The following is a 71,601-nucleotide window of genomic DNA, read 5'->3' as shown; positions in this document are numbered from 1 at the left end:
AGTTGTAACAAGAAATTGTGAAAAATTATATAGTCTTAAACTTTTCCTAATATAATGTATAGCACCTAACGTAAACATCCATTATCACAACCATTTCCAATTGTGATTAGCCAAGAAAGTTTAATTTCCATTCATTTCTATTTAAAATTACAGTTCATTTATGCCCCATCATGAATGTGACAGTGAACGTATAGGTACTTACATATTCATTGGTCAGCATGAGATTATTGTTGCCCTTACATTTGTCAAAAAAGACACTATAGGGACTTTTCATTCCATGTCATTAATCATGAGTATTCTTTAGGCATATTATACTTTTTTCACATGAATTGTAGCTTCAATTTTGAGCTGTAAAGTTTGAAGTGGCCCTACATGAGTGATGGGATCTCATGTTCTATCACTATGCAGTGATGGTATCATCTCTTGCCACTCCGCCAGTTCCTAGTGTCGGTGAACTGTGAACACCCTTCTTTGAGATCACTTCTACTCACTTTTTGCCGCTTTTGAGTAATATAAATCAATTTTAACGAAAAATGGTGACTATAATGTTTTCAATTATAAGGACAAATAAATTCATACTATAATGTGATTGTCTTGCAAAAGTTTGGACAAATCAGATCAAAATAATTTAAGTTCAAACAGTTTTGTTGGCATTAAAGAGTCAAAAACAATGTTGCTTAATTAATAGCTTAACATCTTTGTTTGTAAAGTACTACGGGGATGCTTACACCATAGGTCTGTTTGGATACCGTTTATTGATGAAAACTGAAAACTGAAAATAATGTAACAAAATAACTTTTAAATGTGTGAATAGTGCCATGAGACTTAGTTTTAATGAAAATTTTTGCTGAATTAGACAATTTGTGAGTTCCATGAACAGTACACTGGACCCACTGACAGAGACACAAATGCGTTGAAATCTCATTTCAGCACAATTCAAACCCTTTCCAAGTACTATGGGTTGGTGTTTGAATCAGTTTTAGAACCTATGAGCATATTTTATGATGATGCCGAAAAAATCATCAATAGGTCATGCAGCACTCGCGCACTCAAAGTAGACCTGCACAACAAAATAATAGAAGACCTCAGAGAGCACCAGTTTGGTGCCGGCCAAAAACCCTTCGAAAGTCAAGTTAGAATTATTCTCACAACTCTAGAGTGTTAGAGAGGGTAAATTATGCGTATCTTGACTTGTGAGGGTATTGGGGCTTTTATAGTGGTAGAAGGTCGGCTCCTTTTCCTTGGCGTGAAAGTTTTTTCCTTATAGAACTCTACTTAAATATTTTTGAACATGGTGAGCAAGGTCTTTTCTTGTAGAGGAGATCTTCCTTTGGTGTGCGTATCTTCCAAAATCCTCTTTGTGCTAGGATTTCGATTTTGGGTTCTAGGGTGATTCAGGTGAAAGCAGCAAAGACTCTACATCCAGGGCCTTTACTGTATCTCCCAGCGATAGGCTGTAACGAGTGTTGGGCCAGTTCCCTGTTGACCCATGGACTCGGATCCGTTAGGCCCATAAAGCCATATTTTATCCTCTTCATTTTATATTTTTATTTTTCTTTTAAGTAGGTAGAATTGAACTTTTAGTTTTAACAATTGTCATTGCAAGACCTAGTTTAATGAAATTTTTTGTTGAATTAGACAATTTGTGGGTCCTGTGAACAGTGCACTGGACCCACTAACAGAGACGCAAATGCGCTGAAATCTCATTTTAGCGCAATTCAAACCCTCTCCAATTACTATGGGTTGGCGTTTGAATCAGTTTTAGAACCTATGAGCATATTTTATATTTTTCTTTTTCTTTTAAGTAGGTAGAATCGAACTTTTAGTTTTAACAATTGTCATCACGAGGCCTAGTTTAATGAAAATTTTTGTTGAATTAGACAATTTGTGGGTCCCGTGAACAGTGCACTGGACCCATTGACAAAAACGCAAATGCGTTGAGATCTTATTTCAGCGCAATTCAAACCCTCTCCAAGTACTATGAGTTGGCATTTGAATCAGTTTTAGAACCTATGAGCATATTTTATATTTTTATTTTTCTTTTAAGTAGGTAGAATTGAACTTTTAGTTTTAACAATTGTCATTGCATACAAGTGGTCTTTATTCTTGTTTGTTATCTGGGATAGATGTGACAAGTTTGTGTAGACATTTACTAATTTAAATTGGAGGTGGCTAGTAGAATTGGCCACTGGACATAAACCGTTTCCTAAATTGGGTTGCACATTCTTTGTAATCACTAAGAAATTATTTGGTTTTCTTTGGAGTACCACATTGTTTATGTCTAGTGATATGTGGTCATTATTGAGATTTTTGGCTGCGAAAGTTTTTTCAGAATAAAAACTTAAGGAAGAAAATATATTGTCAAATATTTTGTGATAAATCTCATCACAGTCAAGTAAAATACGCAAAAGGGCTCTTAATAAAAAATAAAATTTATTGATACTTAAAACATTAAACACATTTTACTACACATGCACCTCACCACTCTTCAAAATTTCACTCACGAACTCGCTCACTATGCAAAATGTAACGAGACTTCTCAGGTTTGGAAAGTTGTCTCTCCTCCCATGGTGCAACACTACCTCCTCCACCTTGTCTGTCACTAATGCTTGTCTACTGTCATGCCTTTTTCTTCGGTTGTACTTCAACTTCAGTTTATTGATATTCATCCAGTTTTCCATCAAAGAAAAAAAAAATCACTTTTCTGTCTCCTTATATTTGCATTTGCTTTCTAATTTATGCAATACTTGTTAGATGCGACACTTGTCAGGTACAACTTTGACATGCGGTAGTAAGCATTAATATAGAAAAAAATTTAAGGAGACAACTTTCTAAAATGACTCACCTAAAGGTTGAAAAACATTCAAGGAAAAGTTAAAAAAGCACCACTTTTTTCATCTTGAGGTGACGAGGATGTTGAGTAGTTGCTTTAAGTAATAAGCTTTTAAAATTAGTGTGGGTGGCATTTTCGGAAGTCCAAGTGGAAGGGAAAAATCCAATAACATGGACAGAAAGGGGTTGGCAAATGGATAGAAAATCTATTAAGCCCAAGCGGCAGGAATAATGAATCACAGGCTCATGAGATAAACAAATGGGTTATGAGGAGGTAAATGGGCTTAAAGGAGCCCGGAAAGAGGAAAAAAACAAATCATGGGCAGTATATGATGTGGAAAAGTGAGAATGGGTTGTGACAGGCCCAAAGTAATGAAAATAAAGAAAGTAAGGGGTTGATGGCAAGCCCATGAATCCTAAGGATGAGGAATAACGTAATTGGGCTGGAGAAGCCCAAAGAATTCAATAAAAGCCCATGGTGATGCGAAGTTAGGAAAAGGGCCGAGGAAGCCCAAGGAAAGCAAATGGGTCCGAGACGCCCAAGGGAAAATAAATGGGACACAGGAACCTGCTAGTAATGTAACACAAGAACCAATGGTCTTATTGGGCCATTAGGGGAAGAATAAACGGCAGGGCCAAAGGGGTCCAGCCAAATTGAAACAAAACAAACTCCGCAGTAGGAATGATACTGTGATATGGTAGGAGATAGTAGTAGGAAGAAGGGTGGGCTAAAGAAAAAGCAAAGCCCACCATTAAGCAAGGCCCAGCTCCAAATAAGGCAAGTCATAAAAGAAAGGGAAACCAAAAAATGGTTAAGAATGGACGGTAGACTGTGCAAACCAATCACGGTAGATGCATGAGCAGCAGACAAATTTTGGACATACATGGAAGAAAGGCACACATAAGGCCCAGACTTCACCAGCCTGTACCCAGCCAATACAGAACACGGTGAGGTCATGGGTCAGAGGTAAGGGGGTATGGTTTGGTGGTAGGGAGATGGGAAAACCTATTTTGGGATTTCTGCTAGGGCTCTTTTGGGGGAAGCATCCTACTGAGATGACACACTACCCAAACGGGCAAAACTGAGTTGGAACCACTAGGTGCATGCCATGAGGGATAGGGAGAGAGAAGACACCCACACAGTAGCAAGAAAGGGTGCCACAGCAGACAAACAAACAAAATAGCCTTTTTTTGTCTGGCGATGGGAAGTGGCTCAAAGTTGTACCAGTGATGGTCAGTAGGTACACCCAAACCAGACAAATGTGGTTAAGGGCTAAAATAGTAAAATCCGGTCAAGGCAGACACTATAAAGAGGCTCTTACCGTGTATATGAAGGGGCACACAACAACAACAGTAAGCACTACGGTATTTGAAAACTTGATAACCAGGAAATAGAAACAAGAATTAAGAAAAGAAAAAAAGATAAGAAAAAAAGGGAATAATAGAAAGGAAGGAGAGAAAAAAGATAGAGAGTGAGAACGGCAGGCATGCACTAATAGGTTCATTCCCTCTCTCCCTCTCAAAATCCTGCCTTCTGCCGGAAACGAAAGATGTTCTTAGGTGCCAACCATTCAGGTCCACTTCTTTCAAAGTGATTAATTTCTACAATAGGATCTCCCTGAGATTATTCACTTTAAGAAGGGGTGTTCTTCCTTTTTTGGTTTTAGTCCTGCGGATCAGACTTGATCTAAATTATTTACTCTCTCAATTAGCTCACATACCACTCACTTGTTCCCTTTCACTTTTCTTATAAAATGATTGTTGTTAAAACAGTGGTTATCTTTCCTTAAATGAGGTTTATCTGTTCACCTTAATAGAGATCTCAAAATATTTGATTTTATTATTATTATCATGTTTGCCTGCCGCAACTCACTTGAAATAGTTCTGTTCGTCGTAAGTGTGTTCCTAGCAGACGAGACATAGTTTGTGTACAAGTCAGACTAAGTTGAGTTCCAATTGGATTGATCTCAACTCTCATACCCAGAAGACTCGGGCCCCATACCACAAGAGGCAACCCAGCCCACTTTAACCAAAAAGTCCCACTACAATCAGCAGAGATGTTAATAAATAATTTAGACTCAGTTCTAGAAAAAACATATTTAAGATTCAACTATTAAATAAGTAGGTTATTAAAAAAAAAAACTATTAAATAAGTCAAACTTAAATATAATAATATTTTCGCGAACAAAACTCGATTAAGGTAGATACAATATTATATGTTTATGTGTATAAATAATAAATATTTAAAATATACATATTATATAGACTTGAGATTTTTTTATGGTAAATTTGTAAATAAGTTCATACTATTTTAAATTATTATTTATAATTTATTGATGATATAAATGGTCTATTTCGTAATAAAATTATATATAATTTTTAACAACACAAGTCGGTGAATTTGATTTTTATAAGTTTATAAACAAAAATCATATTTAATTAAATCAAATTATATAATTTCAATCTAAAAAAAAATCATATAATTTCAATTATAATTTAATTATTATTAATTATTAGGATAGATTTTTGAAGGGATAAAAAAAATTTAATCATAGTGTTTACTATATATAGGAAAAGAAAAAAAAAAAATCAAATATCTTATGAACAAGTTTAAGCTTGTTTTACCACAAAAAAAAAAAAAAAAAAAAAAAAAAAAACCAAGCATGAATATATAATTTAATTTGGTAATGAAATTGGGCTTGACTTGTTGTGTTTGAAATAAATTTGAATAAACAATTTTGAACTTTTAATACTTGGTTTGGCTCGACTTGTCTATTGTCCTAATTTTAAGGATGATAGCCTTAAGGGTGTTAAATTAATTTTGTTTTGCTCAAACTAATTATCAAAATTGAATAAGAACAAAATGATTGGAGGATGGATTGTGGTGGCCTTGAGTAAAAATACAAAAAATTGTGCCAAGTGGCTGAACTCTAATAAAAAAAAATTAAGGAATATGCTATTTTTAGAATATATTAAATGTTTTTATTTTTATTTGTTGAGAATCTAGAATATATTAAATGTGTATTGCCTTATTCCACATGAAAAATGAGTTCCATCATAAATTTAATTACTAAGAGACTATTATATGAGAGGAGAAAATATATATTTATTATACTTTGGACCTATAATATTCTATAATTATTGCTCCAATTTGAGCAAAATCTAATGGAAATGAGTCTACACATTGCTTGATCAAGAAGACCAGAAAGCTTCTTTCTTTTCTTCTTCTTTTCTCTTTCTCTTTTTCTTCTTTTTTTTGTTTGTTATTTATTAAGTATTTATTAATTTTTGATGCTAAGAAGACAAGAAAGACTGTTAGAGCATTCCAATCAAGGGAAGTAAAATTTTTAGCATATACCACCTCAAAACCCAAAATTTTAGCTTTTAACATCTCACTTTATAATACATCATACATCAAAAATTCTAATTATTTTAGCACTTCATTTAAATGTTGTTTTTTTATTCTCTGTTTCTTTCTCTGAAAACCCACCCCTTTCTTTACAAACCCACACCCACGGCTAGCCGCTACCGGCCACCACCATGGCTAGTTGCTGCTGGCCACCACCATTGAAAATAAAAAAATAAAATAAAACCACCCGTCAGCACCACCACAGCTACAACAACTGCCACTATCACCACCACCCACAATCATGACCACCAACTACCAAAATCTTAACCAAATCACAAACCCACAATCTCATCACAATTCACCACCAACAACCGGAAAAAGAAAAAGAAAAACAACCCTCCAAAATCACAAACCCACAACCTCATCACCGCCAACAATCGAAAAAGGAAAAAGAAAAACAACCACCGAGAGAGATCCACGCGATCAGAGACCCACGCCAATCTACCCTCAACGTCATGTCCACACTGGTTAGAAACCCATGAACCCATGCCAGTCAAAGACCCACGCTCACACCCACGCCGATCAAATCCAAAACGCCAAATCCATAACCCACACAGTCACTACCAAGACTGAGAGGGAGGTAGAGACGTCGCGAGAGAGAGAGAGAGAGAGAGAGAGAGAGAGAGATGGTTGGAGGCTCTTAGAGCAAGAATGAAAGACAGAAGAAAGACAAGGAGATGAGAAAGAAAAAAATAAGAAGAAAAGAAAGCAAGACCCACTTGAATAAAAAATAATATAAGTTTTACAATTGGTGAACAATACGGTTTCAAATTTGTGATTGAACTATTCATCAATGCCAAATATTATGACATTTATAACACTTGATTGAGTGGTTTTTTAAAGTTTAGTATGTCAAATACTAAATATTTAACATTTGACACACTTAATAAGAATGCTCTTAGACAGAGTTTGAAGACTACGACCCTACCATTAATTAATGGATTTCCTTAAAAGAAAATTGTGGTTTAAAGTTTAAAGCTCTATCATGGGAAATTATTGATGTATGTATAATAAGTCCTCATTTCTGTTATATAAGAGACACTGACCATTCACCGTTAAACTTTCTACGACCGTAAGTCTACCTCAAGGGAGATGACATCAATGATAATATTATATTCCTAAAAAAACCTCAAGGGACCTTTTCAAATTTCAATACTATTTCAAAAAACAAAAAAACAAAAACAAAAACAAAAAGGGAAACACTACAGTACAGTCCATAGGTGATGAGGACAACATCAATCATTTCGAACACAAATCTTACTTCCTAAAACAAAATCCCACACGTTACCATCCAATCTGCCCCCAATTTCTTTCTTCCTTTGCAAACACTTGAACCACAATACTCCTCCATTTACATTACTTCCGATCTTGCCACATTTTTACTTGATTATATAATAAAGTGTCTCTCACTCACTGTGTAGAGTAATCTACAAGAAGGAACACACACACGCACAAAGTCTCCTGTCACAAAGCAAAAGAAAGAAAAAGAAATGCTAGATCCAACAAATGAAATGCTACCTCCACCTTCATCTCCTACAATCTCCTCCGTTTCCTCCTCCGATCTTGACACTGAGGTATGCCCATTTTCCCAAAATTCTTCAAACCCTTTAAATTTTTTTGCTTTTTTGTTAATTTCTTTCCATTTTTGGTTTAGTCTACAGGGTCATTTTTTCATGACAGAAGCACAACTTTGGGGACTCTAATGGGTGTGAGCTTCCCCGCTATAACTTTCAGAGCCCCATCACAAAATCGAGACCCCCACGTAACCGTGTCCGTGTCCGTGACCAGGAAGGCCAAGAAGACAAGAAAAAGCAACGGCGGCGTTCCGCCGCAGATAATGGTGGAGAGGCGGCGGAGGTGGTGGAGGCTGTGTAGGGACGAAGAGGCGAGACCATCTTCGCTTGGAGAGTTTCTTGAGGTGGAGAGGAGGTTTGGGGATGGAGCGTTTTTTGGTGCGGCGGCGGCGGAGCTTGAAGGTGGAGTGGTGGTGGAGCAGCCGCAGCAGAGTCAGAGGAATGAACGGCTGTTGTTTGCTGATGGAAGGGTGCTTCCGCCTGCTCCTGATGATCAGGCTGCATCATCGGCTGGGGCGCTTTGTCGATTCTCGGTTTCACTCACTGGGATCTGTAGTGGCGGTGTAGGGTAATTTTTTTTTTTTAATTTTTTTTTTCGTTTTTAATGGTGGGGTTCTTGGAATTTAGTTATTAGTGTTACTAATTTTTACTATTAATTGAAGATTTAATATTGTCTTTAATTAGTTTTGTCTCTGAAGATAAAAAGCATTGTTTTGGCTTTTGGGGTTTGCTTTTTTGTGCATCCTTTTATCCTTTCAACTTTTATAATTTGATATGGGTTAGGTGGTGTTGTCCAATCAGCATATAAAAGAATACAAATGTCATCCAATCAGCATATAATTAGATAGAGATGCTTAGATTCTTTTTTTTTTTTTTTTTTTTTTTTCAGTAATAACCATATAAAAATTAAATGTATAAGTGCAGTGAAAAACTGTGCAAGTATAACTGAAGCCCGAAGGGGTATGCTTAATTTCCAAAAAAAAAAAAACTTAGGGGGTAAATTTTAGTTTCAACTTTCACAATAAGTGATTATTGAGTCCTCATGATTTGGAATTCGCACTAGTGACTAGCCACTGGTCCAAATTTTTTTTTTTTTTTTTTTCTTGAGAAAAGCCACTGGTCCAAATTTAAGCAGTGTAGATACAGTGGAGATAGGAATGAGATTTAGCATCACGTTCAAATTGTAGTGAATGAAAAAATATATAATATACATAAGAGATCTGGGCACTTTCACTTCGCATGTATATATCTTCTATATAATCTATAAGAAGACTTTCTTCTTTTTATTGAACTTTTATATAATTCAGAAATACTTCTAAACCTTAAAATATATTTCTAACTCCACTTAAAATGTTTACAAAATAAAACATTCTTTTACTAATCTATGTCTTCAAAAAACCTTATCCAAAATTTAAAATTAAAAAGAAAATTACGACACTAGACAAAAAAAAAAAAAAGCGCAAAAAAAAAAAAAACATCATTGCACACTTTGCACATATAATGAGGCTAGTAACTATATAAGCATTTATCTCTATTTTGAGATTTGGGAGAGTTCCGCACAGCCACAAAGGTGAAGCTTATTTGGTCTCTCGGAAACTTTACTGTAAGGACCCAGTTTGATGTATTCGGAGGAGTTTACTTGATAGAAATGGGAATAAGAAGTGGTCCTACCTTGAAGGGATTTCTTGTCATTTAAAAAGGGAGGAGAGAGTGATTTTGGAAGTTTTTAAAATGGTACTATTTTTTGAAAGTACAAATTTTAAACCTCCATATTTTTAAACAACCTACTTGAAAATAGTGGAAAATAAATTGTATGAAAGTAAGGGCTAGACAAGGTAAAGACAAAATTACAATTCATACTCTTAAAGTTTTGAGTAATTTTGGTTTTGCCTGTCACAATTTCAAAATTTACATCTGTACCCTTAATATTATGTATCAACTATCATTTGAAAAAAAAAAAAAGAAAGGCTCTTCCGCAAATGTAGTTTTGAATTAAACCACATCAGCATATTTTTAATAATTCCTATAATTTTTTTTTTACTATTCCTACCTTTTTCTTTTTGATTTCCCATGTTCTTTTATCTTTTACACTGTGCAAGTGCTCTACTTCCCTCCACCACTATCGATCTGTTTCCCATCGTTACCATCATTGCACTTGTGACTTAGGCTCCCAGTAGGCAGTAGTATACTTTTGGTTACTGCCATCATCACCTCCAATTTTAACACGATGTAACACCAAAATACAAACATGCATGCCGATTGCCGAAAGAAACAAACAATAGAAGCACCAATCCCAAATTCCTCCCCCATCTGAATATTGAGTAGTATTTTATTGAGTTTTGAGTAGATTCAGTACACCTCTTGTCAAATTCATCCTGTCTTGTTGAGCATAGAATAGAGACTAAACCATTGGAAGGCACTCAAAGAAGTGGTTAGGTACTGTGGTTGGATATGGCCGTCCCTACTAAAAAAAACACCATGTAAATAGAAAATCATCTCCTTACATTGCTGTATTCTCCATGTTTGTTAATGGTGGTATGATTACTCCCATTTAAGGACAATCACGAAACGAAAGCCTATCCTGATCTATCGAGAAATCTCTCTTATTACTATTTTTTCTTTTCTTTTGATGAATAAAAGTCTTATTGAACAACAACAGATACATAAGCCTAGGATGCCTCAGCCAAGATTACATTAACAAAACTTGGAGGGCCAAAACCCAGATCAAAAGAACCAAACAAATACTGGTTAAGGGACCAATTGGCAAGCACATGGGCAGCCTGATTAGCCTCCCTACGAACCCAGTTAAAAGATACATGACTATAGTCAGTGATTACATTCTTAACTGAGTCAACAAAATTCAAAAGTCTCCAAGGAATTAGGTTCCCACCACCTTTAATGGCATCTATACAAACTTTACGGTCACTCTCTATAACGCAACTACAAAAAGAGAAGTTAATAGCAATATGGACAGCCAATAGGATGGCATTGGCCTCTGCTTGAACAGGGATGTTGGTGTTAACTTTTTTTGAAATTGCAAACACCAATTTCCCTCTCCAATCTCTGGCAACAATTGCTATACATGATGATAGATCACCTACTGTTGCATCACAATTCAATTTTAACATACCTTGGTTTGGACAACACCACCTGGCACTGCTTCTAGTTGGGACTCTTGTTAACACTGGAACTTTGGGCCGCCAATGCTCCAAGAACAACTTCTGAAGGCTTCTGATAACTTGACCCTCCACTGGAAGAGATCTCTCATTAACTGCCTTGTTTCTCCACATCCAAATCATATCTAAAGTTAGAGCTCCAAATAGTAGAAATTCATCTCTTTGCTCTTTATCCAGCTGGATAGATGAAGGAGGATCAATAAATAACTCAATCAAATGGGCCGGAGATTGAACTTGCCATTTGTCAATTCTAAGGTTCCACTAACTGCCAAACCATATGGCTTTAGCAATGTGACATTGAGTAAAGAGGTGCAGGGTTGACTCTGCCTCAACATTACAAAGAGGGCAATTAGTGTCAGAGGAGGGTGAAAACTCGCTTAACTGATCCTTAGTGGGAAGAAGATTAAATGCTATTCTCCAAAGATGCATCTTTAGTCTCTCATGAATGCTGGACATCCAAATTTTCCTTGTAAAGAAACACTGCTAGAAATATTGTCGCCTTTAGTAATGAGACGATAACAAGATTTCATCAAGAACTGCCAATTTTCAGATTTGGTCCAAGTCCATCTATCTTCCTAACCAAAAGACCAAATTGGGATGTTTTTAATAGCCACAACAGACTCTTGGTCAAACAACTCATTCAACAAATTATCATTCCAACCTGAACCTGAAGGATTTAGAAGTTGGGAAACTACCAAAAAAGAATTAATTACTTGAGACCTTGGTGTTGGAATGAAACCTGACTTGTTAGGTAACCAAGGATCTTCCCAAACTAAAATTGAATTCCCAGAACCTACTAATTTACACACTCCCAACTTGATTATATTCTTCACCCTTTTAATACCTTTCCAAACCCATGATGCATTTGAGGCTTTAGGAGCTCCAAGCCAATCAGCTCTAACCTTGTACTTGGCTGCCAATTGCTTCACACAAAAACAATTTTTCCTGGACAACATCCACCATCCCAATTTGGATACTAAGGCTTGGTTCAACTTCTTAAACTTTTTGAAACCAATACCATCTTCATCTTTCAGCCTACACAAATCATCCCATGCCACAAGAGTGAAAAATTGATTAGAATCCTCTTTTGGCTTCCACCAAAAACGTCTCACAGCAGCATCTAACTTGTCATTGATTTTCCTTGGGAGCAAAAAGGTGGGCATAGTATAGTTAGGGATGGTTTGGGCAACCAATTTAATCAAAGTAACTCTACCAGCCCAAGACAGACTTTTGCTCTTCCAGCTAGCCAATCTTGCATCTATCTTCTCCTTAACATAGGCAAAATCTCTGGCCTTGTTATTTGATAAGAATAATGGCACCCCCAAGTACTTAGTTCCATGCCGGAGCTTTTTGAAACCCCATTGGTCTTTAAATTGTCTAAGAAAATCAAGGTGGACTCCTTTCAAACAAAAAATGCCGGACTTCTTAACACTTATAATTTGTCCAAACCATTTGCCATATCTATCCAGACAATTCAATAGAATTCTTATTTCTGACAGCTTGGCATTGCAAAATAGCATCACATCATCAGCATAGAAGAGCTTTGTGATAGCTGGAGCTCAATTTGCTAAATGCACCCCTCTAATATTACCCTTGTTCTCCTTTCTAATGATTAGCCTTGCCAAGACCTCGCACCCAATGATGAAGAGATGGGGAGACAAGGGATCCCCCTGTCTCAGACCCCTAGATGGGTTGATTTTTGCTTCATGGCTCCCATTAATCAATAAAGTGTAGCTGGCTGTGTATAAACATTGCTGAATTAAGGAGATAAATCTCTCACAAAACCCAAAGGCCTTAAGTGTAATCAACAGGAAGCTCTACTCCATTCTATCATATGCTTTTTGAAAATCAATTTTCAAACCAATGCAGCCTTTTTTCTTTCTCATAGTTCTGAAATTATGAACAATTTCCTGAGCAAGAATCATATTTTTAGCAATATTTCTATCTGGAATAAAAGTTACTTGAGTTGGATCAATCATCTTATTTAGCAAGGGTCTTAGTCTAGAGACTATAATTTTCAAAATCACCTTGTAGCAAACGTTGCAGAGACTGATAGGTTTGAATTGATTGAAATTGTAAGCACCTTGAACTTTGAGGATAAGTGTGATATAAGTGTGATTCAACTCACGAAGCAACCACCCCTCTTTGAAAAAACTTTGAACAGCAGCTACAAGTTGATCTCCAACTATCGACCAATAATGTCTATAAAATAAACCAGACATTCCATCTGGCACGAGAGCTTTAAAGGGTTGCATTTCAAACATAACTCTTCTGATATCATCAGCAGATTGCACATCAGTCAACATTTCATTCTCTTGAGTTGAAATAGAAGGTTCAATTAGTTCATCTAAATTTGGTGGGACACTAAGAAAGGAGGATTGGAAAACTTCTGAGAATTTGGTTGAAAAGTACTTCCCAATATCTTTCCTGTTCATCAATTAAAGCCCATTCTCTTCTCTTATCTTTGTAATAAGATTTCTTCTCCTTCTCACTAGAGCGGAAAAATGGAAAAATTTTGTATTTCGATCTCCTTTTTTGATCCATAACTCTCTGGATTTTTGTTTCCGTTTAAGGTCCTCTCTTTCCAGTTATTCATCCAGCTCTAAATATAAAGTTGCTTCCAACTCCAGATTCTCTTTAGTAGGAGCTCTGTCTTGTACTTCTTTTATTCTTGCTTCAATTTCTCTAATTTTGGTCTTAGCATAGCCAAACTGAGTCCTATTCCAAACTTTTAAATCTTGTCTAGTTTGCTGAATTTCCTAGCCAACTTGAAACATTGAGAACCTTCTACAATACTTTGCCAAACTTCTTCTGCAATCCCAGTGCTTGAATCATCTCTAGTCCACATTGCTTCAAATCTAAAGGGCTTAGCCCTCACTAACTGATCCAAATGAATGTGCAATATAATTGGAGCATGATCTGAAGCAGAGGCAATTAAGTGTTTAACTCCAGCTTTTGGGAAAAGACATTGCCACTCATGATTGCACACAGCTTTATCCAGCCGCTCCTTAATGTTAGCAAGACCTTCCCGTTTGTTGGATTAAGTAAATTGAGAACCGATAAATCCAAGATCAATTGCCCCAATGCCATGAACAAAATTGCTAAAACTTTTAGTTGAACCTTGATCGAGATATCTGCCACCTCTTTTATCCAAATTACTACATACACAGTTGAAATCCCTTATTACCAACCAGGGGCCTGCAAAGGCACTAACCATATCCTCCAAGCACTTCCAAAATCTTGCCTTGCCATTAGCATGGGGAGGGTCATAAATCAAAAGAAAGAGCCAAGGGGATGATGGCGGATCAAAATAGACCAGAGATGCAATAACATTTCTATCAAAGTAAACAATCTCTAAATCCACACCAGCTTTCCAAAAAATGGCTAAACCTCCAGATTTACCAACAAGCTCTACACAAAAATTTTCTACAAAACCAGTACTTGAGCGAATTCTTTCGATCTTTTGTGACTTAGATTTAGATTCAGCTATAAAAACTATATCAAGACTTTCTTCCCTAATAAGAGCCTTGAGGGCTTTAACTGTCAGGGCTTTACCAGCACCTCGACAGTTCCAAGCAAGGGTTCTTATGGCGAGGGGTGGGGCTTCATAAGGCCTGCCTCCTCGGCCATTTGGACATTCAAGGGAAGGAAAGACTCACTTGAGCTGTCTAGCTGATCTTCATTAGATACCTTGGAATTCAAAGGGCTGCTATCCAAATTCTTAATCCTGGCAAGAGCCTTTAGAGAAGTTTTGGCTTTTAGATGTGCTTTTTCCATTACTTTCCCAGCTTCTCCATTCTTTTGAGAAACTATGGATCTTCTAAAGGAGCCATCATTGTTGATGAAGGAAGAAATAACACATTCAAAATTGGAGGGTTGGGATGTTCTAGAGGATTCGTCATTGTTGCTGAAGGAAGAGAGAGGACATTCAAGGTTGGAGAGTTGGGATGATTGGGGAAGTTTGGGTTTTTTAGCAAGAAGGTTTGAAGGATTTGAGTTAGTGGATTTACGTTTTACTGAGCTATTGGGATTAATATTGCTTGGTGAGGAATGATTTTCAACTTGGGCTTTAGTTTGATGAAGGGAATTATGAGGTGGGCTTGGTGGTCCAATTTTTCTAGGAGGCTTCGGATAGAGAGACATTTGTATAGAGGCTATGGGTTGAGTTTTAGATGCTGAAGAGTCTATATGTGGATTGGGCCCAGATGGAGATGGGGTAGGTTTATATTTAATTGGGGAGAAAGGTTATGGTGAGAATGGTCATAACTCAAATCCTTTGAACTTACATGAGTGGTGGAAAGCATACCCAAGATTTCCTCAATACCTTTTCGAGCCCCATGCTCTGTGTTGTCCACTTTCTGTCCCATTAATTGATTGACATTTGCCAGCTCAGTTCCTTCTCTCTCCTCTACTTCATTCCATTTAGCAATGGTTGACGGAACTCTCTGGTTCCTCAAGGAAGCTTCCACAATATTTGATTTCTGCACTAATGTTCCCACTTCTCTGTCACCTTCTATTGGAACAAGTTTACCAAGGACCTTTGGACTAAAGCCAGGTTGGAAATCATTATTCTCAGCACGAAGCCAATTTCCATAGTTTCCTTGGAAAACATTCCCCTTGACTATCCTTTGAGACTCTTCCTCCAGACAAGATCTCAAATCATGCCTTAATCTACCATAACCATAACAAAAATTGCCTAGTTTCTCAAACTTAAAGGGAACCCAAAGCACAGGAAGTCCCTGATCATCTCGATCAAGAGGAAAACTAGCACATAGTGGACAAGAGACATCCACTTCAACTCTGAATCTAACAAAATTTTTCCACACTCCTCCTCTACCACCCACAAGATCAACATCCAAGGTCCTACCTAAGAAGCCACCAATTTTGAAAATATTTTCTTTAGACTATCTATTAAGAGGTAGGCCATGGACCTGAACCCAGAAAGCAGTTGTGGAAAAATCCACTTCATTAAGACTGAGATCTGCTCTAAACTTTTTCAATGTTAAATGTTCACCTTTAATGGACCAAGGTCTACGATTCCAAGCCCTTCTGACATCAGCTCAATGATTAAAAGAAAATGGGAAAACATTCCTACCGAGTACCGATACTTCAGTCTCCATCATTAAATTCCAAGCTTTTGTCACTATATCTTTAACAACAACTTGGGAAAATGATTTTGTAGACAGGATCTTACCTACCAAAAGGAACTTTGATCGAAATAACGACTCTTGATTGAATTCCAAATTGATTTTGCCTTTTTTCCACCCTAAATTCTCTATTTTAGAGATAATCCTCTCCATGCTTGTGTTATTTTGTGTTTCCTCCATAAGTTCAGATAGGTACATAATGAGGTAACAAGAGATGAGATGATAGAGGAGTAACAGAGTGGTGAGGTACTAGGGTAGTGAAAACAGCGATGAAAAAAAAAGGGAGAAGGAAAATCCTTCAAGGACAAGAAGAAGAGAACATCTTCACAAGGCTTCACTAGGAAGGAAAAGAAAGGACAAAGTCTCAGAGTTGGCCCTAGGAGTAGGTATTAGTTCAATTTTTTTTTTTTTTTTTTTTTTTGTTAGTATATTACAATTAGTTTCCATGTATATTTCCTTGATTGAGCTAAAATCAATGACCCATTACTGTGTCTCTAATGTTAGCCCTAATCAAGGATATCTTTTAATTGTACAATCCCTTACACCTAAATATTTAGGCCTTTTCCAATGTCAATGATACACACAGAAATATACAATACATACAAATTACCCACTTTATTCTTTTGTGTTCTCTCTCTCCCTTTTCTCTTATCTTCGAACATGGTATTAGAGCCACTTCTTTAACAATTCTCTCTAACGTATCACCAACAAGTCAACAAAAATAGCAAAATTGCTAACTCTTTACTCGACACACAAATTAGTTCCCTGTCTAGAAATCGGTCTACAAACTCAAACCAAAGTTCATTCTTATCCCACATGTATCGTCATGCTCCACCAAAAGCTTCTATGTCGTTTGCCTTATGCCTCCAAGTGCCACTTGCATTAGCCATGCGCCTACACGTACGTGTTGGTTTGATGTCACCACGCATTGTTGATCGTAACCCATGTGCTTTCATGCACCTCCAAGTTCTATCCTCCATCAAAAACAAGCAAGTGTTAACATTAGGCTTTGCCATGTCAGCCCTAACAGCATCATCAACCACGTCAGTAACCATGTTAGAGCCTTGTTAGCAACTTGTCCACACCAATATAACACTAGTATAAAGCACCTGTCAATTCCTAATTAATTCACAAGAATCACGGCCATGTAACTAGAGGAAAAAGTCATTTAAGTTTTATGTATTTCATTCTATTAAAATGAAATCTTGAATTTCTCAATAAAATAAAGATGTATTTCATTTATTTTCTGGTTTCTTATTTTTATGCCTTAATTAAAGAAGTGACAACTCCATAACTCAATAAAAGAAGTGATGACTCCACAATGTAAAACCCTCATTCTAAGGGGGTAAGAATATTGGGGTTACTACTATTGAACAATATGCATGAGAGATGGATAAAATGAGTTGATTGTCATTCAACTAATGTTGAGAGGTGTTTAACATCTTCCCATGTATAATAGAATCCTTAAATTAGTTTGTTTTCTTTTTTCCCCTAGTTTTTGCTTGATTTGATCCACCCTTAGAGCACTAGCAATGGGGATGTAAAAAAACACTTTTTACATCCCCAAACACTACTTTATTTATTTTACCATCTCATTTTACAACTTATCTAACATCTCAAATTCTATTTTTACATACAACTCAATAAAATAATATAAATTACACAATCAAATAATATAAAAAATCTATTTCTCTCTCTTCTCTCACATCTCTCTATTCTACTCAAAAACTCTTCCCCACTGCTAACTGCCAACATCACCCACAACCCATAAAAAAAAAAAACAACTAAACCACCAAGACCCACCACCATAGACCCAGCAAAACACCAAGACCCACCAAACCCATAGAAGCCGAAGAAGATGCGAATCCATCGTCGATCTACACCTGGAAGCAGAGGAGAAGCCGAAGAACCTTCCATTGATCTACACTTGGAAGCAGAGGAGAAGGCGGAGGAGAACCCACGGCCGATCTACACCTACCACAACCACGCCATCATTGTGTCGCCCAATCTGGCAATGTGGCCTTGTCCCTTGTGGAACCCAAGAGCTTAGAGGATGAGAGATTGAGAGGAATTCTTGAGATTCAGATTCCAACCATGGAGTTAGAGAAGAGAGAAGATAGAGAGAAGAAAGAAAGAGTGGCTGATTTATGAGAACCAATTGTTCCCAGGTTGTAAAAAAAAATAGATACCCACCACCACCACATCGCCCAATCTAGCAATGTGGGCTTGTCCGTTGTGGAACCCAAGAGCTTAGAGGATGAGAGAGTGGGAGGAACTCTTGAGATTCAGATTCCAACCATGGAGTTAGAGAAGAGAGGAGATAGAGAGAAGAAAGGAAGAGTGGCTGATTTATGAGAACCAACTGTACAGAGGTTGTAAAAAAAAATAGATACTGACCACCAGATGTAGATGATTTTTGGCTGTTGGTTTCTAAAATAGCAATTAGGAGGTTTTTATACCCCCAATACTAGTGTTCTTAGGCTAGAAGACTGCATACATTTATATATATATATATATATATAGAGGGTTCAGTTAATGTGTGCTCTTAGGGTACATATTAAACCATCCATTTTTAGAAATATTTTCTCGAGAATTGAAAAAACTGTCAATACTTTCTCAATTTCTGAGAGCACACATTAGCAAAATCCATATATATATTGTAGGGTCACGTTTTTCAGCCCAAGCCCAAGATGTATGGGATCTTAGATTAGTGAGCCCGGTACAATAAATTTGTAAAGAATGGGTCGAAGAGTTAGGCTTTAGTGCATGGACAACAGTTAACATGGTGTTTATCACGATCAAGCAAGGATGAACTGAGTTTATCAAAGAGGGTTGGTCCTCGGCACGGTCCGAGGAGCTTTTTCTGGTGCCTCTTGAGCAATAGGGGTTTCAGCCCCCCCCCCCCCCCCATTTACTGCCTCCCTTTACCCTCTTTTATAGTAGTTTCCTTCCTCTTGAATTGTGTTCTTAGTGTTGATACTTGTCCCATCAGCCCTTCCTCCAAGTTGTTCGGAGTGGTTATAATGGCAGAAAAGCATGGCTATGTCAGGTACAAGGCACTGACTGTAATAATGGCAGCTTTTCCCTTAGATATTTCTATTCTCTCAATTGTCCTTTTCTGTTTTAGTACTTTTCCTGTTCCATAGAGTGACCCGGAGTGCCACTCTCAGTGATAGGCCAATCCCTTTGTCCTCGGCCATACCTGGCCGAGGAGGGATTCTTCCTATGGCCGAGGAGGGGTTCTTCCTTGGACTGGGTTCCTGGCCCAACGTGTATATTGATATGGGCTCCCTAGTCTGTTACCCCCCACCCCCACACACACACACACACACACACACATATATATATATATATATATAAGATTGTTATTAGAACCAAGATACAGATAGCCGGATAAGTGACAAGACAGTGTAAAATTCAATAATTAGTGGCAACCCATACACACAAACACTTCCCCACATCCACCAACATTTTCCTGGGCATACAAGGTGTGAGCACAAAACTCAGAAGACGCATTTCCAGCATAGGGTTAGAGCCAAGAATGGGCTTTAACAACAACGATTTAAGAAACTACTGCACTATCTCCCGTATCTCAGCGGTTATGTAACTACGAGTCCGTTTGGATACAGCTGAAAGCTAAAAACTGAAACTGAAAACTGAAAAATACTGTAGCAAAATAATTTTTAAATGTGTGAATAGTATCGTGGGACCCATTGTTAATAAAAAAGTAACTGAAAATAAATTTTGTGGGTCCGTGAACAGTGCACACCATGCACTGTTCACAGGAAAAGTCAAATATTACGGCTACTATTTATGAACAGCAGCCGCAACAGTGAATGAACAGTAAAAAATTGGCCTGAAACGCACGAAAAAAAAAAAAAAGGTTGAAAACGCAAAATGTGCGTTTGGGAAACGCAAACGCGCTTCACAAACGCACACTACGTACCGAAAAAGGTTATCACATTCATTTTACATTGATTTTGTTTCCAGAAAAAAGCTATAGTAGCAGTTCTATTTTGAAAATTGTTGCAATATCACATTCATTTTACATTTTACAGTGTTGTATTCCTAGTGGGGGCAAAATTGCTTCTCTAAGGACAACAAATTCAATTTCGTACTTCAACGCAACAACTTGATATGTTCATACTTCTCTAAATTCTGAATTTATCTACTATACTGAAATATCTATTGGATTCACTAACTGATTTTGTTAATTAATTTGAGCAAAATCAATTACTTTATTCAACAATTGGGGGGCATTCAAGATACTGTATGAAGATTGCTCAAATTAATTAATAAAGTCTTCAAGATATTGTATGAAGATTGCTCAAATTAATTAACAAAGTTAGTAAATGCAAACAAAGAGATATTACAATAAAGTAAATAAATTTCAAAATTTAGAGAAGTAAGAACTTATCAATTTTTTGAGTTGAGGCATGAAACTAAATCTACTATTTTTAAGAAGCGATTTTACCCCCATTAGGAAATTCTTTTGATGTAGATGACTTAGGCCGTTGCTCTCCAAGATACAAAGGCAACTTTGTTAGTGTGCACTCACAAATAGAATTTCAAACTTGTCACAAGATGCTGAAACAAAAATTTTAAGATATAAGATAGGGAGAGAGGGGAAATATCATAGTTCTACTTTATTTGATTGTTTGAAACTTATCGTTGATAGAAAATACATATAGTATAAAAGGGGAAGAGCTTGTGTTTAGTGTCTAGTTCTACTAGAAACGTTGAGATATGGACACTTATCCAACTTTGGACATGTTTGGTATTCTAACTTATATAGTGGAACTAGACACTAGATACAAGCTGCAGGAAAGTAGCTTAGACCTACACAATTGACCGGCTTGATTCATGATATGCTCTCCATTGGGGAAAAAAAAATCCCCAATTGAAAGGGTACTTTTCTCAACGTTTGAAATTTTTGAAAAATCTGTATATATCAAATCTCTTGAAAATTTTCTTGATGAGATTTTTCCGACAGAAGAGGAAATTTGAGGGATTCCATCCCTTTGATACTGGGGTTGCCAAGGTCATTTCATAGGAAAGGAAATAAATGATATTAGGGGATCGCGGATTTGTTTCAGATAGGTCTCCACTTGCTGGCTGACCTAATTTTGTCATGGTTGTCGTTGATGACTTGATTCTCACCACCAAAAAAAAAAAAATGTCATGGGTATGGGCTTTTTGTTAAACACGTAGTTGGGCTTTTAAGTTCTAAAACATGGGTTTAGAAAATTTTGAACATATCCAAGAATTATGTCTCCTTATTTTTTATTTTTTGCGTGGGGTAGCAACACTTGGAAAGTTGGAATGGAAAGAGTCTGTGCTCTGTGGTTTGCAAATTGAATTTGGGTGCTGTTGTATATAGCATTTGGAAACAGAGGATCATGGTTTCTGTTCCCTCTGAAGGAAGGATCTTTGGCTACTAACTATTAAAGGAGAAGTGAAAGCAAGGATTGAGGGCAGTGGTCCTTATCCTGAATCTCATATCAATATCATTCTTCGTTGTAATTTGGGATGCTGTTGTGAGGTAGCCAAATTTAGTTGCTTCTGTGTTTTGATTTTTTTTTTCCCAGGTTTGTGCAGACCTTTAGTCTGTGTAGCAATCTGTAATTTTCTCAGGGTTTTAATAAAAATTTCATTCTTATGAAAAAGAAAAAATGATAAAATATTGTTTGTCCAAAAAGATAAAACTTTTAGGTGAATATAATCATTTAATCATAATTCTACCCTTTCTTATTTTGATATAATGATAAATTATTGATTATCCTAATATTTTAAGCTATTTAAAAAAAAAAAAAAAAAAAAAAAAAAAAAAAAAACACGACGAATTTAACAGTGTAACCATCATTCTAAGTTTCTAACAAAAAATGATGTTTATGAAAAGTTTGTGAGGTTTTACCATATTTGCATTTGTAAGTCGCTGAACTTTAGTGTTATACGGGCAGTGGACCCATTTTGATCATGAATCATGAATTACATTATAATTTTCATTTTACTCTTCTTTTGAATCTACTTGAGTTGCCAGGTCATAATGGTAGCCACAGATCAGTATGAGATCTGAATATCAAAGTGGAATATATATGAACAAAGGACCTAGACCTGTAAATTTATAGTAAGTCTACAGAACACACAAAAATTGACAACAAATTTTATATGGTGAATTACAAAACAATAGTAGGCATATATGAGAATCAATAAGAACCTGTTTACTTAACATGTATGAAATTTGTTGTGAAAACTTTTATGTAACTATGTAACATTGCTCATAAATTTAATCACTTTACCTTTTTAACTTTATTACTGGTAATCTCAAAAATTAACACCAAAAATAAAAAAGAATTGAAGAGAAGAAATAGAGACAAAATACTGCTATATCTCATTTTTCTACATGGTATTTCAACTTTCAATAATAGTCTCTAACGCAGGCTTCCATGATCTCTGCTTTGAGTACCTCTGTAGTGGTTCCTGCTGATGACATGTTGGAGTATTTATTGTTTTGGATTCAGAAGGAAACATGCAAAACTCACTTAGGACTGGGAAGATCTTCGCCAAGTTGTTAAAACTTATATGCTTCAGAGCCTTGGAAGCCTTGTAAGAGAGAGAGCTCATTTCCTCAAATGTTAGTACTGAGTAGAGCAACTCCATGGGAAGGAGAAAGTAGAATTGGCGCAGCTCTAGCTCCTCATCAGCTAAAAGTCCTTGAATCCGATGCCCAACTTTGAGGCTGCTTGATTCACAGACAAATTGACCTGGGTTCTCTAGAATGAGTTCTGCTACCTTTACTGGCCTTGTGTAGACTCGCAATCTTCCATCACTGAATAAGACCTTCACTACCCCACTTGAGATTATGGAAGGAGCACAAGATGTCACATTCCCCATGAGTGTGTGTTTGAGAGAGAGAGAGAGAGAGAGTCTTTAGAGAAATGGTTATCTAAGTTTCTCTACAGAGTCAATGTTAGGAAGATGAGGCATTGAGGTTGATAGTGTATTCTCTTTGATAATGAATGGATTTATGCATGAAAGATGGTAGATGGTGGTTGAGGGGAGGAGAGAGAGTGAATGAGAGATATGGGCCACTGTTATCTGTTAATATTTTAGGAGATCAAAGTGCTCGTACAAAAAGTCAGGTAGGTAGGTGCATGAATTTTCATGCAACACAAGGTAGAAACGAAGTTAACTGAGAATGTGTGTCATGTATTAAGATCTTTTCCATTTGAAATGATTTCATTTCAAGCTTATTGTCACTTTTAAATAACAACGTAACACTATATATGGTCACATCTTAGAAATTACTAAATTTTAACTATAAAATAAACTCTTGATATTTCAAATGAAATAATGGGGATTTAGTTTCGCATGTCATTATTTTTATTTTAGGATAATTCAATAGTTATAATTGGTAGGAGAGAGATTCAAATACTAATTCTTTTAATAATGGAGATTAAGTTATTAGCATAAGTTACAAAACTCTTAATATATCGTATGCTACTTATTGACTTAGAAAGCATACAAACTTCATGCCTCTATACGAATGGTATAAATTTTTATTTTTTATTATTGTCAATTTCCTGCCCTATTAACTAAAGAGAACTTCAAATGGCAAGAAAAATAAACCACCTGTCACTTGTCTCCCTACTTGACTTATTTCTTTTTTGGCTGAATCTTCCTACCTGATTTCAGTGGTTTGAAATGCTAATGCATAGATGTACTTAGATTCCAATTTGTTTGTTTAATGTTTGTTTTCGTTAATTTTTTAGAATTTTATTAAGGTGAGCACATGGCGAGGCATGGAGCAACAGTTTGGAAAATGTAACAGAGCTCTCACAAACGACAACACCAAACTAATTATTGGATATGGTAACAAGCAACTTCTTTCATTTTATTCTATTGAGATGGCCACCTAACATAATATATTAACCTAACTAGACCTGTCAGGGGTGAAAGGCGACTCGTCTATGATCGTATAGAGACGGCGGATCGCGCCAACACCTAACATAACCTAACTAGAGAGACTCTTGAGAGTAAAAAGAAGCATATATATATATATATATATATATGTCCATGCATATACATGTGTCAGATATGAAAGGAATATCTTACAGGAAGCATTACATTGTAAAATCTTTGCTAGGTATCAGGTCATTGTCCATTTCTAGTTTGCCAGCTTTCAAAATATTCTGTACCATCTAGCTTACTTATGTTAACATCTATTATGCAAATTCAACCTTTTAATTCATGATTTTACAAAAAATCTCTAGCTATTGTCACCTTCCTGATGAAACATGTAACGTCTTGATTAATGGTGTCACTGTCTTTTATAATACAAATTTATAAATCAACTGTACGGCACCGAGATTCCAAAGCCCATACTGGCCTTGGGCCCAGACCCATCTAGGCCCCGGGCCCAAGCCCATACCGGCCTTGGGCGCAAGCCCAGCAGAAAGTTCCAGTTACCTTATGCCCTTCTTGAAACTGCCTTAGAGTAAAAACAAGTTTTGGGTATTGAGTTCCCAGAGTTGACCGGTTAATCTTTCCCGGTAGAGCGTATGAGTCATATCCGGGAAAGTCATGATATGCACGGGAACGTGAGTTGCCGAACATAATCGGTCAAAATGGAACCAAGTTCCAAGATCATAAATGCTGCACCGCCCTTTCACCTAAACAACCACTTTAACCAGATAATACTGGACCTTCAGTAGCACTAACGGTGACTGTAATCATAATCTCCCCACTAACCTTGGCTATAAATAGAAGAAAGTTGGGAGAAGAAGGGGTTCAGAAAAATTGAGAGAAAACAGTCAAGGAGAGGGTACCAACTGGGTGTTACTTTGAGTCTCTCTGCCGAGAACGACCCATTGTAGGAAATACTTAAGCCCACTACAAATAAATTGTGAGCCCAAGTGACCTAAGGTCCATAAGTCTTGCACTTGGTTCTTACATCAACCATACCAGTTATAAAACAATCCACATAGATAAACAGTTCAATTGCATATTTCAATACCAAATCTAAAAGTATTAAATGTGAAAGCAGTAAAAGGAAGAAACAAGATTGGTAACGAAGTAAAAAATCAAAGAAGAATCTCTTCAATGCATGGGAAAATTGTGGGGGCCTAGTCCTCTAGAAAATTCAAATAGGAAAAGCAATTGCCACATTTTACTTAAAAAACTTTCGTTCAACTAAACTCTCTATCATAGTGTGAGAGACTGTGACCTTAGTTTTATTGAATTAGGCCTAAGTGAATAGGTGAAGTTATGTTTATTGCCTCTCAAAATATATGTTCGACTAATGATATTTGAGCTACTAAATTGAGGGTTGTACATTAGATTTTCCACTTATTTTAATTAATGAAAAAATTAAGAACACCACAACGATAATTTTTTCTTTTTATTGATTGAAAATTTTAATTTACATCTCAATGAATATAATAGGGAACATTATATGGTTTTGATCCTAGATACAATCTAAACAAAATAGCTGACTTGAAGCTATTAGTAATTATATTCCAAAAGTTGTGAAAATTACATTTGGATAAGACTAATCTAACCATTGATCCAAGATTAGAGGCTAAGTTACGAAGTGAGAAAGTGTTAGGCACTCACCCCATCCGTTGCAATCAGTCTCCTAGAATATGTGGCCAACATCATGTCATGCAATCAAATTATCCAAAAATGTCATTAAAAAAATTTAGCATGTCATTCACAGAAAATAAAATCAAGCATTGAGTTAAGGGTTTTGAAAATAGAGTTTTTGGGCATATGAATAGCATATTAACATTTGAACTTAAAATAGTCACCGCATATCCTCGGTGCAATGGTCACTCCACAAGTATAAGTGCTTGTGAGGTGTAAGAGATAAGGGCCGGGGTTCAAGTCTCTAAGAGGGAGCTTCACACACATTTGAACTTAAAATTTAAAAAACTAGTATGCTTGATCCTAATTTAACGCATATCATCAAAAGATAAAAATCGTTTTGAGTAATTTGACATCATACAATCAAAATTTGAAAAAGTCTACTTGCTTGTATAGGGCTTGATGATTGGTTTCAGGGTTGGATGGTTGATCCTAACACTAAAGGTTTGTATTTTGGATGAATCAAGCAAAGTTTTGACATGGTTTTTGGGGTTTGGAAATTGAGGGTTTGATCATGTGCTAAATAAAAGATTTACTAGCCACCTAATGAGAAAGCTTTCCATGAATCTTTAATGAAAATTGTGTTCTTTAGGGTCTGTTTGGTTGTGGAGGAAGGTGGAGGCAGAAAATGAGTGTGGTAGAGTTTTCTCCTCAAGTCCACCATTTAAGAGGAAAATGTTTTCTTCCTAATTTGGGGAGAAAACTAGAAAGAAAATGGGTGTGGTGGAGTTTTCTCCTCCAACCCACCATTTAAGAGGAAAATGCTTTCTTTCCAATTTGGGGAGAAAACTAGAGAGAAAAGTGGGGAGGGAATGAGTTTGATGTAAAATTATCCTTCTACCCTCACCTTTATTTATTAAAGTGGGGGAGGGAATGCTTTCTCTTTTATTTATTTTTTATTTTATTTATAGAAATTTTACTCTTGCTACTATCTCTTTCTTTCATTTTTTTTTTTTGGTTGTTGTTATTTTTCTCCTTTCTTCTTGTTTTCCCTTTTCCTAGGTATAGTGCACATGTTGGTTCATGGTTGGCTCTTATTCTTTCTTTCTTTTCTTTTTTTTTCATATCAAGCGCAACCTTTTTTTTTTTCCTTAGATGTTTTATTAGTTGTGTTAATTTGTAAGTTTGTAGTAATTAAAAAAAATCAATTTTATAAACTATTAAAAATTTGTTTTTATGTACTTGAAAAATGAGAGTAAATTTATACAAACTACATTTTCTATCCTCTCACTTTTTTACTTAACCAAATAAAAGAGTTTTCCATTTCTCGACTTTTCTACTCCCTCAAGGCCTCAACCAAATACATGGAGAGAAAACTAAATCTTTTTATCCACTTACTTTTCGACTCCTTCCCTATTTTCTATTCTCTTACTTTTGCAACAAGTGCCACGAGGCCTCCCTCTAAAAGTATTGATACTATTTCTTCTAGAATCTCAGACTCCTTTTTTCTTTTTCTTTTATATATATATAGTCATATTAATAGGTGCTCTTAGGGCAATTGTTAATAAACCATTTTAAGAAAATTTTGATATTACTTTTAAAGGAAATATAAAAAGCCGTCAAAAAAATTAATTATTATTTTCTTTTCCCATAAAAAGTTTATAAAAATACTTCTTAAACCAATGCACTTAGGGCATTTGTTAATATTTCGCCCATATATATATATATATATATATTAGAGGGATTAGTATATATATATATATTAGCGGGATTAGTCCCAACTAACTAATCGTACTCATGCGTGTGAAGTCTTAAACGTAAGAATGCATATTAACTGTTAAAAGATCTTTTGTCATCATGAGTTTGCCATTTATAGCCATGAACTGGATTTTTATTTATCCTTTTTTTTTTTTTTTTTTGTTCTCATGATGTTAGAGTAACTAGTAGTTTTTCTTCTTTATTCTCGAAGTTGTTTGATCTCCTGTAAAGGGTCAAATAATCAAACAGTGACCATGACAAAAACGGTGGGTGTAACTGACTGAGAAATATTAAATTTGCTTGTGAATGAAGAATCTTTATTTAGAACAACTAAATGATTGGAACAAACAAACCAAATTCTGACTTTTCTAGTTAAACAAACAAGCCGGAGTTGAGGATAATTGGATTCTGAATAAATTTGGTCGGTAGATCAATGGTAGTTAGCATTGTTGGTAACGAGCGAGTTTGATATATTACAAGTTAGCTTCAAATCTCTGACTATCTTATTTGATTAATGCAGGCAAAATATATATATTGGTGCTTAAGATTCCAGCAGCTAGGGCCAATTGTGATATTTGGTTTGTGCTTTATTTGGTATGTGTTATTGTGTTTCGTTTTGGTCCCAAAAAATGTTCTCTCTGATAAATGTTTTTTACAGGTTATATTTTTTTTTTGTTTGGCAAAAAATTCAGGTCCATATCTGGAAAGCATTTTCTGTAATCAACAAAAAATAAGCCTAATGGTGGAAAAATCATTTAAAAATTAAAAAAGTTAAAAAAAAAAAAAAAAAAAAAAACTGTAACATTTTATGAAATGTTATATATTTAACAAAGGAAAAAACAAATTTCTTAATGGAAATCTCTCTCTCTCTCCATAGACTTCTTGTTGACTGTCGTTGATAAACTATATTAAGTACCCGTTTGGATCACGTCTAGCGTTTCAGCCTTTTTTTTTTTTTTTTTTTTTGGACCAGTGCTTGGTGCACTATTTATGGGACATGAACAATGCAAATAGGTAAATGAATAGTGTTTTTTAGTGTGAACAGTAACCATAAATTATTTTTTTATTGTTTTCAATTTTCGGTTTTCAGTTTTTAGTAAAATAAGCGATATTCAAACGCACCCTAAATTTTTGCTGCATGACCTTTTTTTCCCTATATCAATCACTATTCCACTTTTTTTTTTGTGTGTAAATTTCAAATTAGGGGTTGATTTTCCAATTTAAGGTTTCTAAATGATCCAAACAACAGAAAAGATTTTCCATTTACGCTTTGTTTCTGTAAATTAAGGCTTTTCTTCATATCATTATTTGAAATTACAAGAAATTTTTTATGTGAGCTAGATGAAATAAATTGATTTTTTGACTCAATTTTAGGGTCACAAACACAAAGAATGTGACAGCGTTCAAAAATTATTTTTTTTAAGAGAAAAGATACGTCCATAATATTTTCACAACAAATCTTAGATGTTAAATTATTACTGATGAGTAAGAAAATAATTTCAGTGGTGGATTCAAGTTAAAAACCCACAACAACTTGCTACTTAAAATTTATTGTGAAAGTACTGTGAAAATGTTGTGCACGTGGCACTTTTTTTTATAACAAATTTCTATTTTCTAGAAAATATTTTTCCTTTTAATAGAAAGTAAAAAAATGTTTTTCATTGAAATATACAGAGCGCCAATTAAAACTATACATGTTAATTGACGCATATTGCAAATTAACATGTTAAAACTAGAAAATATCCAACTTAGCAGTATGCATGTAAGGTGAATTTGCAATATGCACCTTACTATCAAAAAAATTTATACTAATTAAAACTATAAATTAGCATAAATTTGGATAGTAAGGTGCATATTGCAAATTAACCTTAAATCAAAGTATTAATCTCAAAAGTTTATAATCTTTGAAAAATAATCTATTCGCCAAGTGCCTAAAAAATCTTTGGATACCTTGTTTGCATGCAAAAAAAAAAAAGAAATAAATAAATAAAGAATTATATTAATTATAGTAAATGCTAAGTACTGTTTGAAACTTTCTAACTTTCCGGTAAAAATAAAAGGTGTCTTTGTCTTTGAAACAATATTGGTCACATGTTTTTTTTTTTTTTTTTTTTTAAAGAAACAATATTGGTCACAATATTGTTAATTTGTTTCAGGAAAATTTTCTATAGGATAAAACCTAAGCCAAGATTCTAAAAATATCAAACTTGAAAAATCATGTGATTTACTTTCGATGGTGTGCAAAATATGTAAATAAATAAATAAATAAAAGAAAAAGAAAGAAAAAAGAATGTCTATTTATAAAGAAACAAAGAGTTGTTAATTAAAATGTAGTTCGAAAAGTGTTTGGCTTCTTTTGTAGCCGTAAATATATTGTGTTTTGATAGTACGGGCTAAATCCGAGTTGGTTAGGATAGTTAAGTCTGGTACTCACGCCAATGAATTGCTAGTTGGCCGCTAGCTTTATATTTTCTCCTTAGTGAAAAGATAATATAACAAAAGATAAAAATAACGAATTAATGAGAAAAATTATTTTCTCACGTGTAGGTAATTAACGAATTTGGTAACGCAAACTTATAACCTATGTATGGGAGCATTAAAGTAGTGGAACATTGGATTTTTTTTTTTTTTTTTTAAATGATCAGTTTATTGTTAGTTGTTGTTAGTTTATTTCCAAAAAAAAAAAAAAAAAAAGACCCTCCAGGTAAATGAGGTAATGACCTAGCCAAAGACTGTGAAAATTGCTTCTTTAATAGGAAAGCTCTCTTCTCAATTTTCTGAATTTAATGGATTTGAAACAACTGGTTACCTCTCTTACTGGGAAGAGAATGTGTGCCGCGTATAGGGTTTTATTTAAGCAAATATTACAGTTCTTCCATCGGTACCTGCGCTGTGCACATTGCATTGTTCATGGTTTCTCAAGTGTTCCAACTTCCAAGCTTAGCATAAAGACCTTTGATAAGCCCATAACCAATGCAAAAATGACTCTTTTGTCCTCAAATCCACCTCTTCTTAATTGGGTTCTTTCTTTCTTAGACATGTGGGCTTGGTCCACACAACAAGTAGGAAGACAAAAATAAGTTGGGTACTAGCTCAACCGAAAATTTGTAATTTTTTGGCATTGGACCTTGTGGGCTTTGTTTATAAATAAGCCCCTATAAAGTTGTGTAAAAAAATTCCTAAACAAAAGGTTAAGTACTCTAAAATAGACATGGCAAAACGGGTTAGAATTTTCTAACCTGATTCGAAAAATATTCGACCCAAACTCGATTTTTTTTTTTTATCCGAAACAAAACGAGTTAACCTGTGATCCGACCCATGTTTTTTGAGGGTCAACTCAACCCGACCCAACCCAAACCCGAACCATTTTTTTTAAAACTTTTTTTTTTGGTAAAAAAAAAAATAGTAAAATTAAGACAATATTGGTTTAATTGTTTATTGTGAGCTTTAGGGTAACAATTGATACATTTACATAACTGCATGCAAATTAATTGAAAGATAAATGGTTGAGCATTCTGTAACAAGTAAAGAATTTTAGATATCAAATAATAAAGTACATGTCAAGATAATCTGATTACAGTAGAGTTAAAAATATAGATTTAAAATTGTAGACATGTGTGAGAAACATTCACAAGTGTGAAAATAGTGCAGCCAAAGTATCAAATTAGCATAAATTATGAATACTTAGATATATTTTTTAACAATTTATGTCCAAAATAAACGGTTTTTCAAAATAAATTATGATATTTGTTAGAGTATGTATTGCTTAACAATGATATGATATTTATAAAAGAGACCATGTATAAATAAGTAAGCAATCAAACTTTAATGTGTATCTCAAATTGAAATAGAGTACCAATCACAATTGATAATAGATTATAAAATTAATTTTCAAGATTGTAAATTTCTTATATGTTTTTATTCTTTATAGAATGAGTTATTCAATAAGTCATTTGTAATTTTGTTTTATGTTTTGGAATGTTGATATTGTATAAAAATAAAACTTGTGTATTTGTTTTACTTATCTTTGTGTTATTTTGTTTTAGATAGCAATGTTATGATTTGTATAATTTTAAAATTATTGAATAAGTATTAATAAGTTTAACTGAGTTCATTCTTGATATAAGTGGTGAATTCAAAATAATGCATTTTACATTAAGTAATTTGTTACATAACTTTCCAAATGGCAAATACATGTTGTTTTCTTTAAATAAAAATAAAATAAAATAAAATTCATGTGAAAAATACGGGTCAACCCGACCCAACCTGCAACCCGATTGACCTGAACCTGTTTTTAACCGGCTTAAAATGACTCGTTTTTGACCTGTGACCCGTTTGACCCGCAACCCGATTAACTCGACCCAAACCCGACTTAACCTGCCTGTTTTGCCATGTCTACTCTAAAATATAGCCAAAGCTATTTCCAAGGAGTGTCCTGATTGAAGTTTGGGATACCAGATCTATTTTGTAATTAGACTTGCAGAAAGCAAATGATCATGTTTTGGATATATAGTGGGAAAATGTGGGTTTGGAGAGAAAGGAAGTGGATTGAGTTCTATATTTCCACATTGTTTTCCAAATGCCAGTAACCATACCCCCTCGTAGTTAATTTCTTTGATATTGCTATCAGATTAAAACAGGGTGACCCTCTCTCTCCTATCCTCTTTGTTCTAGTTATGAATGATCTCAGCAAAATGATCTCAAAGGCGATTGAACGGAAAAAGCTTGAATTGAAATGATTTCAATTCATCCTTAACCAATAAAAAAGGACACATTTGCTGATATCTCTCTCTCTCTCTCTCTCTCTCTCTCTCTCTCACACACACACACACACACATATATATATATATATATGTTGTTTATTGGCTGTGTTACTCTCATCTTTTGTCATGCAAATTTCGATCCAATCAATTGCTTGAGGTGCATTCTCCAAACTAGTACCTGTTGGAGGTGTAAAGGATCCAAAAACATTGGCTAATTTTCTGGGTTGTAAACTCATCAAACTTTCAGGACAAAATGGCCTTATGCCCTTTTCACCCAAATTATTTAGCCTTATGCCCTCCTTCCCAAACTAATTAAGGAAATGCCCCTCTTTTGTAACTCAATTTTCTCAAAATCGAGTTAAAAAAAAATAAAAAAATCTGGAGCCCTATAGTGACGTTTTGTAACGCAATCTACATGAAATCGAGTTATAGGCAATTTTATTGCCTATAACTCAATTTCATGGAGCTCGAGTTACAAAACACCACTATAGGTTCTTAAAAACGTCACTATAAGGCTTAACTCGATTTTGAGAAAGTCGAGTTTCAAAAGAAGGATGTTTCCCTAATTAGTTTGGGAAGGGGGGCATAAGGCTATATAATTTGGGTGAAAATGGCATAAGGCAATTTTGTCCAAACTTTCAAGGAAATACTTGGAATTACCTTTGGAGCACATTTTAAGGCAAAGGAGATATGAGATGGAATTCTAGAAGGAATGGAAAAGCGTTAATGAGTTTAAAGGAAATGTTTTTTTTTTTTTTTTTTTTTTTGAGAAACACACACACATATATAGGGAAAGGAAGATGAGATAAAAAAAAATACACTCACACATCAACACCAAAACTGCATGCGGCAATTAGTGTCGCAGAGCAAGTGATATACCCCTTCTCAATATCACACCTTATTAATGTGGAAATGTAACTATCAAAAGGAGGGTGTCTCACTTTGATTAATAATATGCTCTTTAATTTTTTTTTTAATTGTATGTTTTAATAATTAATTTTTTTGAGAAGATTTTAATAATAATTAAATTAAAGTTGAGTCTTACCTTTCATGTTTGAGCTATGAGATTAGCGTTAAGTCTTACATCATTGTACAACGCACTTTTGCAATGTCGCGCACTAGAAATACATCAGTATTATAAACATGAGAGATGCTACGTCTACAACATTTTTACAACAAATCACAGGTGGTTAGTTGTTATTGGTTCAAATTTCAAACTAACGCTAGGATTACTTTTTTACCCCAACAATACCAACTAGTAATAACTTGCCACTTAGGATTTGTTATAAAAATGTTGTAGACATATCATTTCTCTATAAACATAGTTTACTCTAAGTGAATTAATAATATTAACACAATTTATTCTAATTCAAATCCATCACAAGTAGTGGAAGAATTGTTCCTCCACACCTCTATCATGTATTATTAACCGATCTTGGTTGATTTTCTTAATGAAATTCCAGTTTTGTTTCTCAAAAAAAAAAAAATCCATCACAAGTATATCAAAATTTTAAAATATAGTCTCATTAAAAATTAATTCCCAAATGTTTCAAGAAATTGTAAAATAAGTTTCATTGTGTAATTCAAAATGTTTTTTTATTATTATTTAAATTCAATACTTACAATGAAGGAAGAAAGATTTAAATCAGTTACAAAACTCTTGGCTATTTAATTCAAAATTAGTTTAATCATTTTACAAGTTTCTTTTGATAAATAAAAATTTTAAAAACTAGTTGTCAAAAAGGCTATGCGTAATGGGTTTTTTCTTCTAAAACCCCACCCCCCCCCCCCCCCCCCTCTCTCTCCAACTTCCCCAAGTGTTTTTTTCTTTCTTTCTTTTTTTCTCCTCCTCCTATTGGTTTTCTTAATTCGAAACACGAGGAATTTGAGGCTAGACAGAAGGACTGGAACTTGTAGGCGATTATGGAAAAGTCAATGTCTTTTCAAAATATATGTTTGTGGTTTTTTTTTTTTAAACGTCTGGGTGAGTTTGGTTTTCTAGAAGAAAAAAACCATTTACGTGTATTTCCCACACAAAACATTCACCCTAATATTGGTATATATAGAGAGAGTGTCCTGGAGTCTGGTTTATGCAAATTTCATAGGAACTTAAAGCAAACTTAGCAGTAGAATTAGCTGCAACATTATAATTCCTCTTAACCCAACTAAAGAAGCATCTAGAAAAGGACTTAACCAAGCACAGAATGCTGTTAGTCATGCTATTAATGGACCAATCAACAAAAAGACCCTTCCATGATAGGGAGTCAAAACAAATTTTAGCATCTCCTTAAAAAAGGACCTAACTCTAAGGCTCTGTTTTAGTTAGCTAAATAGCCTAGAAAATGGCTGCTGCTTTAGCTTGGGGGGGGGGGGGGGGGGGGAGCAAATATTGTGCATTTTGGTCCATATCTTAATCACCTCTCCACTGTGGTTATGAGCAACTATTGCTAGAGCAGCCTTGGAATCTGATAAACCAGTGTCTTGACCTAGTCTAGTGAGGGGGGACCTATACTACTTGGGGAGCTGCTAACATTGAAAACTTCAAGTGCTTGTTATGAACTTGGTGAATAGAGTTATGAATATTAGTTGGACCACCATGATGAAGGACACGATTACGCAAACGCCAAATTTCATCCAATGTAAAAACCATTTTTAGGGAGACTAACCACTTATCACTTTTGGGACAAAACGATTTGGGTGGTTCCAATACTAACTTGAAAATGTCTTCATTGGATGCAATATGAGCTTCATCAGCTCTAAATCCCAAACAAGTAGAGTGTCAAAATGGCTCTAGCAATGGTGCATTTTAAGAAGATATGGCAGGTGATATCTACTTCTTCACCACAAAGAACACAACTGAGGTCTGTGACTTCAAATCTTCTTAACATTGTCGACACCTCGCAGCTGCTCGACCACCCATTGCGGCGACGCTTGCACTCTTCCTCTTTCGGTGTGATGTGAGTGGAATATGGAGGTATGTCGTACCTCAAGTATGTGACTGGAATATGAGTCGATATTAAGGAAATTATCAAGGGTAAGTGAAGTCGCCATCAATCATTGGGTTTTTCTAAGGTGTGATTGGTCACTGACTCAATTTGATTTTATTACCAATCTTAGGCTAAGGAAAAAGTCGTTTTTCCTAATCTAATGTGGATAGGTAAATAATCTTGGTTCTTGAGTTCGGAAGTCAGGTTACGTGTGGGGAAGGTGTTAGGCACCCCACAATGCCTGTCCGTAGACAATTCTTTGTTTTGGTAAAATCATAATTTTCGGACATTGGCAGTTGAAAATGAGCTATTGGCATTAGCTTTCAAGGCTTTAAGCAAATTAGGCTTCAAGGTTTGGGTTTGGAAAGGGTGTGGTTTTGATCGATGCTTTCCAAGTGTGTTTGGAATCATTGCCAAATCTTCACAGTGAAAATCTGGCAGCATTTCACCTTATTTTCGTGGCAGAAATTCTGCATCACTTCGCCTTAGATGTGTCACAACATACAAAATGCTATTCTCACCAAGCTTTTTGATGTGAGGATATGGTAATGGGGATGCCCCCATTTTCACGGTGAAAACCCAGCAGAGTTTCGCATTTGGTGCGTAAAACGCTATGACGCATGAGGATGCACAAAACACTATGGCACACCAACAAGGTTTCATGCTTGTGTATATGGTGCGTGCCAATGTACTTATGCTAGGATGATCCGAAGCCCTTCAAAGCATTAAACACGTTGATATGTGACGCATACACAAGAAAATTGATGTCACTTTGTGATATGGATTGGGATGATCACACTGCAGTGACTATGCACATAGTATGACACAAATATGCATCTACAGCAATTGCCTTGAGCATATACTCATGCCACAAGATCAAGAGCACTCATGGCCAAAGAGGGTCACAGAGTCGTCACCTAGTGTTTGCAATGGCCTAGGAACCATGAATATAGCGTCCTTTCGAGGAAGAACCATTGATCTTACTACCAGAAATATGGTTTCGGAGTTTAGGTACGTTCTTGGGAAGGTGTTAGACACCCAAGAATACCCAATCCTAAGGTTGGCCACCCATCATTGTGTCTTATGTCTTAACCTCGATAAAATCATATTCAACACTTGTGTCCTAAACTCACACACACACTAGCATACATCTAAGTATACAACATGGCATCATATTCCAAAACACATACATATCCATCCATAAAGTATAAGGAACCAAACCTTGGGAAGGTGTTAAACACCCAAGACTACCCAATCCTAAGGTTGGCCACCCATCATTGTGTCTTACGTCTTAACCTCGATAAAATCATATTCAACACTTGTGTCCTAAACTCACACACACACTAGCATACATCTAAGTATAGAACATGGCATCATATTCCAAAACACATACATATCCATCCATAAAGCATAAGGAACCAAACCTTGGGAAGGTGTTAGACACCCAAGACTACCCAATCCTAAGGTTGGCCACCCATCATTGTGTCTTACGTCTTAACCTCGATAAAATCATATTCAACACTTGTGTCCTAAACTCACACACACACTAGCATACATCTAAGTATACAACATGGCATCATATTCCAAAACACATACATATCCATCCATAAAGCATAAGGAACCAAACCTTGGGAAGGTGTTAGACACCCAAGACTACCCAATCCTAAGGTTGGCCACCCATCATTGTGTCTTACGTCTTAACCTCGATAAAATCATATTCAACACTTGTGTCCTAAACTCACACACACACTAGCATACATCTAAGTATACAACATGGCATCATATTCCAAAACACATACATATCCATCCATAAAGCATAAGGAACCAAACCACACACATACAAACCCTATTATTCATCTAACATGTGAAAACCCTATCATCTCATACATCTAAACATGATTCATCATATTACATCATATCGTACCCTTACATCTCATTATGTCATCCTAATATTCATCTAGCATGGCATCACATCATATTCAAGGCAGCAACACGAATAATCAAATCAAGGCAGAAGCATAAGCATAAGGAAAGATCCAAGTAACATGTGATTCATCCAAACATTCACATTCATCTCTAACACCAAAACAAGATCATATCACAAATGCATGAAAATTTCCAATGCATGACTTACCTTTTACTTACCTTGTAGCAACTCAGCACCTATGGCATTTATGCGTGAGCATGTAAATGCATGTTCATGTCATCAAAGCAAAGAAAATACTAAACAAATCCTAACTCTAACATCTGATAGCAAACCAAGAAATTAAACATGTGAAACATAGGTATTGAAAGCATAAAAGCATGAAAAAGAGGCTAAACAAACAAACATGTGAAAGCAAAAACAAAATAAAAGAAATAAAAAATTAGGGTTTCTAGGTAGCGGCTTACGCATGCAAGAACAAACCTGCATACGCATAATCAAGCCTGCGTATAGGGGCAAAATTATATGTACGCAGGTTCTTGCCCAGAAATCCTAAAAAGACCAAAAATAGGGCAGAACCTTAAAACGGAAATTCTAACAACCTAACATGCATTTAAAACCACAAACATATAAACCTAAACTAGATAAACATGTTAAAGCATATTAAAACAAGAAAACAAAACAAATAGAAAGATTTAAAGGAAAAAAATGAAAGAAAGGAAAAAAGAAAAGTTTAGACTAGATACTTCAAAAAAAAGCTCCTTAAGTTTGATTTTTGACCACTCCCCTCAGTCAAATCTATTCACAATTCAATAAGAAAGCGATTAGCAACGTTAAACTAAAAGGATAGGGGCTAGAAAAGGTCTTAATAAAAACAAAATGACTTGAAAGTGTTTTGTGAAAAACTCCCTTTTGATTCACTATTTTCTAGTGAATATTGTATTTTTCCCGTGGGATTTCTATGCGTTTGAAAATATACAATGTAAGGCTTTTTATAGTGGAAAAAATGGGGTTTGAAATGGCTCCCAGACGATGTGGGATTCATTCAAAACCTCAATCATTATTACAGAAAACTTGTCTTTTTTATGTCTCTGAAACCCTAGCTGCATACGCAAGAGTGTGCCTGTGTACGCATGCTTTGGCCCATGAATTCAGGCTGCTGCCAATGCCCACATACGTGGGCCGAGGGCCACTTTGGTCATTTTATTTCCAAAAACAAATTTTTACTTATTTAAAATATTATATTTTCCATTTTAACACTCCCCAAGTCAATTTGATATCTAATTGGGCTCTAAATTGGCCTTGGGTCTTAGAGTTTGGGCATCATTGGGGAACGGGGACCTAAGTTGTAAAGAGTACAAAATGCGATGTCTACAACATGCGTCATGCACAATGCTATCACACAAGGCAGGAAAGTAAAACAGACATTGTCAACATTCCAAGGGTATGGCCTAGCAAGGTACAGGAAATATAAAATAGACATTGTCATACCTAGGGAACGCGGCCCAAGCAAAGAGTGGGAAAAATAAAGGGTACAAGGAGAGGGGGAACCCTAATACATGTTCTAGAGAAAAGGCTTAGAGAGAGGGAGAAAGAGAAAACCACTCTAGAGGAGCTAGGCCCCTTAATCTACTAAACATTACCCTTTATGGGCTTGCATCTTCTTGCTTGCAACCTTGCCCTTTTTTTGCTTGCGCCTAGGAGGTCGCACCTTTGCTCCAAGTGTCCTTGCTCCATGCATATACATGCAATGACAAAAGAAACAAGCCAGCAGACAAGCCAAAAAACAAGTAGAAGGAAAAGCATGCTAAAAGACAAACTAGCGAGAGATGCAAAACAGGGGCAAACAAGCATGTGAAGTACACGAAGAGGCAAACAAACATGTTACCAAACAAAAGAGGATGCCCTTGGAGGAGAAATGTAGGTTTGGATTGAGTGTCCATAGCTTCATTGGATTGGATTACTTCCATTGGATTGGATTATGGATGACACGTAGACTCATGCATAACTAGGTAGGCAAACGTGTAAAGATGCAAAGAAGCAAAGAAAGCCAAATGGGTGGCACAAAGCATGCAAGGCAAGCATAACAACATCACACAAAACGAAAAAAGGTGTGTATCAAGCACACCAACACCACAGAGGCGTATCTCAAAGTGGTTACATTCAAACAAGCCCTAAGAGGGACAGATGTAACCACACAAACAAATGGCCTCAAAGACAGACAAGCACAAACCCACAGAAGGCACAAAGCATTGCAAAGCCTAGATCTAGATAGGCAAACATGGAGATAAAGCATAGAAGCAAGCAAAAAAACATAGACATGCATAAAGGAAATGATCCAAACCCTTTGATATAGGCCTAGGTGTATGGATGTAGATTTAGACCACAAGATCTAGATCTACACCCTACCAAAAGGGCCAAAACACAAGAAAAAGGAGATAACAAGAGATAGAAAAGCTTTAGAAGCACATGGCATAGCAACCAACTTGTAGATCTAGACATATGAACAAGGCATTGAGCACTCAAAGATATGGATCTAGGCATAGACATGGCAAGAATCACATAAACATGTAGATCTAAGCATAGACATGACAAGGGAGCACATAAACATGTAGATCTAGGCATAGGCATGCTAAAAGGCATCTAAGCACATGGATCTAAACTCAAACACAATATTTAGGCATATCCTAGCCCAAGAAGGCTAGGCCAACATCATTAAAGCATTAAAACATGGCAAAAAGCAAGGAGACATGTTAGGAAAGCTATAGAACATACTAGGAAGCAAGATAAAGCAAAGAACATGCTAGGAAAAGCAATAAAGCATATTATAAAGCAAGATAAAGCAATATGGTGTAGATAGTAGCTAAAAAGCTACATCTACACCCTTCAAACCTCAAATCCAAGGCCTTAAGACCAAGGAAAGGAAAAAGAGTGCAAGAACACTACCTTTTGATGGTTGAGAGAAAGGAGGAATCAAAGGTTTTTTGGTGTTTTTAGGAGAGAAATGTAGAAAAAAGAGAGAAAATTGCCAGAAAAGATGCTCCAAGACCCCAAAATTCGTCCTCACCAAGATCTGATCTGGAAGAGGGTGTTTTGGCCTTTTTATAAGCAAAAAAGTGTCTGACGGCTATTAAAGGTGCGCTGGGCTGATCTCCGATAGCCACTTAGTGGCTGCCAACTTGTAACAACTTGATAGAGGCATTTCCAAACTCAGATTAAGCTGATCTTGGTGTCCCCAAAAATCTCTTGATGTCTAGTTTCCAGACCACTAAAGAAATGGAAAATCCAACGGTTGGGTCAAAGGCTATGGCCTCGAGAAGGATAGAACTTAATTCCAAACTTTGAGAGAGAGAGAGAGACTTTAATTTAGGTTTTAGAGAAAAGAAAATCTATTTTTTTATTTAATTTTTTTTCCAAAATAGTTTTTTATTAATTTTGTTAATTTTTTAATTTGAAAAGTTAAAAAAAAATACCAAAACTAAGACACTTAACAATGAAAAACTTGAATTGAATAAATTTAAAATTTAAAAAACTCAATTAAACAAAATAAAATTAAAATCTTGAAACATTGCAGCGATCCTTCCACCTCTTTTTTTTGGGAGGGGTGGGACCCTTGGGTGGCCTCACTACTCCAAACAAATGATATTTTTTGACAAGTAAGCCTGCCTGTTACCTCTCATTTGCAAGAACTCAACTCATTTTATCCATTAACGGTCGCCCCTCCTGTATAGCTCCCGCTACTGCCAACCAACCAAGTATTACTTCTTCTTCTCCTTCTAGTAGCGCAAAATTACGTTTCTTTTCTTGAAATTAGATTTGGGTAATGCTTTGCTTTGCTTGTCTGATAGAAACTTTGGGCTTGCCTAAAATGAGTGTATTAGCTTCTGGGCCATGCTTGTTCTCTTGCTTCATATATAGAACCATTCCTTGTGAAGCAATTAACTTTTTAAGTTTATTCTTCCACTTCGTTTAACTTGGTTTGTGTGTGTGTGTATTATGTGAAGAATACACAGCAGGAATGGCTAGTCTTCCCCATGGAAATATGAATTGCAGCATTTTATGCAATAGAGAAGCGGTTTCCTTCGTGGGTTTGCCTGCTCTTCCATATTTGCGGCCAAGGGCGAGAGCTTTTGAAGGTTTGGTTAGAGGTCAGTCGGTGATTTCTTTGCTTTACTTGAATTTTTGTATTATTAAGAAGCTGGGATTACTCACTCGGATTCTTTGCTTTTGAAGGTGAACAATTTCATGTGTGATAGTTTTTGTTGAGGTTAATGATTTGTTTTCCTTTGTAAGGAAGTGTTTTTGGAATATTTGTGACTTGAGGATTATCTGTTGTGTATTAGCTAGCTTGTGTCTTTTTCTTTGATTAATTAGAGTTGCTTTTACCTGGAAGATGGAAACATAAGCTGAAAGGTTAAAATAATTGAATGAAGATCAGGCCTAATTTAAGAATTTTGAAAAAATAATATATATATATATATATATATATGGCCAAGATTTACGAGGTAAATATTCAATACGGAACTAGTCAAGTTATAATTGAGGCTTCTTTTAATCAATTATAACGCCAAGATCTTCCTAGTTAACATCCAATGTGGGGAAACAGGCCCACACAAGACATAATCCTCTAATCCAATCTAATATCTAATTCATTTGGGGTATCACCCATATACTGTTTGTCATCTTCTTTATTTATCATATGTGTACATGATTGGAGTCATTTCTCTAATCCATAAACATTGCAACATATTTACTAAAATGGAGATTATTTTTCTACATTTAGACATATCTTGGATAATATTGTTTGGAGAGAAAGGAATGCATGCACTTTTAAGTTTTAAGGGATGTGAGTTACTGGCTTTAAGGTTGAAGCTGTTGTTCTTGAGGTCACTTTATGATTGGATGGCAGATGCTACTTCATTTTCTTTTTTCAATTTGTTGGAATTTCTTGAATTATGAAATTTAGGCACTAGATTGCTTTTGGGTGTTTCTCTTGCATGCATCCCGTGTGCTAGAATTGTGCCCCTTATTGCACTTTGAAAAAAAAATTATTACTTATAAAAAAGAAATGACTCACATCTATCCTTTTGTTGAAGTTGTGCATATATCTCATGCAAGTTATTAGCCTTATGTGTCTGCAAGTTATTTCAGAAGAGGAACCTTTTTTGATTGAATGTGGTTGATGAAGAAAACACATTTCCTTTTTTGAAAGTGAAGAATCACAATATTATGGGTTTTTGATTTTTCACAGAACATAAAGTACAGAGCCATATAACAGGTGTCTCCAATGATATTTGGATCTCTTATTCATTAGTATAGTGCTCCATAAAACTCAGATTGACCGGGTTTCTAGAATTAAAATTGAGGCATTTTTGTGTACTAGTTGAAAATTTTAGCACGAAATTAAGCCTGTCCAGTGATCTTTCTCACTACATAAATTTCTATCCGACTTCCAATAAGATTAAGGCTTGTATCAGCTTATCTCTATATTTGATGTTCTGCTGAATTACTAGTTATCTTCTAGGATGTGTTTGGAACATATAATCAGACATCCACCATGACAAAGATAAATACACAGATAGAAATCACTATTAGTGCATGCATGTTTGTTGATATACATACATACATACATACATACATATATATATATATATATATATATATATTCTCAAAGTTTCAGTCTTTACTTATCGTGCCCAAATGAACCATCCCCTTCTTTTGGTGAACCCTGTGTCCCCATTCATGCCATTAAACAAATGGTTTGTTGAATGGTTAATCCAGGAAATTTCCTTGGGTGCCTGAAATGTTCTTTTTTTGGGGGAGGCTCTTGTATAATTTATTAAACTTTGCTTAAAAATAAGTCTTTGCCCCTTGGGGAAAGGGGGGGCAGAGGGGCGGGTGTGGTGAAGAAGAGGCCCAGATTCACTGGTGCTTTTATTGTCCTTTACTGTTTTGAGATTAGTGCTGACTGTTTTCTCACAGAGTTTACAAGTTCTGCAACCTTAGATACATTAGAAATTCATTTTGATGGTCATCCTATGCTCACGAATTATGATATCTTGCCAATAAATGGGTATAACAGGAGGAAAAAAAGAGTAATGAATTAGCCTATAGTTCATAGAGTCAGGCTCAGGCAGTATTCCTTTTCTATCTATAAATTGTCCAGGTATCTCATAGTGTTTCTTTCATTTAATTGTGACTGATTCCTTCTTCGATTACCTGAATGTATTCTTTTGATTCTTGAGTCTAGAGGTCATTGTCTAAAAGGTTTGACTTTCTGATTCCATTTTATGTGCCAAAGAATACTATTAGTTTTTTGACAAAGTTTAACTATAAAACTGGTTGTTACCTAAGGTTATACCCTTACTCAATAAAATAAACATTACTACATATTTTGAAAATCTAACCATTGAATTATATATTCTTTACGCTCTTAATACACATGTCAAATTTTGTATTAATTGGATATTATTTACTCTATGATCTAGAAATTTATATTTTATGCATAATTTTAAACTACAAAAACTTGCAATTTAAATAATTTATTGATGACATAGCTATTGATCTTTAATTTTGTAGAAATTTTGCAAGCATGGAGCATATAAGAAGATGTAATTCAATGGTGGATTTGTCAAAATTCACCTCTAATAAAAAGATATTGAGTTTTTTAGTCTAGCTGTATGTAAATAACAAGACAAAATGCAATAATTTTTTTTTTAATTTTTAAGGCTTAAAAATGCTCAATAATTGATTTCCCATTTGTGTGGTTTATACTATTGCCTTTTAGTCCCTTCCTCAACCCTCATCTTTGTACAAGTTATAACAACAATATTGAGACTTTTAGTTGAAGTTTCTCTTTCAGCCCATTAATGATCTTACTTGGGAAGAACTTTAGGAGCATGTTGCATTGTGCAAGCAACAAAATCATTATAGGTTGTTTAAATGGCGTGTAATGGCAATTTTCTGAGGTGCAGATACTGTCCGTTGATTAATTGGAATTATGCAACCCTTACTGTGGGGTTGGTTCAGGTTTTGTAGATAAGAAGTAATATGGATGAGGTTTGTGAATATTATGTTTTACAAAAACATTTATTTTTCTTAATCGAGTGCATAAAAGTGACAATAAATTTGGATACCTAGTATAAAATTATGACAAATCCAAAAAAATAAAAAGAGATTAAACAATGTTTTTACTTGTGACTTCCAAATGTTCTTACTAGACCTCTGCTGGCTCTACCAGAGGTTTAAAAGTAACATTTTTCTAGTGCATCTACTACTTTTTCTAATACTAGTTTGTGTGTAAAAGAGAGCTTAATGTTTTATACAAAAAGCCTTCTTGATGTTAATTATTAAGGATTTGTAAATAAGATTTCATTGGTTATAAAGACCATGTCAAGTATCTGATAATGCGACATCTCTTATTGAATTTTTAAGGAAGACTTAATCAAAGCTTATATAGAAAGGAAACTTCTCTTTTTCTTGGAAAAGGATCCAACCACATGTTGTCAAAGAAATTGATCTTTTCCATCCCTAGAAGGAGCACTGCTTCAAACTCCAGTGGTAATGGCAATGACTCCACTGATCAGGCCAAGGTATGTATGAGCAACCACTAGTGATGAGCTTCTCATTGTATCATTTTTCAATACAATGCATGAAGTTATCTGCTAGCCCGTGTTTTAAGCATGAACTGAACTTCTTTGAGATATATTAAATGGTATTATATTCTTTATATGTGTGATGCTTCTTCTGTAAACTTTACTCATTTAATTCCATAATTGTTGGGCATATGTCATGCCATTTGTTAAACCCAAAATATTACTCACAAAAATAACAGAAAAAGATTATAACGTAGAATTTCTGCTCACTGAAGGAGAGATAGGAAATAGATGTTGCACTTCAAAACTAGTTCAGCATCAACTGTGATCATTTTGTCAGCTTTCTTCTTCTTTACTCAACAAATTAATTTAAAAGAATTTGATCGATGGGTGGTCTCTTTAGTTTGCTGATAAAGACTGCCTAGTAGTACACCTCCTTTGCTCTGCCCATGGCTTTGTCGAATGCTATAGAGTGTCTTTGGGTTCCTTAAGCGATAACAAAGCATAACTTAGAGGAGTAGACTTTAACACAGTCACAAACAGGAGAGATGGAGAGCTATAGGTTTGGGAAAAGGAAGATTATTACTTGTCCTCATCTGGTTTGTATAAGAGTTTTGCTATTCCAAATGGATAGGTGCTTAAAGTGAAAATTAAAGTAATGAATTTTGTGTTCCAATTTTTTTTTAATTTGGATGTTGTTACCTGACTCGCTGTAGTCCAAGTAAAAAAATAAATAAAGAGAAAAAGGAATTAAGATATTATGCTTCATAATTTTTTCTTATTCCTACAGCAGAAACCTTTTGGTTACACGAGGAAGGATGTTTTACTGATAGGAGTTGGAGTTACTGTCATTGGCGTTGGCTTGAAAACTGGATTGGAGGTACCTGGCTTCCTTTTTGTAGTCATTTTAACTTTTTGTTACCCTTGAATCCTTAATGTCTGTTTCTTTCTTTTTTTTCTTCTTTTTTTATAGGTTGTTTCTGTTTATTTTTCAAACTTGCTTATGGGAAATGGAATAGAATACTGTTAGATATATTTTAACAGCGCCAGACAAAACACTTACTGAAAATAAAAATAAAAATTATAAAAAATAAAAATAAAAAATAAAATAAACTGCTCTAATTGGTGCCAGCAAAATCATTTCAGCATGTATATTAAGGAATGTAAAAGAAGTATCACCTTCTTTTCATGATTATGCCTGCCCAGGATTTTTTTTTTTTTTTTGTATATTGAATTGGATGGTTTCAATTATATATATCATGCATGAAAGTTTTTTATTGGTATTCCAACCTTGTAATTGTTCTATTTATGTTGTCATGTGCAGTTTGTAGGTGTTGATCCTCTACAAGCTGGAAATGTAGTTCAGCTGGTACTGGTTTTGGGTCTAACAGTTGGTTGGATCTCAACATATATATTTAGAGTTTCAAACAAAGAAATGACATATGCTCAACAATTACGAGACTATGAAAACAAAGTCATGGAGGTATAATTGAAAAGAATCCCATCATGTCTGTCTTTACATCAGAGCATAAGTGCATTATTTATGACTATGCTGATCCTCTTCAATATTATGGGAAAACTTTTTGCCCATTAATTTTGGAACTTACACTCAAGTGGATAGATATAGCAGCTCCATTTAGTTCCTGATACCTTCAAAAGTAACTTTATAACTATTGAACTAATTAATCCATCGCTGAGCCCGTCAGCATAATTCATTTCTGTTCTCACTTTTCTTCTTCTTCATCTTTTTTTTTTTTTTTTTTCTTTCTTATTGGTGACTCTTGATTTTTTTTTCCCCACTGACCTAAATGGATCCTTGCACAATGAATCCTTTATAAACATGCTATTTACTATTTAGAGTTATCTGCCAATTTATTTTCCTAATACTGGGTTGGGGCCTAATGCTAATCTGCAGAAGCGGCTAGAGGGCCTGACAGAAGCAGAGCTGGAAGCATTGCTTGAACAAGTTGAGGAAGAGAAGAGACGCGTAGCTAGTGGTGACCAGGTTAATTAAGTACCTTGTCATCAATAGCCTTAAAAACATTACAACACTAATTGATATACAACTCTCTATGTATATACAGTAGGTTAGTTCACAGAAAATTTTTGTGAAGTTGGCCTTATTTGTACTTACGGAAAGGCAGCAAGATGATAATGCAAAAATCATGTTTACTATTGCAAATCATGGGCGGCGCTAAAGCCAGCCCAATGGGTTCATTTGAACCTCCTGACTTGGCCAAAAAAAAAAAAATACATTATATATAATTTTTTTTGACCCCTAAATAAAAAATTTGAACACTCTAAACCTAAATTTTGTTTGAACCCAGCTGAAATAAACTTAAATATAATCATCTTAGTGCTACTTTCACAATATTTTTACAATAAAAGTTAATTGGTACGTTGTAATTGGTTTTTATCTAGATTCATAACTGACATTGCTTTTTTATATATCTTTAACAACTTGCCACCTATATTATATTATGAAAGTGTTGCATCAGTAGCATTACTGTTAAAATTGCTTCTTCGTTAAATAAAATAAATAAATAAACTTTCTCTCCAGACTATTCCTAGCTCCGACACTATTGACCCCCTAAAAAAAATTCTGGAGCAAATGTATGTAATTTTCCAGATGCAGGAAACCCAAACCATTAAAGTAGTTAAATGTAGTTTACCAAGGTTTGAAAGGGCTATCGGAGAAGATTATGGATGAAACTTATGTTCATAGAATCAAAAAAAGATTTCATCTTTCATGCATCATTATAGCAATTTGAAGCATAAGTATCTGTCTTCGAATCCTTGCACCAATATACTACTAAACCAGGCTTTTATTTTTTATTTTTTTTTATAAAACTTTATATTCGTAAATAATACATATAATACTTTTTACACTCAATATGTTGCAACTTCAAAGAAAAAAACTGTGAAGAATTTCTTGTTTTATAGAAGTTATTCTTAATAAAGTTTAGTTAATTAGTAAATTCTAGGAATAAGTTTGATGAGCATATGTATTTCTAAAGGTACATGTATAGCTTTCTTAAGTAAAAATTGTAACAAACCAATAAGTCTTTGTAACGTCGTTTACAAGATCATCTCTAAGTTCCTAGTGGCTAAACTCAAACCACTTCTCGACAAGATCATCTCTTTGGCCCAATTAGCTTTCATCCCCAATAGATGGATTGCAGAGAATCAGGTCACTGTCCAGGAGATCCTTCACAGCTTCAAAACCCAGAAAACCAAGCTAGACCTCATGGCAATCAAATTAGACCTCCAAAAGGCATATGATAGAGTAAGCTGGAGGTTCATTCAAGATGTTCTTCTTCATCTGGGATTTAACCAAACATTCACAAGCTGGATCATATCTTGCATCTCCTCAGTCTCATTTGAAGTTCTTGTCAATGGAGGTAAAACTGAGAGCTTCAAACTTGACAGGGGCCTTAGACAACGGGACCCACTCTCATCATATCTATTCATTTTGGGGCAAGAAATTTTCTCCGGAATGCTTGACTCAGAACTCAGGAACAAAAATCTCTATGGCATTAAGACCAGCAAGAGTGGACCAACTATCACCCACGTGATCTATGCTAATGACATAGTGTTGTCCTCTAAAGCTTCCAGAAAAGATGTTGGAACTATATCAAGGATCCTTGAAAAATACAGCTTACGGTCTAGTCAATTGGTGAATAGGAACAAGTCAGGAATCTACTTCTCCAAGCATACACAGAGTCCCACACGAAGAACCATCAAAAGCATCCTTCAAGTCAAGGCCCTAAAAAAAGATGTTTATCTAGGAGCCCCATTCCTATTGTCAAGAGCTCCCTCAAAGGACTTTATTTACCTTCAGCACAAACTTGAAGCTAGACTCACAGGGTGGAGAAGTAAATGTCTTTCGTGAGCTAGAAGAAGAACTCTCTTCAATACTGTCGCCCAAACCATCCCCATTTACACCATGTCAACCTTCAGCATTCCAAACAAAGTTTGCAACAAACTGGACTCCCTCACTAGAAGATTCTAGCGGAAGCCAAAAAACCAAGATAGAAATTTCCTCGCACTGAAAGTTTGGGACAAGCTCTGCCACCCAAGGAACAAGGGTGGACTCGGCTTTAAGAAAGCTAAAGATATCAACACTGCTCTCCTCGCCAAACTAGCCTAGATGATCGCCTCCAAAAGAGGTAGTCTCTACATGAACATTCTAAGAGCTAAATACAAAATCAGCAAGAATTAGCTCCAGTCGGATCCTCCAAAATCCACGTCCCCCATTTGGAAAGCAATTGAAAATGCCAAGAAAAGGACTATCGAGACACAAAGGGTCATTCCATGGAGTGAAACCCTGAATCCACTAAAGCTTTATGGTTTGCTGCTTGTTGGGGCTTCAAAGCTGATGAATCTAACATCCACAGCCCAGTGGATATCGTCAAAATTGTTCTCGATCCTCCAAAAGCTTTTTGTCAAGCTAGAGAGCAATGGCTCATCTCTCTCAACATGGCTTTGATTTTGGAGGAAATTTGGAGAGTTAGGAACTTAGCTCTTCAACACAACAGCCCTATCGACCTGCCATCATCCATCCATACAATTCACAGAAGGTTCAATGAGCTCTCCCTAGCTCTTGCTAGCCCATCTCCTGATTATATCCATGTTGCTCAACCTTCTTGGATTTCTCCTCCCCCTGGTTGGCTCAAAATCAATGTGGATGTTGCGTTATCCACCACTCATGCTTCCTTCATTGCAGTTGCAAGGGATCACCTTGGCATCCCTATCAAAATTGGGGCTAGAATCATGTAGGTAACCTCTCCTCTTTTGGCTGAATCTGAGGCTTTGCTCTAGGCAATATAGCTGGCTTCGAGAGAAGGATTGAACCATGTGGTCTTTGAAGGCGATGCAAAGGCTTGTTTTGATGCTGTAAACTCCCCTGATCTCCCTTCCTCTTGGGCCATCAGAACCACTTCTTACAACATCCTTGCTCTTCATTCTAATTTTTTGGGCCAAAATGGCCAAATGGCTATAAAATCCTAAGTATATAGTTAGTAGTTCTAGTTACCAAACTATATTATTTACTAGCATCTCGAGTCTAAAAGACTCGATTTTGGCCTATAAATCGAGTCTCAGGGACTTGATTTTCATGGTCTAATCATTTTCGATGTGGCATATTTTTTCACGTGGTCACATGAAAATCGAGTCTCTAAGACTCGATTTGCAAACCTTATAAATCCAAGAAGAACCCAGACCCAGAAGAACCCAAAGAAAAAAAAAAGAAAAAAAACAGATGGAGAAGAACCCAAGCCGCACGGCGGACCGCGCTGCCTGGCCTAGGTTGCGCGCCGGACCGCCAGGCAGCGCGATCCGCCGTACGGCACCGGTGCGCGACCCAGGCCAGGCAGCGCGGTCCGCCGTGCGGCCTGGGTTCTTCTCCGACCAATCCAGGTTCTTCTGTTCTGGGTTCTTCTCTCTTTCTCTTTCTGGTTTTTTTTTTTTTTTTTTTTTTTCTCTGGGTTCTTGATATGTTCTAGGCAGGTCGCCTCTCTCATCTGATCTGATTCTTTCTCTTTTGATCTGATTGTTGTGTTTCTGGATTTCTTAAAAAAAAAAAAAAAAATTGTGTATTTTGTCTTGTACGAGAGAGACTTGAGAGTTGAAATTTTTTTAAATTTTTTTGGTTTATAAATCGAGTCTTAAAGACTTGATTTCCAAGTAGGAAGATAATGCCACATCAGACCATGGAAATCGAGTCTTTGAGACTTGATTTATAGACCAAAATCGAGTCTTTTAGACTCGAGATGCTAGTAAATAATATATTTTGGTAACTAGAACTACTAACTATATACTTAGGATTTTATGGCTATTTGGCCATTTTGGCCAATTTTTTATATGTGTTTTTTTTTTTTTTTTTTTTTTTTTTTTTTTTTTTTGTGTGGTCAGACGTGCTTGTAACGGTGCTGCCCACCGTGTCACTAAATTCGCTTTAAGTTCTATGTCTTCTGTTTTCTTCAATGAGGATAATCTTCCCCCCGCTTTGTCGGCTCTTTGTAAGGAAGATTATCCCCTTTGTTCCTCATTTTTTTCTTAATTAATTTCAATTAAAAAAAAAAAAAAAAAAAAAAAAAAAAAAAAGTAAAACTTGTAACATAATAATTTATTTAACCAGTTTAAGCTTGAGCTTATTTACTAGATTGGTCAACCAAGTTTGAACACACACTAAAAATAAATTATAAAAAAAAAAATAAAATAAAATAAAAAAAAGGGGGGGGGGAGGTGGGGTTTGTCTTAGATTGAGTTCCTCAAGTTCAGTAACAAAGTAAAGAAACGAAACTTCAACACCTCAATCTCAATTTGCTTATATTTTCAAGGTGATTGTTGGTAAAGAGAGATTGTACTCAATAAGATCAAGATTGAACATAAAACAATAATTTTGACCATGAACTTGAGTTCAATAACAAGGTAAATGAGCTAAACTTGAACACATTAGTGCTTGACCCAATATGATTTATAGAGTTACAGGGATGTATATCAATTTCAATTTGCACAAACTTTGTTAAGAGCTGTTGGTAAATAGAAATTGTATTCAATAGAGCTTTTGAAAGTGATGGAACACAAATCCGTCAGTGAATGTGCAGATGGAATCACCCGTGAGACGTGAAGGTTTGCTCGTCGAGAGACACCGGTGTGGCGCCTGCCACAAAGTCTCCGATGCCAAAGTTAGGATCACAGTTAAACACAATAAAGAAATAATAGATAGTTTCAGAGTATTTTTTGCATATCTCCTCCTCTGTTGGTTGTGTGAGAGTTTTATACCTGAGCCCATAAGGGCTAGCCGTTGAGGCTGTTAATGCTTTCTTTTGTAACGCACCTGGCCAGTAATGAGACTTTTAATAGGCCTTCCAACGGTCTTCTTGGTTGATTTGGTAACTGCTCGGATCATTGATTGATCGCATTGAATAACTCTTTGCCTCGTCAGTGATGATGGCTTCCTTCGTTGTTTCTGATCACTTCGTCCTGGATGATTCTACCGTCAGTAATGTTATCTTCGTCAGTGGGATGTAGAGTCGTCATTCCCGTCAGTTGCCCCCCAGGTTCTGGGGTCGTCGGTGACCTGTCATGACGATCACAGAAGCTGAAAAGTTTTTCTTGTGACTCTTGGGGTTCTGTTCCGCCTTTAATGCTTAGTGGCGGCGTTACACGCAATCGTGGCCACGTGGCGCTTGATGGTCTGTGGAATTAATGGCATGACCCTTGGGTTTCCCGCTGGTTTTTCAATCGTTTTTGGCCCACATTTAAAACTTCTCCTTTTCAACTTTTCGTTTATTTCTCAGAGAGCAAAAGCAAACCAGTTTTTTTAGAGATACTCTGAATATTTTGTGGCTTCCTTCTTCTCCGATTTGCTTTGTGCTGCTTCTGCCGTTCCGCCATTGGAGGTATGTTCTTCTTCCCTTTTTCTTTCTTCTTTTTCTTCTTTTACTGTATAATTTCTGATTTGCTATTCCCTTTTCGCTTCTATTCTGGTGTTGGCTTTTGTTTTTCTTTTGGGGTTTCAGTTTCGTACCTTGTTTTCCTTTTGATTTCTGTATCTTCCATGGTTGATAGCTTAGAGGTTAGGATAGCTTGCCCGTCGATCTCCTTCCTTTTTGCGCGTCTAGGGGGGTCTTTGGGTACTTACCCTTTTTTAGAAAATTTTGTGTACGAAGGCAATAGTCTGAGCGTCGTTTTGAGTGAGTTGTTACCGTTGCTCCGTCAATCGCTAAATTGGTTTGAGGGTTTAGGAGGGAGAAGATTAATGTCTGAGGTTAGGTCTAGTGACCTCGAGACTGGGCTGTCGTCCAGTGGTGGCCCGGCTGAAGGAGATACCGCCGTCTCTGGTTCTCGAGAGGTTAGGGCTTTTTATGCCCTTAGGGAGATTTGTGGTCTGGATGACGAGACCGTGAATAGATTTAAGGATAGGTTTCAATTTCCGTCTAGGGTTCGTGTTCGTCGTCCCAGGGAAGAAGATAGGGCTTGTCACTTCTTTCCAGGCGAAATATGTTTTTATGAGTCAGCCTTCACCTGTGGGCTTAGGTTCCCCGTCCACCCGTTCCTGATGGAACTTTTAGATCATTTTGGTATAGCCCCTGGACAGCTCATGCCAAACTCGTGGAGGATCGTCATTAACTGTATGCAAATATGGTTGGCCTCCAACGGGGATATGATCAGGATAGGTGAGCTCACCTACCTGTATCGTTTGAAAGAGTCTAAAGAGTGGGGATATTACGAATTAGTCCCTTGGGAGAGAAAGATTAGGATCGTCAAGGGATTGCCTTCGTCATTCAGGTATTGGAAGTCGCGCTTTTTCTTTGTGTCTGGGGACGATTTCGAGACCCAATCTAGCAGTGATTGGGGTGATATCCCGAGGTTGCTCCGTCGGTGGGGAACCCCGACCTTAGGTGCGTCAGTATTTCTCCCCGTTGTTTCAATCTTGCCAATTTTCAAGTTCTGATCTTGCTGACTTCTTTGTTTCTTTGTTTGGTATAGTTAAGAGACGGCCTGGGCTGAAGAGACGATATAAGGAACGCATAGAGACCGCCATCGGGTACGCTGAGACGATTGAGAGCTGGGACGAGCTGGTTGACCCTCGATCTCTTGCGTTTTACAACCTTGGTCCTGACCCATCTCCTTTCGTTCTTCGTCAGCTTGGCATTGAAGGAAAAAAGAGTAAGTTTTAACTTCGTCAATGCTGATTCATCTTATGTATAACTTCGTCAATGCTGATTCCTCTTATGCACACTTAAGCACTTCTTTGACACACTTTCTTCTTGCAGAGATGACGACCAAGTTTAACAAGGACATGTATGCAAAGATGAGGTCAAAGAAGGACGAACCCCTGTCCAATTTGGGGAAGAAGACCGTGCGAGTTACCGGGAAGGGTTCTGCCTCCATCCCGCTCAGCATTGTTCCTTCCATAGCCTCTGAAACGACGAGGACTGCCTCCCCGACCGTTTCAATAGAAGAGATTCCTACTCCTGGCTCTAAAAGGCCGCGCGTGGCTGGCAAAGGAAAGGAGAAGACTGATACTCGTCCGTCCACCATATGGGATGACGAGTCATTGGCTGTGGAAAGAGCTCACGAGGTCGTTACTTCAGCGGACTTGAAGGCTCTATCTGACTTGTCCTTAAACGATGTGGCTTCTCGTCACGTCCACAAACTGGTCCAGGTGCGGGTTCTTCCCTCTTCAACATTTCATTTTTTTTTTTTTTTTTTTTTTTATAGACGACTTCACAATTTCCTCCAGGTGTTGGGAGAGAGTATCCATATCACTGCTGAGTACCTCACTCAAGGGGCCAAGGTAGCGTCTCTGGCAACCCGGATGGAGGCTCAGGAGAAGGAGAATTCAGACCTGAGGACGAACCTGATCACTTCTATGGACGAGGCCACGACATTGAAGGAGAAGGTCAAGGTGCTGGAGGACGACCTCAGAGTTGAGCGCGCGTTGACTCAGGAGAAGGACGAGCAACTTCTGGCAGCCAAGGAGAAACTAGTGACCATCGCCGCTCGCTCCGTGGAGGCTTTCCAGACCACTGACGAGTACAATACCGTGCTCTTCAGCTGGTATTTTAAAGGATTTGAGCTTCTCCGGAGGTACATGGTCAAGCATCCTTCTGGAGTCAATCTGGAGAGCCTGGATTTGGAGGAGGTGGACAAGGAAATGGCCCTGGAGGAGGCGGCTTCGTCCTCTGCCCCCGGTGATGATGCTCCCGAACCTGTTGCTGACGTGCCGGCCAGTGAAGGCACAGCTGATGCTTGACTCTACATACTTAGAAATTTTTCTTTTTTTTTTTTTTTTTTTTTATGGGTGCCCGTCTTGTTTTGGGCTTTTCTTTTTTTGTAAATCTAATTTCAAAACAATTTACTTTATTTTGAAAACAATGACATCGACCCAGTGTTTATGGGCTGGAATGAAGCGTACTTACTTTTCTTCTGGCTGGTTTACATCCGTCCGTACTTTTTGTGCTTTGTTAATTAGTTGTTGATTTAATGCACTGTGCTCTTCTGTGAACTGACTCCTGCCATTCGACTTACGTCCGTCTAGGTGGACTCTTGTCCCTTGTTCTTTTAACGTCAGTAATTTACATCCGTCAAGGCGGAATCTTATTACTTAGTATTTTAACCATAGTATTATGGTCGTCAGTAATTTACATCCGTCAAGGCGGAATCTTATTACTTAGTCTTTTACCCATAGTATTATGGTCTTCAGTAATTTACATCCGTCAAGGCGGAATCTTATTACTTAGTCTTTTAACCATAGTATTATGGTCGTCGGTAACTTACATCCGTCAAGGCGGAATCTTGTTACTTGTCTTTTAACCATAGTATTATGGTCGTCGGTAACTTACATCCGTCAAGGCGGAATCTTGTTACTTAAGTCTTTTAGCCATAGTATTATGGTCGTCGGTAACTTACATCCGTCAAGGCGGAATCTTGTTACTTAATGATTTATAGGCCTCATGGTTGACCTGTACTGCCTGCGCAAAAACATTAAATGAATAATACTTTTATTAACTTCAATAACGAGTGCATTCGTGTGTTACATTTACTCATGGTATTTCTTTAAGTGCTCAATGTTCCAAGGACGAGGAAGTTTTCGTCCGTCCATAGTTTCCAGATGGTAACTCCCTTGCCTAGAGTAATGAACGACGCGATATGGCCCTTCCCATGTAGGGCCCAGCTTCCCTTGAGTTTGGTCTTTAGTAGCTATAGTGACTTTGCGAAGGACGAGGTCCCCTATGGCCAGACGCCTGAGTTTGACCCTCTTATTGTAATACTCGGCCATTTTCTTTTGATACTTTGTCATTCGACTGGACGCATTGTCTCTTATTTCATCCAAGCAATCCAGGTTGAACCGCAGTCCCTTGTCATTGAGTCCTTCTCTGAAAGCTCCTCGCCTGATGCTTGTTACTCCAACTTCTACTGGGATCACTGCTTCTGAGCCGTAGGTAAGCCTGAAGGGTGTCTCTCCTGTCGGGGTTCTGGCTGTAGTCCTGTATGCCCACAAGACATTAGGTAGTTCTTCGGGCCAGGCACCTTTTGCTTCGTCCAGCTTGGTTTTGATTATTTTGAGCAACGTCCTGTTTGTTACTTCCGTCTGTCCATTTGCCTGGGGGTGTCCCGGGGATGAGAAGTGATTCTTGATCCCGAGGTTCGAGCAGAACTCTCTGAAGCCTTGGCTATCGAACTGCTTCCCATTATCGGATATGATCGTCAAAGGGATCCCGAACCTGCAGATAATGTTTTTCCACACGAAGCTCCGGATCCGAGCCTCAGTGATGGTTGCTAGAGCCTCTGCTTCAACCCATTTTGTGAAATAGTCAATAGCAACTAGAAGGAATTTTACCTGACCTTTACCTTGGGGCAGAGGACCGACGATGTCGATTCCCCATTGCGCGAATGGCCATGGGGAGGATATGGTCGTCATCTTCTCTGCTGGCAGCCGTTGGACATTTCCGTACCGCTGGCATCTGCTGCATCTTCTGACGAGGTTAGCAGCATCCCCCTGCATGGTTGGCCAAAAGTACCCTGCTCTTATCACCTTGTTTACTAGGGATCTGGGGCCGGCATGGTCGCCACAGACTCCTCCGTGTACTTCTTCTAGGATGTATTTAGCCTCGTCCTCGTCGACGCACTTCAGGTAGGGCATAGAGAAGCCTCTTTTGTACAAGACGTCATTTAGGATCGTGAACCTGGCTGCTCTCTTTTTGACCTTTCTGGCTTCGTCAGTATTCTGGGGTAAGTGTCCGTCTCGGAGGAAGGATATCAAGGGCGTCATCCAGGTGTTTGTGCTCTGGGTGGTGAGTATTGCCACCTCCTCAATACTTGGGCATTTCTGAATTTCTATTGCCACGTCTGCGCTTGTCATTCCTGATTCTGACGACGCTAGTTTCGACACTTCGTCAGCTTCAATATTCTGGTTTCTTGGTATCTGGACGAAATCCACTGTGTCGAACTCCTGAATTAAAATCCTCGTCAATTTAAGGTATTTCTGCATCCTTTCCTCCTTTGCCTCATACTCTCCATTGATCTGCCCGATCACCAGCTTTGAATCACTCTGGACCAGCAAATTTTTGGCACCAAGAGCTTTTCCAAGCCTCAAGGCCGTCAATATTCCTTCATATTCGGCTTCATTATTGGTGGCTGGGAATTCCAGTTGAACTCCATACTTCATCACTTCTCCGTCGGGGGTAGTTATGACGACCCCTACTCCCCCCCTCTTTTGGGCCGACGAACCATCTGTCTGTATTGTCCATTTATCAACTTCGTCAGTAGTTCCTTCTTCGTCTGGAAGAGTGAATTCGGCGATGAAGTCAGCCAGAGCTTGTGCCTTGATGGCTACTCTTGGATGGTACTCGATGTCAAATTGGCTGAGTTCGATTGCCCATTGGACCATTCTCCCTGCTGCTTCCGGTTTGTTCATTGATTTCTTGATTGGCTGGTCCGTCATTACAAGGATAGGATTTGACTGGAAATACGGTCTGAGCTTGCGCGAGGCTACTATAAGCGCGAACGCAATCTTTTCAATTCTTGGGTACCTGAACTCAGCTCCTTGAAAGGCCTGGCTGACGTAGTACACCGGGAGTTGCTTCTTGCCTTCCTCTCTAATCAAGGCTGCGCTGACTGCCGAGGCTGATACTGCCAGGTACAAATATAGGTTCTCCCCTCCTTTGGACGGGCTCAGGAGAGGTGGACTGCTCAGATATCGCTTCAACTCTTGGAACGCTGCTTCGCACTCGTCAGTCCAAGCAAAGGCCTGCTTGAGAGTTTTGAAAAAGGGCAAGCATTTGTCTGTGGCCCTAGAGACGAACCTGTTTAGAGCTGCTATCCTTCCCGTAAGTTTTTGTACATCCTTGACGGTCTTGGGTGGAGCCATGTCAATGATAGCTTGTACTTTTTCTGGATTGGCTTCTATTCCTCTCTGGGACACCATGAATCCCAGGAATTTTCCCGAGGCTACCCCAAAAACACATTTGCTAGGATTCAGCTTCATCCGGTGTTTTCTCAGGGTTGTAAAAGTCTCCTCCAGGTCGTCCAGATGAGCGAGCTCTTCCTTACTTTTGACGAGCATATCGTCTACATATACCTCCATGTTTCTGCCAATTTGTTGGTTGAACATTTTGTTTACCAACCTCTGATATGTAGCTCCAGCATTTTTCAACCCAAAAGGCATCACCTTATAACAATAGAGTCCCTGGCTGGTGATGAAGGCGGTCTTCTCCTGGTCTTCTTCAGCCATCTTTATCTGGTTGTACCCTGAAAAGGCGTCCATGAACGTCAACAACTTGTGTCCAGCGGTAGAGTCCACGAGCTGGTCTATCCTTGGTAGAGGGAAGCTGTCCTTTGGGCATGCTTTATTCAAGTCAGTGAAGTCTACACACATTCTCCACTTTCCGTTTGGTTTCTTCACCAGGACGACGTTGGCGAGCCATTCTGGGTAGTATACCTCCCGGATGAATCCAGCCGTCAAGAGTTTGGTTACCTCTTCTGCTACTGCTTGATCTCGCTCTGGAGCGAAAGTTCTTCGTCGTTGCTGAACGGGCTTCCCGTTGGCGTCCACATTCAGTCTATGCTGGATGATCTCTGGAGAAATGCCTGGCATGTCCTCGTGACTCCATGCAAAGACATCAAGATTCCCTTTAAGGAACTTTATAAGTCTCGTTCTCATCTCAGGGCTTAGCGTCGTCCCTATCCTGGTTGTCCTGTCCGCATTTCCTTCTACCAACTCCACTGCTTCCAGGGTCTCCACTCCGTCTTCCTCTTTTTCTTCTATCGTCCACGTGTGGTTCTCCTTTCTTGCCAGTACGGCCTGGTAGCACTCCCTTGCCAGGACCTGATCACCCTTCACCTCACCTACACCATCGTCTGTTGGGAATTTCACCTTCAAACAATATGTGGACGTTGCTGCCTTCCACTTGTTTAGGGTAGGCCTCCCAATGATGACATTGTAAGATGAGGGGCAATCTACAACCAGGAAATCTACTTGTTTGGTCAGCTGCAACGGGTAGGTTCCTACTGTCACCGTCAGAGTCACTATACCCCTGGGGTAGACCCTGTCTCCACTGAAACTGACCAGCGGAGAGTCAAAAGGACGGAGCCTTTTTGGATCTAACTTCAACTGCTGGAAGGCTGGGAGGTAGATGATATCCGCTGAGCTTCCGTTATCAACAAGGATCCTTCTGGTATTGAACCCTTCTATATTCAGTACTATGACCAGGGGATCGTTGTGAGGCTGTTTCACTCCCCTGGCGTCTCCTTCATTAAAGGACATATCTTGGTACGTTCGTTGGTACTTGGACGGAGGAATGGCGTGGACGCTGTTTACCTGTCTGTAGCATGCTTTTCTAAGCGATCTGAATGACCCTCCTGAGAATGGTCCTCCCGTGATCGTGTTTATCTCCCCGATCACCTTGCGTGGAGGTTGGGATGTATGGTCGTCATCCCGATTGAAGGATTCTTTTTGGGTCCTGTTGTCGTCTCTGAACTTGCTATATTCTCCTTTCTTTACAAATTTCTGCAACTTTCCTTTCCGTATTAACTCCTCTATTTGTTCCCTCAGGTCTCTGCAATCTTCTGTGTTGTGGCCGTGGTCTCTGTGGAACCGGCAATACTTGTTCTTGTCACGTACGTTGGGGGACGAGTGTAATGGCCTGGGCCATTTGAGATAATGCTCGTCCTTGATCTGCGTGAAAATCTTGTCAACAGGCATAACCAATGGAGTAAATTTTACCTGACGAGGATTTTTTTCATCCCTCCTTCTATTCCCGTCATTGTTCCGACGTTCTGGTCTGTCTCTCTTTTGCCCTCTGCGGTCGTCTTCCCGCTTGGACTTGTCTCCCAGCCTCTCGGTATCTTTTATGGCAGCTAGAGCGTCTTCCGCATTCATGTATTTTTGGGCCTTCAGGAGCATCTCAGCCATTGTCTTCGGGGGGTTTTTGGCAAGGGAGGCTACAAGATCTCTGGATTTCAACCCTGCCTTGAAGGTCGTCAGTTGCACCTTGTCATCAGCTTCGTCCACCTCCAGAGTTTCCCGGGTGAATCGCTTGACATATTACCTCAGAGTCTCCTTCTCTCCCTGTCTTATGGTGAGTAAGTAATCTACTGGTCTCCTTGGGCGTTGTCCCCCTATGAAGTGACGCAGGAAAGCACTGCTTAGCTGATCGAAGTTGTCTATGGATGAGTTTGGCAATTTAGTAAACCATTCTCTTGCTGCTCCTTTAAGAGTCGTAGGGAAGGAACGGCATAATATCTCGTCAGGTGGTTGTTGAAGGCCCAGAGTCGTCTTAAAGGTATTAAGATGATCCTGAGGGTCCTTGAGTCCGTCAAATGGTTCTAACTGAGGCAAGCGAAACTTTGACGGCACGGGGCAATCAAGTACTGCTGCAGTGAAGGGCGAATCTGTAGCCCTTACCATCTTGTCTACACTCCGGTCTGTCTTTTCCTTGATGGCGCTCCTTAGTTCGTCCATCTCTTTCCTCATTTCCCGAAGAAGATCTGAGTTTTGTTCGTCCGGAGTAGTTGGTCTCCGGGGGGTTTCCCTCTGTTGGCTATCCCCCTCTCCCTCCGTGTTACCCTTGGACCGGTTTTCTTCCTGTTGAGCTTGTTGGACCTGCTGGAGCCGCAGCTTCATTTCCTGGTTCTGCCTGGTGAGTTCCTCGATGGTGGCTGCCAGGGCTTGAATTTGCTGGGCCAAGGCCGTTGAATCTGGGTTGGATTCCATCTGGATGTGGTGAATTGATGGAAACTACGTTTTCGAATATAAATCTGAAAACTCGTTTCCCACAGACGGCGCCAAACTGATGGAACACAAATCCGTCAGTGAATGTGCAGATGGAATCACCCGTGAGACGTGAAGGTTTGCTCGTCGAGAGACACCGGTGTGGCGCCTGCCACAAAGTCTCCGATGCCAAAGTTAGGATCACAATTAAACACAATAAAGAAATAATAGATAGTTTCAGAGTATTTTTTGCATATCTCCTCCTCTGTTGGTTGTGTGAGAGTTTTATACCTGAGCCCATAAGGGCTAGCCGTTGAGGCTGTTAATGCTTTCTTTTGTAACGCACCTGGCCAGTAATGAGACTTTTAATAGGCCTTCCAACGGTCTTCTTGGTTGATTTGGTAACTGCTCGGATCATTGATTGATCGCATTGAATAACTCTTTGCCTCGTCAGTGATGATGGCTTCCTTCGTTGTTTCTGATCACTTCGTCCTGGATGATTCTACTGTCAGTAATGTTATCTTCGTCAGTGGGATGTAGAGTCGTCATTCCCGTCAGAAAGCCCACTAAGAAGAGCAGACTCCTAACTCCAGCATGAAACTATCAACCTCGTCATGTGTAACTGATTTATGATGGTGGTATTGATCTGAGTCAAAAGAAAAGTGAGCGCCCACTGTTTCTATATGATATGCTACATTAGAAAATGACTATAGAGAATAGAATATAACCATACAAAAATTCATGTGATACACTGATACTATAAGGGAAGTCTCATGTGTCCCTTTCCTCATATGCACAGAGGAGCTTGTGAGTTGTGAAATTGACTGCTCTTCATAATCATCCAAATTCCATAATCAGAATCATGATGCAGTAAATTTAAAAATAATTGCTAATTGCTAATTGCAAATTGCATGTGACAGTGCAGCCGAATTCTTCTTCTTCTTCTTCATTTTTTTTATTTATTATTATTTTTTTTTAATGTTATTTCTGCAACTCATATGTTTTCACTTTTCCCCAGCAGCTATATATGTAAAACAGTCCACCTAGGATAGTCCAATTTCATAATATTTTTTTTTTTTTTTTTATAACTTGATAAATACAATAGGGGGAGAGGAGATTTGAATTTTGGATATCTCCATTGAAAACACCAAGAATTATTAGTTGATTTATAAGACTCTTGGCTATTGCATGATGATTTACAATTACACATGGGTAAGACTGATTTTAGGGATACTATAAATTTTAATATATAAATCTTATAAAATCAATAATCAATCACAAAAAGGAGCAATTCAGAAATTTATTTATTGTGTAATATTAGAGATACTTATGAGTCGAGTTATAAAACTCTTAGCTATTGCATAATAATTTAAGACTATACTAAGTCATGAATGAGACAAATGTCAGGGATAATATAAATTTTATTGTATAAATATCACCAAGAAATTGATAATCAATCAAAAAAAAAAAAAAAAGTAATTTAGACATTTATTTATTGTGTAATGTTGGGATACAAAAAATTTTATTACTTAGGGTCTGTTTGGGATTCGCTTATTTTGTTGAAACTGAAATTTTTTTGCTAAAAGTACTATAGATAAAGATAAAAGTTAGCTGAAATAATACAATGGGACCCATGAATAATATCAAAAAGTGATAGTAGGGCCTATGAATAGTATCAAAAATAAGCTAAATAATAAAATAAACTGACTTTTTAAATTTTTGCTAAACACACACTTAAACCGTATAAAGTGAGGTGTCACCAATGAAAAAAAAATTTTAAAAATACAAATATTTATTTATTATGTTGTGAGGTGACACCATTCATTTTTTTTTTTTTTTTGTCTAGATTCCCTTTTGTCTTTCTTTTTGGCTGAAAGATTCCCTTTTGTTAACTTATATATACAAATTTCTTGCATATTGTGTTGACTTGTACTCATTAATTACCCCACTGTAATTTAACACCATGGAATTTATTCCTCTCAGGGTACGTTTGGTACACTGAATGTGAATTACAACATGAATGATAATAATTATTATCATGAATAAAATATGTTGTAATAGAATAACTAAACCTAGTCATTAGTTTAGTTGTGAGTTGTAATATTAGAATAAAATTTATGATCTATTTTAGGAAATATCTCATTCATACAATTATATTTCCTAGAAAATAATATATTTTAAATTGTAGAGAGATGAGTTATTTTTTAATGATTTTTTATTTCCATAATTGTTAGGTGGATATGGAAAGTTTATTTATTTGGAAATATATTAGTGTTGGAAATTATTACATCTAACAAGGAATAGCTATTACAACCCTTTTAGAGAGGAATGGTTATTCTTCATTTTAAAGAATAGCTATTCATAAGGAATAACTATTCCTTGTAATAAAAACATAACCAAACTATTGAATAGCTAAACTATAGGAATAACTATTACATTACAGTGCTTATTACAATCTACCAAACGTGCCCTAAGTCTATGGAAGGAATTTAATCACATCATGTATAGGGCTTCTTATTCCAAAGATAGATGTTGAAAAAGAAAATGAAAAATATCCTCTTAGTGATGGTCAAAAATGTAAAACATCACCCAATTATCTTGTTTGGCAGCTCATAATCTTTACTGGTTTCCTGGAAAGTGAATGGCACATTGCAATCTTAAGCTCCAATGTCAAGGACAATGGAACCAATATGGTAAACATCACAAACGTGTGATAAAGCAATTAGCAATAAATCAAACGTCCTGTCATTATCTCTCTCTCGTAATATCAATGAATTATTATACAAAGGTTAAGAGGTGAACCATGACAAATAAATGTCACTTCAATTGTTATTAGACTATTATCATTAAAATTTCTATTTCTTTTCTTCTCCCAAAAAAAATTATATGTCTTAAAATAAAAACAAAACTAAAAAATGTTTGGCTCTAATCACAAATTGGAAGATGACATATATCCGATCATGTATAATCACATAACTCGCTTAGTTATTTATTTATTTATTTAGTTTTATTTTATTTTAGAAGAACATATCTCACTTAATTGGTTGACTTATCATAAGGGTAATTTTGGAAGAAGGATAAACTCCTCCATGTATGAGGAAGCCGGCGATCCCAATGAACCTGTCAGCTCTTTTTGTGCATTCAAAAAGACGAAAACAACGATATCATAAGTAGACAACTCCATCTCAACACCCAACGACGTCTGTGTGAGACGACAAGGAAGCTGAGGGGGAGAAAGAGGCCTTTGATGGGTCCAGCGTGGCCTTACTTGGCCTCCACAAATGTGTATATAAGGAAACATCTTGCTCTTTGCGGTTAACCCTAATCAAGAGGATTTTTACAAGGAAATGATCCTGCAAAATACGTGTATTAATAAGGATCTTTCCTACAAGGAAAAACCTTCTTTGCCAAGAAACAGTTGTCAACTCCACGCTACTATAAAAACCCCAAAACTCTCACAAATCAAGATACGCATAATTTTACCCCAATTTTGGCACTCTAGAGTGGTGAAAGTTTTCTAACTTAACCTTCGGAAGATATTTAGCTGGTACCACACCAGTACTCTCTGCGAGGTCTTCTTTGTTTCTGTTGCAGGTTTTGTCTAAAGCACGTGAGGACCGTGCAACTCACTGACGATTTTTGGGCATCATTAATTTAAGTGAATTATGTGCATTATATATATTTATATATGACAAATACAAATGTCATCTTTTTAATGGTAGTAGGAGCTAAACTTAATCCAAAACAAAAGGTTGTAAATTAATTCACGTCAATTTAAATAATTTTCTTGCTCAGTTGCCTAGTGGTCCAGCCAAAAAAACCCAAAGCCATTTAAAGAAACTTACAATTTTGCCTCCAAGTACCCTATCTAACTTATGATTTGGATATTTTTGTTTTTTTTTAATAATAGATTTCTTTGATATATTTGTTACTGATAACTTTATATATTTAGAAAAAAAAATTATATTCTTAATTTTTCTTCTCATTTATCAAAATTGATGGTTTATTATCTCTTTTATATGTCGACCTTCATTAAAAAAAAATATTATTTTACCAATCTATATGCATTTTAAAAATATTTTATCAATGTATAATATATATAAAATCAAACATATTTAACTTTTAGTTGACATCGTAATATTTTGTCATATAAGTTTTTATAACCTAACAATTTTCAATGCCCATATTATAATATATATTTCTAATTGAATTTAAATTTTATTTTATATTTAAACCCTCAATATATATATTGATAATTTTTTTATAATCACATTATATATATTTTGAAATATAGAATAAATAGTCTTATGTACAAATAAAATCATAATAAATATCTATTAATAATTAACATAATTATATCTTTTAAATATTCTATTTAAAAATAAAAATCATAATAAACATCTTTTGACAACTAGCATAATGATCAAATTTCATATAAAAAAATCATAATAAATATATTAATAATTACGGACCGAGGAGGATTGGATTAGGGAGTAAATTGCCTAGTCCAAACCCAAAGAGATAAATATGCTCCGAGGATTTCACCCACTCGAGGATAGGAGCAGAATCAAGACAATTGGGGTCTTGTGATATTCTAGGGTAAGGAGAAAGGGTAGTGATGAAGGCAAGGAAAAGAGGAGGAAGTTTCCTGGAAGAAACACTTTCCTCCTCTGCATTGATGTCCTACACCTAGGGTTGTCCACGGGTCGGGCCAGGCCAGTTTTGGACCCAACCCGGACCCGACCCGCCGGTGTCAAGTGGAATGCGGAGGGACCCAAAACCGATCGCTGACGTCAATCAGTCGAGTCGGTTTTGAGTTCTAGTGTTGCTCGGGTTGGTTCGATTAGTGGAGAAAGTCGTCGGATTCTGCAAACATTGCCGGAATCTTCAAAAACTTTGTCAAAATCTGCAAAAACTCACTTCATTTGCACCAAAAATCACCAAGATCACGAGATCACCACCTAATCTGGACGAAGAACTTGAGATCTCCACTCGATCTGGGTGGAAATCACAAGATCTACACTAGATCTAGGTGAAGAACTCGAGATCTCCATCGAATTTGGGCATAGAAAGGGAGATCTCCACTAAAACTGGGATGATCTGAGAGAGAAAAGGAGTAAAATCAAACAAATCTACCCATTCTTCAGTTGGGTCGACTCCGGTGGGTTGAGAGAAGTGAAACCAAAACTTAAACTGACGAGGGTCGGGTTTCGTTGGACAAAACCGTCATCGACTGCAGTGGTGCTCAGGTCGATCGGCTTTCGATTCGGGTAGCGGTGGGTCGAGCGGTTCTGGCGAGTGGAGCGGGTCCTGGACACCCCTACCTGCACCAACCTTATCAGCTGCATTAATAAGGAAATGACCCCTGAACAGTAACTTCACAGCTAATAGCCCTTTCCACCACCTTCAACAGAGTTTTGATGGGACAAGCATCCTTAAGAACACCTAAAGGCATACAAATGGAGGGTTAGGATGCAAAAAAGGAGGATATAAAAGGAAGGGAGTCTCCCAGAAATAGGGATGTACATTTTTTATTATTTTTATGAAATAGAAAAAAGAGAAAATGAACAATGTATTATCTAATGTAAAACTTAAAATTATATACAAGAAACTAATCCTTGGACCTGCCCGAGGAGAGCTTTTTTTCTCATTCTCTACTTATGTTATTCCTTTCTGTTGTCCTAGGCTCTTTGGTGTTAGACTTGAATCTTGTTTAGAATTGCACTTGAAATGTTTTCCGACTCTCTAAAGAAATTCTATTATTTGGACTTGGTTTGAAGGACAATGTACCACCGTTTTTAGTGGGCATGAGCCTTTATTTTCTAAGTACTTACAATTACTATAATTATATGTTTAATAGTTCTATATAATATACAATCATAATAAATACCTATTAATAACTAGCATAATTATCAAATTTTATATATTAATTTTATAAAACAAAAACAATCAAAATAAATGTTTATTAATAACTATCATAATTATCAAATTTTATATTTATATACAAAATAAAAAAGAGAAAAACTCTTCTTCTTTTTTTGGATATAATTATATTTGATTGAACCTTCCCATTCATTCCATGGGTTTCAAAGAAGAATATTTTAAATTTCAAAAGCTATAAAATAATAAAAAGAAAAAAAAAAGAGTTTTTTATTATTTAAATTTGATAATTTAGGATGGGAGAATTTGAACCTTAGATATTTTTGTTAGAAACACCAGGAGGTACACACCATAAGTTCTAGACAATAAATAAGAGTTTTAATAAAAAAGAAAAAAGAAAAAATACATTATTAATTTGTTATTACATTTTAAAAGTAAAATAAAATGACAAATAAGCTCAAATTCTTAATTTATATATCCATATAATAACTAATAGTCGAAACATTTGACTTTTCGTTGACCACTCCTCATTCTACTACATGGCTACATAAATTGCTAACACGTTCACTTTAAAACACTAAACAATTGTATCTTTTCGATAGTTTGCTTATTTAGTTTTAGTGGGTAATTACTTATTATTGTTTATATACGTTGTTTACTTTTTGTTTTCTTCTTTCCGTTTTTCTATTTTTTGTTTTTTTTCCCCTCTGCGAGAATAAACCCAATGAAGGTTGTGGACAAAAAACAGAGTACCCTTGACGCTATTGCTATTGGTAATTCTTTTCTTCACAATCATGCTATTGTTTTCTGTTTTTAATTTTTTTAATTTTTATAATAACAAACATTTATAACTAAGGCATTGAAATATTTTGTGCACACCATGTGTTTGAGAAAATTTTGCGCAGAGTAAACCAATTGCCGATAAAGTGTTTGCCTTTGTCATATTTGCTGTGTTTGTTGTGTTTGAGATATTTTCCAACCATTGTATAAAGTTGTTTTGATGCTTGACAGTAGTGGTGGGATTAATTAAATTATATTATATTAAGATATTTGTCTTCTTGAATCTTTGTTTGACTAAGCATTGGTCTATATATTTGTTGGTTTGTGCGTATTGTGCCTGCGCTGCATTGTTCGGTTTTGAAATATAGTTGGCTTATAATATATTATATGATATTAAGCCTTTTTGTCTCTTACGGTTTATTGCTTGGTTGGGCATTATTTAGATTCTGTAGTGTGTTCATACTGTGCTGCTCTTTTTCTGCAATTCGGTGATGAAGTCAAAGCAAATGTTTTATTTGCATCTCTTGGTAAGTGGTGATTGGTCATTGTAGTACAAACACGACAGTATATGGTAAGGCAATGACCAAGAACAACTGCCTTAAGATTTTATGTTTCATACATTTTATGGATAGTTGAGGATAATTAAGTTTTAATTCTTCATTTTATTTTAAACTTAAGTTTGATTTCTATTTTTCATTAAGTAATTTAACGTTTCATCTTTATACAAAATAGTTTTTCCGTGCATCGCACTGGTTAGCAGCTAGTATATATATAAAAAATCGAAACCTTTGACTTTTTATTGACCTCTCCAAAGTTTGTCACATCATTATCATTTTTTTTTAAAAAATTATTTTATATTGAAGTCGGTCTCTCTCTCTCTCTCTCTCTCTTTTTTTTTTTTTTTTTTTCTCTCACTAACGTGATATTTTACGATAAGGTGCAAACTATTCGGAGGTGGTGTCTTGTGCTCACAATTGAAAATAGTGAAACTCAAAAGCCAAAGTCTAAACTTAACAATGAGTAAAACTCTATCTTTCTAACAAGTCCAACTTAAACTCAAACTCAAACGTTGATAATCATTAATACTATAAAAGTAGTGTAAACTTCAATATTTTTTTTTTTGGAAAGCTGAGTAGAGGTATAAGCTCTTCTTCTGTTATTTTCTTTTCTTCTACTTTGTTAAAAAAAAAATATATATATATATATATTTTATGGTTTTTCATGTATTTTTTAAAAAGTTATTTTCATATATGAATCACCAAACCTTACACCTGTGATTGTATATGATTTTTTTTTCATCATTTAAAGTTAGACCTGTTAAAATTTAAAATTTATTGCTTTATGGATTCGTGTACTTTTTTCTTTTTCTTATATTTCTCTTTTTAATAGTCATGTATTTTTTGAATTATTTCAATAACTTATTCTTTAATTATATATATTTTTTGGCATTTTGGAATTTTAACATCTAAATTTGTGTTAGTTTTTGTAATATTTGAACATGTTTAGCAGATTTCAATGACTATACCGTGTATTATTCTTTTGGAGGTAATCAATTTTTCTTTTATATTTCTTTGTTGTGTAATCATATACATTTGTTTTGTTTCAAAAATTTATAGGGAGTAAATCTTATGATTTTTTAATATTTTTTGGCCTTTCAAAAGTTCTAACATCTAAATTATTCTTTTGATGGTAACACATCTTTCTTTTATACTTTTTGTTGTGTAGTCACATCTATATATATATATATATATATATATGTTTCATCTATAATTGCACAATAAACCTCTGAGCTTGATATTATTATTATTTTTTTAAAGAGTTTGATATTATTTTCAAGTGTTTTTTTATAGAAACATTTTATTATTATCAACAGAAAAATAAGTGCGGAATATGTGATCACTGAAATGCAATCAGATAAGGTAATTGAACATCAACAAATCACTTCAGTTCAGCATCATCTTCAGTACAACAAAAATATATATACCAAATTACAATAAGACAAAGTTATTGACTCATGCCCTCGATTTTAAGACTGTGATTCTCAAAAAAAGAAAAAAGAAAAAAAAGTTTAAAAGGCTCTTCACCGCCATGCCAAAGTGCAATCAACAGAAATACAATACAACAAAATCTCTCCTGTAAAAATTCAAACCACCACAATATATATAAGACCACCTAATTAGTTCATATCACATCAAATTCAAAACCCATTCATCTGATGGATGCATTTAAAAGAGAGAGCTTTGTGAACCTCGTTCGTTTGCCATAATCTCTTGCAAAAGACTCATTCATTAAATATCTACGCAGTAGAGAAAATTCTAAGTTATGTTTGATAGTAGTTTTTTTTTTCTATTCCCAAAAACTTGTTTTTGAGAATATAAAGAGTTTTTTTTTTTTTTTTTTTTTTCTTCTTGCATCTTTGAAATTAAAAACATATTTGGTTAGTTGAAATTAAAAAAATAATTTTTTGAAGAAAAAAATAGAAAATACTAAAACGTGACTTAAAAAAGTCAACTTATTTTACTATTCAACTTATTTTTGCTATTATTCATGGTCCTACTGCACTTTTTTGTACTATTTATGAGTCTTACTGTACTATTTCAGTTAATTTTACCTTTATTTATAGTACTTTCAGCAAAAAGTTTTCAATCTCAGTTAAATAAGCTGTTCCCAAACGGACCCTGAAATGAGATAGATTCATTAAATTAAATGTGTATTTTCATTGACTTTTGAAAATTAGAAATCGAAAATAGCATTTTGCATGTTTTCAGTTTCCTTCACAAATTGAGTTTTGAGAACAGTTTTTGTTTTTAGTTCATTTTGGGTTGGCAAACAAGTTTTTTAGTTTTAAAAATAAAAAAATTATTTTTGAAAACAGAAAATAAGAGGAAAAAACAGTTATCAACATACCCCTAGTAACTGGGAAGGATGAGAGAGGAATTAAAAAAATGTCTTTGAAGACTAGCTAGCGTTCACCCTTAGCTTCATGATCACTCTATAGGTATAAGTTCTTGAGGGGTGTAAGAGCTAAGGATCAGAGTTCAAATCTCAAGGAGAGAGCTTCACACATATACACTTTAGTTTAGGTTATAGTAGAATTTTATCTAAAAGCATAAAAAAAAAAAATAAAATCCTTGAAGGCTTGAAGAAGTTATTGCTAGTCTTTCCAACTCTATCATCCCTTCAATCCAATTGCCATTCCTGAAGTTTAAGTATGGAAAAGTTTCGTGTTTCTGTCAGTGTCACTCTTACATAGCCAAGAACTCGAGGTTGTTGCTTCCAACATGGCAGTACAAACATTTTGAGTCTTTTTTTTCTAAACAAATATTGAGTCTATATTAACTAAAAGGTAAATGTTAATAAATACTGTACGATGCTTTTGCACTATTGTGGGTCTCATTTGATTAATAAAAAAATGAACAAAAAGGAAAAAAGAACAGAAAACTGACCCATAACTTATTTTAATATTTTTTTTTCTCTCTACAAAGCTGATCCCACAACCTAAAAACTGTAAAAATATTGTATAAAACTGCAATAAATGGTCTGTTTGGATTGAACTTATTTTTACTGAAACTAAAAATACTGTAGCAAAATAATTTTTAAATGTATGAATCAGTGGCGGAGCCACATGTATCCTTGGGGGGGCCTTGGCCCCTCCAAAATTTTTAATTTTTTTTAACAATTTATGCATTTTTTATAAATATTTAAAGGTTATATGAAAAAAACATAGGAGTTGGCCCCCAAAAGAAAGCATTGATCAAATAATTTAGTAATTTTCCCTTAAAAATAAAGAGTTTAGAGTTGATATACAATTGTAATAGAATGAAATAGTTAGGTAGTAAATTTTGTGAGTAAATAGTGGAAGTGTGAAACTCCTAATTTTTAGCTCAATTTCAATTCCAATTCCAATTAATATGTTCAAATCATTCAACATTGATAATATATGCAATTTGGTTGAAATTTCCTATTCTCAAGATTTTATCAAGAAATAAAAAAGCTCATATGATACTTCAATTATAACATTATGATATTGATTTGTCAAACATGGATGAAGTTTTGCAAACAATTTATATATTTTATATTTATACACACATACACATATATTATGTGGATTTTTTAGGAGAGTGTTTATTTTTTATTTGAGTTTATCTTGACAGAATATATAGTTCGGCTCCCCCAACTCAAGATTCCTGGCTCCGCCACTGGTATGAATAGTGTCGTGGGACCTATTTTTAATAAAAAAGTTACTGAAAGGTGGAATTTGTAGATCTATGAACAGTGCACAAATGTATTGTTCACGATTGACTTGGTCAAATAGTATGGCTGAAAAAAAAAAAAAAAAAAAAAAAAAAAAAAAAAAAAAAAAAAAAAAAAACCAGAAAATGCAACCCAAGATTCAGCGGAAATCGCTGAATCCAAAGGGACACAAAGTTGATTAGAAAGTACAAAGGGCTGCGGGTATCTTACGGG

At 36.2% G+C, this 71,601-nt stretch overlaps 6 protein-coding genes across 9 annotated transcripts; 4 read left to right on the top strand and 2 right to left on the bottom strand.

Moving 5' to 3' along the window:
• Nucleotides 1–7,429: 7,429 nt before the first annotated feature.
• LOC126703077 (uncharacterized protein At3g17950) lies at nt 7,430–8,536 on the top strand. Its single transcript, XM_050401985.1, has 2 exons — nt 7,430–7,815; nt 7,896–8,536. Exons 1-2 carry the CDS (start codon nt 7,732–7,734, stop codon nt 8,385–8,387), a joined length of 576 nt encoding a protein of 191 aa, XP_050257942.1. The 5' UTR covers nt 7,430–7,731; the 3' UTR covers nt 8,388–8,536.
• A 13,883-nt stretch (nt 8,537–22,419) lies between these two features.
• On the bottom strand, nt 22,420–23,219 carry LOC126703340 (uncharacterized). Its single transcript, XM_050402307.1, has one exon. It carries the CDS (start codon nt 23,030–23,032, stop codon nt 22,550–22,552), a length of 483 nt encoding a protein of 160 aa, XP_050258264.1. The 5' UTR covers nt 23,033–23,219; the 3' UTR covers nt 22,420–22,549.
• A 17,547-nt stretch (nt 23,220–40,766) lies between these two features.
• On the top strand, nt 40,767–46,932 carry LOC126702326 (uncharacterized). Of its 4 annotated transcripts, none has more exons than XM_050400998.1 (6): nt 40,767–40,910; nt 41,160–41,303; nt 44,644–44,747; nt 45,544–45,630; nt 46,075–46,233; nt 46,666–46,932. In XM_050400998.1, the coding sequence occupies exons 2-6, from the start codon at nt 41,174–41,176 to the stop codon at nt 46,762–46,764; spliced, it is 579 nt and encodes a 192-aa protein (XP_050256955.1). In that variant the 5' UTR covers nt 40,767–40,910; nt 41,160–41,173; the 3' UTR covers nt 46,765–46,932. The 4 variants fall into 4 exon arrangements, with proteins under 4 accessions (XP_050256955.1, XP_050256954.1, XP_050256953.1 ...); XM_050400997.1 differs by having other exon boundaries at nt 45,541–45,630; XM_050400996.1 differs by having other exon boundaries at nt 44,590–44,747.
• Nucleotides 46,933–47,997: 1,065 nt separating this feature from the next.
• LOC126704019 (uncharacterized) lies at nt 47,998–49,529 on the top strand. The gene is made up of 2 exons (XM_050403062.1): nt 47,998–48,625; nt 49,093–49,529. Exons 1-2 carry the CDS (start codon nt 47,998–48,000, stop codon nt 49,527–49,529), a joined length of 1,065 nt encoding a protein of 354 aa, XP_050259019.1.
• Nucleotides 49,530–52,206: 2,677 nt separating this feature from the next.
• On the top strand, nt 52,207–54,541 carry LOC126704018 (uncharacterized). The gene is made up of 4 exons (XM_050403061.1): nt 52,207–53,158; nt 53,247–53,426; nt 53,534–53,925; nt 54,004–54,541. Exons 1-4 carry the CDS (start codon nt 52,315–52,317, stop codon nt 54,514–54,516), a joined length of 1,929 nt encoding a protein of 642 aa, XP_050259018.1. The 5' UTR covers nt 52,207–52,314; the 3' UTR covers nt 54,517–54,541.
• Nucleotides 54,542–55,177: 636 nt separating this feature from the next.
• LOC126704017 (uncharacterized) lies at nt 55,178–60,477 on the bottom strand. Its single transcript, XM_050403059.1, has 4 exons — nt 60,169–60,477; nt 59,488–59,775; nt 56,104–59,259; nt 55,178–55,234 (listed from the first exon to the last, which is right to left on the bottom strand). Exons 1-4 carry the CDS (start codon nt 60,475–60,477, stop codon nt 55,178–55,180), a joined length of 3,810 nt encoding a protein of 1,269 aa, XP_050259016.1.
• Nucleotides 60,478–71,601: the final 11,124 nt, after the last annotated feature.

The sequence above is a fragment of the Quercus robur genome, chromosome 10, assembly GCF_932294415.1.
Source record: "Quercus robur chromosome 10, dhQueRobu3.1, whole genome shotgun sequence".
NCBI classification, from domain to species: Eukaryota; Viridiplantae; Streptophyta; class Magnoliopsida; order Fagales; family Fagaceae; genus Quercus; species Quercus robur.
The sequence above is the reverse complement of the archived record's forward strand: the minus strand, read 5'-3'. Positions and strand labels throughout refer to the sequence as shown.

Coding starts and splice junctions, on each gene's coding strand:
- LOC126702326 (XM_050400995.1), top strand. CDS start 41,174: ATGGCTAGTCTTCCCCATGGAAATATGAATTGCAGCATTTTATGCAAT. Junction 44,748..45,540: donor ACTCCACTGATCAGGCCAAG/GTATGTATGAGC, acceptor TTATTCCTACAG/CAGAAACCTTTTGGTTACAC. Junction 46,234..46,665: donor ATGAAAACAAAGTCATGGAG/GTATAATTGAAA, acceptor GCTAATCTGCAG/AAGCGGCTAGAGGGCCTGAC.
- LOC126704018 (XM_050403061.1), top strand. CDS start 52,315: ATGGTTGATAGCTTAGAGGTTAGGATAGCTTGCCCGTCGATCTCCTTC. Junction 53,159..53,246: donor GTGGGGAACCCCGACCTTAG/GTGCGTCAGTAT, acceptor TGTTTGGTATAG/TTAAGAGACGGCCTGGGCTG. Junction 53,926..54,003: donor ACGTCCACAAACTGGTCCAG/GTGCGGGTTCTT, acceptor AATTTCCTCCAG/GTGTTGGGAGAGAGTATCCA.
- LOC126704019 (XM_050403062.1), top strand. CDS start 47,998: ATGGCAATCAAATTAGACCTCCAAAAGGCATATGATAGAGTAAGCTGG. Junction 48,626..49,092: donor TAGACTCACAGGGTGGAGAA/GTAAATGTCTTT, acceptor AATCCACTAAAG/CTTTATGGTTTGCTGCTTGT.
- LOC126703077 (XM_050401985.1), top strand. CDS start 7,732: ATGCTAGATCCAACAAATGAAATGCTACCTCCACCTTCATCTCCTACA. Junction 7,816..7,895: donor CCTCCGATCTTGACACTGAG/GTATGCCCATTT, acceptor TTTTTGGTTTAG/TCTACAGGGTCATTTTTTCA.
- LOC126703340 (XM_050402307.1), bottom strand. CDS start 23,032: ATGGGGAATGTGACATCTTGTGCTCCTTCCATAATCTCAAGTGGGGTA.
- LOC126704017 (XM_050403059.1), bottom strand. CDS start 60,477: ATGGAATCCAACCCAGATTCAACGGCCTTGGCCCAGCAAATTCAAGCC. Junction 59,776..60,168: donor ACCGGAGTGTAGACAAGATG/GTAAGGGCTACA, acceptor GAAACTCTGGAG/GTGGACGAAGCTGATGACAA. Junction 55,235..56,103: donor TGCCCCAAGGTAAAGGTCAG/GTAAAATTCCTT, acceptor GTTTTTGCGCAG/GCAGTACAGGTCAACCATGA.